Raw genomic sequence first — 71,745 nt, 5'->3', positions numbered from 1 at the left:
TTATTAAGATGTGATGTAGGGACCGGTCCTCCATAGACCGGGGAGGAGGAACCGAGGCAAAGGTTCCCGTCCCATTCTTGTCAAGAGGGGAAGAAGTTTGAGTCCGTCTAGCCGCTTCCTTGTCGGAATAGGCCTCCGACTCCGATGCAGTGGGTTTAGCCACAAGCAACGGTTCAGGAGAATGCTTCAACCCCTCAAGAAATTCTTTAAACATGGACTTGACTTCGATCGTCATAGTCGTCCAGAGTGAGGCCATAGCCTCATTCAAGTCGTTAGTGTGATTGAATTCAACTCCATGGCCTCGGGCACTTCATTCTCACCACCACCATAGTCAACCATACTCTTCGGTGGTGAAACCCTTAATAAAAAGACGAGGCTCTAATACCAATTCAAAGGATCGATATGGTTGACTAGAGGGGAGTGAATAGGCAACTACCAATTTTAGCTTTTCTTAACAAATTAGTGTTAGCAACAAAAGGTTCTCAAGATGAACAACTAGGTGAGCAACCTATATGATCCTAACAACAACAACAACTAGTGCATGCAAGGAATACAACATGACAATAACAAGCACAAAGTAAAGGTAAGAGATAACCACAAGTAGAACCGGTGGAGACGAGGAGGTGTTACCGAAGTTCCTTCCCTTTGAAGGGAAGTACGTCTCCATTGGAGCGGTGTGAAGGCACAATGCTCCCCCAAGAAGCCACTAGGGCCACCGTATTCTCCTCACGCCCTCACACAATGTGAGATTTCGTGATTCCACTAGCGGTGCCATTAAAGGCCGCAACCAGACCTTTACAAACAAGGTTGGGGCAATCTCCACAACAAGCTTGGAGGCTCCCAACAAGACCACGGAGCTTCACCACAATGGAATGTGGCTCCGGGGTGACCTTAACCATCTATGGTGCTCAAACACCCAAGAGTAACAAGATCCGTAAGGGATTAGTGGGGAAATCAAATTTCTCTTAGTGGAAGTGTAGATCGGGGCCTTCTCAACCAAACCCTAGAGAATCAACAGGTTTGATTGGCTACGGAGAGAGATCGGGCGAAAATGAGCTTTGGACCAACAATTGAGTTTAGGAAGGGAAGAGCTAGTATTCTTGGGCAAGAAGACCCCCTTTATATAGTGGGGGAAAGAATCCAACCGTTACCCCCACTTTCAGCCCGAGCATAGCGGTACTACCGCTGCTAGGAGATGTACTACCGTGCGTGCCACAGGGAGGAACTACTGCATGGGGCAACGAGTGGTACTATCGCACGCCCTTATGGTACTACCGCAGGGTAGTATCCAACTACCACAGGAGGTACACAGAAGTAAAAAATTACTTCCGTGTCTACCTCCGCTGAGGCTACGGCTGTGCAAAAATCCGGCACGGTAGTATCGAACACGGTTTTGCGGTACTGCCGCCTGTGAGCGGTAGTAAAAAACTATGTCCGCTCTTACTGCCGTAGGCGCTCGTAGTAGAAGCTGGTGGCAGCGGTACTATCGCTGCTAGGAGAGGTACTATCGCTGGCCACTGAAAACAAGTGCCTTGCTACTTTCAATTTGCACAAACAAGGAGAAACGGACTGGAGCTCCATTGAAGCGAAGGAAAGGTGGTGCAAAAGAGGAGAGATGTGAACATGCTAATTCCATCCTAACCTTTCCGAAGCGGACCCCCTCTTAATAGTACGGCTTTACTATGACTCAAATCCATCGAAAAGAAACATAGAAAGCAACCTGTGACAGCCCGATGCCGACGTTCCAGAAGATTCCCCCTTTATTCCGTTTCCGGCGTGTGTTTAGTTTTATTCGTTGCATCGTCATGTAGTTGCATCATCGCATCATGCATGGCATCATGTCATCTGTGTTTTGTCGGTGTTGCTTGTTGCTCCGTGTTGTTAGGTGTTAGTGCTTTGTGAGTGTGTCGTCGTTTGTTGGCGTGATGAGAATGCGTGCATGAGAGCCACCGCTTAACCCTGTTGCACCGCCGACCTAAACCTTCTCCCCTCCTCTCCTCTCTTATTTGTTTTTGCGGTTGCTAAGATTTCCCGTTTTAAACCTCTATTTTAAAAGGGGTCGTCTTCTTCTTTTCATTAAAAGGGTCCTTTTATTAAATGTGGGGTTAACCCTTGGGTTTTTTATTTTATTCTTCCTTTTGTTTTATTTTAAAATAGTCTTATTTTCTTTTCTTCTGCAAAGAGCTTTTATTTTATACTTTAAATAAAAGGGGTTCGAATTTTATTCTTTTGTTAAAAGAGGTTTTATTTTATTCATCAAAAGGGTTTTCATTTTTCATTCTTTAAAGGGTTTTGTTTTTATTTGTTTAAGAAGCCCAATCTATTTTTAAAGTTGTTATTTTTTAGAAAAAAAGGTGAACGGCATTTTTTTTTGTTAAAACATTTTTCTTTTGTGTTTGCTCTCTCTTTTTATTTAAAAAAAAGAGAAATAAGAGAGAGAGGAGAGAGCAAGCCTGGCCAAGGCCCAGGTCAGCCCGAGGCCCAAACCTCCTGCCCTAGCGAGAGGAACTCTCCTCCCGATCTCCCCTGATCCTCCCGTTCCCCTCGTCCCCTTCTTCCTCCCAGCGCCGCCATGGCCTCGAGTAGCCCCGTCGCCGGCCTCCTGCTCCTCCTCCCGTGTGCTCCCCATCCTGCGCGCCCCCGCCGCCGAGCTCGTCGTTCCCCGCCCCGTCGCTCTCTCCACGGCGGTGCCCTGCCCGCGCCGCCGTTGTGGCCGACGCCGCGCCGTCCTGCCCGAGCTGCGTCGCCGCTCCTTCCCTCGGCCTCGTCGCGCCGCCGGCCGCCTCGCCCCTGTGGTCGTCCCCTGCGCCCGCGCGGTCGCCGGTCCCTCCGCCCGAGGTCGCCCGCCGGAGGTCCTCGTCCCAGCGCGGCCGTGCTCCCCTCGTCGGCCCTGCCGTCGCCTCGCCGTGGCGCCGTCGCCCGCGCCCCGCCGTCGCCGCTGAGCCATGGCCGGTCTCCTCCTCCTGCTGTGCAAGATGCTGCCGTAGTTCTGCCGCTCCTGCTGCCGCGTGGCTTGTTGCTGTTGCTTGCGCTGCGCTAGCCGATGCATGTTGCTTCCTGCTTGCTTGTCGCGCGCTTGCTGCTAAAGTTGCTGATGCGTTTGCTGATGCTTGTGCTGGTTCCTGCTGCCGCTTTGCTGCCGTGTTGCTGATGTGTGCCGTTGTTGTGCTAGTTTGCTGCGCTGCCTAGCTTGCCGTTTCTTGCTGGCTGCTTGCCTGCTTGCGTTTTGCTGCTCCTAGTAGTTGCTGGATGTGTGCCATAGCTGCTAGTGCTTGCCTAGTTGATGCATGCATTTTGCTTGCTGCCATGCTGTAGCATGCTTGCTAGCGTGCATGCTAGCTTGCTCTTGCTGGCCGTTGCTTAGATGCTTTTACTAGCTTGTGTTAGTGGCCTGTCTCTGTGCCTAAAGCAGTTGCTGTTGTGTTGCCGCTGCCGCTGTCGCTGATGCCTTCCTGAGCAGTTGCTGTTGCGTCGCATGCCGTCGTCGCGTGGACGATCACCGCCGTCATGGGTCTTCGACGAGGTCGCGAGTACCACGACGTCATCGACGACCCCGGAAACGAGTTTGACTTCCCCGAACATCAACGGAGACGTGATCGACTACCGACGCCGAGCGAACGACTACCGTCGACGAGATCGTGTACCACTACTTCAACTACCGGCGCGTGTACGACTACTTCCAAGACGACCACGACGATCGTTGATCTCCTTCAACGACCTGTTCCGCTCCGATATGCACGCGTCGAAGGTATACCGATGGGACATGTCGTGTACCGTGTGCCAGTGATGTACGAATGTATGAGTTGTTTGACTGAATGCATGTATGCACCGTTGTTTGCCCGTGCATGTTGTCTTCCTCTTCGTCGTGCCCTCCACACATGGGAACCCGATATACGGGATCACCCCATTCTTTAATTAACATTCCAGCACACGCTTCATATTTGTTGGCACGATTGCTCGCCGAGTTATCGGGATAGGAACGTTGTCGTGGCATCGTTTCCGTTTTGCCGACATAGTTCCCTTTCGCTCGCCGTGGCGACACCTCCTTCTCTCCCTTCTTGCCGTGGTTGAACTTGCATGCATAACCCATTCATGGCATATAATCTTGTGTTGCATGTTCTTGTGCCGTAGCTCCGTTCTATGTTTCTCGTGGTTACCGACTAGGTTGACTGTAGGAACGTCGCTTCACCCTTGCCATGTTAACTACAATTTAATATAGCCGTGTAAATAACCGGGAGTGAACTAAATAATTCATCGAGGACTTTCGTCAATATGTAACCCGTTGCATATCGAGCTTCACTTAATGTGTAGAGTTTGCGTGAGATGAATTGCCATGCCATCCCTTGCATCTTTTAACTGGTCATGCATCATATTAGGGTGTGCATCATGTCTTGCATTTGCCGTGGCGAAAATCGTGTGTTGATTCGTGTTTCCGGTTTCCTCCGTCTCGATAGAGTTCCGCAAGCGTGTCGGAATGTGAGGACCCGTTCGACTACGTTAGTTCGCTGACTTCACCGAGTTGTTCTTCTTCCAAGCGGGATCTCAGGCAAGATGACCATTTCCCCAGATACCATTACTATCATTGCCATGCTAGTTTATCGCTTCTATCGTTTATGTCTCATTGCCTACCACTTGTTAAATATCAGCCTCTCAACAATGCCATGATAACCTTCAACCTGTTCGACCTAGCAAACCACTGATTGGCTATGTTACCGCTTGCTTATCCATGTTGTTAGCATTGCTAGTTGCAGGTGCAGATGCTTCCATGTGATAACATGGGTTCCTTGTTTTATCACCTTATATAAATGCTATTTAATTTAATGCACCTATATACTTGGTAAAAGGTGGAAGGCTCGGCCTTTCTAGCCTGGTGTTTTGTTCCACCTTTGCCCCCTTAGTTTCCGGCTACCGGTGTTATGTTCCATAAACGAGCGCTCCTAACACGATCGGGGTTGTTATGGGGACCCCCTTGATAATTCGTTTTAGATTAAAGCTGGTCTGGTAAGGGCCAACTTTGGTACTACATTTGCCTAATAACTAATGAACTGCATAGGGAGTAATTAACCCGAGGAAATTTAATCAACCCCCGGGCCAGTGCTCCTCATGAGTGTTGGTCCAAAACAGAGCAGCTTATTAACGCTACCCATGGCAACTCGGCGTTTGGCGTGGTAACCATCGCTCATCCGTCGTGTCCTGAGAACGAGGTACGCGACTCCTATCGGGATCGTCGACACGTCGGGCGGCCTTGCTGGATTAGTTTTACCTTTGACGGAATATCTTGTGCATCGGGATTCCGGTGATGCTTTGGGTAATCTCAGAGTTGAGGTTTTCCACTAGGGAATCCGATGAGATCGCGAGCTTCGTGATTGAGGATTTCTATGCGGCTTGTGGTAATTTGTCATGGACTAGTTGGAGCACCCTTGAAGGGTTAAATCTTTTCGAAAAGCCGTGCCCGCGGTTATGTGGCAACGTGGAAGCTTTGTTTAACACTGGTTCTAGATAACTTGAAGTTAACTTAATTAAAATATGCCAACTGTGTGTGTAACCGTGACTGTCTCTTTCGTGAGTTCCTTCTCCGATCGAGGACACGGTGGGGTTATGCCTGACGTAGGTAGGTGTTCAGGATCATTCATTTGATCATCAGTAGCCACGACCATTATGCGTAGATCTTCCCCCTCTTATTCTTGTACTCGCAAGTTTAGCCACCAAATGTATGCTTAGCCGCTGCTGCAACCTCACCACTTAACCATGCCTCACCCATTAAGCTTTGCTAGTCTTGATATCTTTGGAAATGAGATTGCTGAGTCCCCTGTGGCTCACAGATTACTACAACACCAGTTGCAGGTACAGGTAAAGGTTACTTGACGCGAGCGCGTTGATTGTTCATTTGGAGTTGCTTCTTCTTCTTCTTCTTCATCGATCTAGGATGGGTTCCAGGTCGGCAGCCTGGGATAGCAAGGATGGACGTCGTTCTTCTTTTGTCGTTTGTTTTCGTCCGTAGTCGGACCCTGCTCTTACTCTTGATGATTATGTAATGTACTGATGTGACTCTGATGTAGCTTGTGGCGATTGTAAGCCAACTCTTTATATATCTCTTCTTTTCAGTACATGTACTTGTAACGATATCCATTCTTGCGACATGACGAGATGCGCTTCTATCCCTGACGAGGCCCTCGTGCCAATTTGAGGATAGGGACGCATCTTGGGCGTGACAAGTTGGTATCAGAGCCGTACCGACCTAGGAGCCCCCTTGATTGATCGAACTTGGCCGAGTCGAGTCTAGTGAAAAACTATTTGAGTCTAGTTATATATCGGAGAGTAGGATTCTTTTTTCTCCTCTTCTATGCTCTGGTGAGGAATCTTGACGTAATAATTTACTCTACTCCTCTTCCCACTCAAAAAAAATTTAGGATCACGCGGATATTCTTGGGATCTATATGATGCCGATGTGACGGAGTTCTGTCTTGGTGCCTCCTGTCTGACTTGATTTTTTTCCGGGGAGTTGAGCTCCAGGGGATTCTTGAGCACATCGTTATCATTCAGATTTCTTAGTATCTCAGAACAAAGGATGTTCGTAATTGCTTCAATACTAGTAGTGGCGAGATAACCCTGATGTCCCCAGTACTGGTGCAGATTGTTCGGGAGTACTGCCATACTTTGTATCGTTGTGATCACGAGGGTCTGTTGTAGATGAAGGTCCGAGATTCTGGTCGTGTGTTGACGGATGTGATACAGGTGACGGGTTAGTATAGGAGCTGTGTGATTATTACTCCTTGTATCCGTGTACCAGATTGCATGACCAGATATTTCGGGAATTTATAGGTGGGAATTCAAGTAGTTGCTTATAGGACAATCTTCCAACAAATGCATGATGTTAGGTTGGGGTTCGACATTTAATGGATTCGTTTGTTCACGGTCGACTTACAGCAGTACACATTGTGTCTTAAAGAGTCCTTGTAGCTTGCTATGACTCGGGGACGCTTCGTATGTCAGGTGCACTGCCTTGCACTTGATGGCTACTGTAAATCGTGCCCGTGCGATCCTGTCCACGAAAATACCGAACGGAAATCTTTCTCATGAGTTTGTTCTGGCTTGTTTCATAAGCCTCATCCCTTTGTTTTGCTGATTATGGTAATTCGTGTTGCTTCGATGTCAAGTGGTGATTTCAGATCTTTTCTAAGAGGTGTTCTCATATTTTTATGAGAGTATTAATTATTTTGCTTTATCGATTGTCATGTCAATTCCTTTTAAACCGGAGTCATCGTATCAATTCCATTCAACCGGTGTGCTTCTCTGCAACTGAATCCAATCCTCTCCAATTTTGCAAGATCATTCTCTCATTTTATTCCGGAGTTCATCTCATCTAGCCCAAGTTGTCTTTGTTTTTCCCCACCCTCCCGCCCTTTTCTCAGTGATTCAATTTTCATCCAAGAGTTTTCTTTTCTTTGTGCTTCCGCTGTCTGTTCTTTTCTCTCTTACCCGGTGATTCGTTGTGAAGATTCTCAGGAGCTTCATGTTCATCTTTATTCATTCTTGTCATCTTTTACGGTGATTTTAATTCAGTTGTCCGTGATTCATCACATCCTTTTCATCCTTGTAATTCTTTCCTATGTTGGGAATTCTTATGAGCCTATCTTGTTATTTATTCCTCTCTTTTCGATCCGGAGCGTTGAAGCTATCCTAGAAGTTTTTTTTCCAATCTTTTCAATTATTTCAAGGTGCTAACCTCATCTAGTTCTCTTCATACCGGTGCAATATCTCTCTTCTAAGCAATCTTTTCTAACGGTGGTTTCTTCGAGTGGGCCCATAACCCACAGGTTCTTTCCCAGGATCTTTCTTGGCTCTTTTATTCTTTCCCGGAGTTCTCTAATTCTTTCAACTATGACGTAAGTATGAATTTCATCAGTCATATTCTTTCTCCAAGTTCTATTTGATTTAATTCTCATATTGTCTCAACCTTTCATTCTTCTTTTTTCCGGAGTGTCTCAGCTATTCTTGGTGTTGTTCCTCGCCATCATTTCAGCTTGCAAATTCGAAGGAGTGTTTCTCTCAATCTTGGTCTATTCTCTTGGATATTCGTCATTTCAGCTTCATGTTATCATCTTGAATTTGTTCCAATCATGAGTAATTCCTTTCTTGCGATCCGGTGCTTTTCTGAGTTGTTTTCCTTCTCGTTCCTCCAAAGGCCATCATTTTAGAAGATTCTTCGTTCTCAGCTTTCAGCTTTCATCCTCAATTCTTCTCAATTGTTGTCTCTTCGTTCGTCTCTTGTTTATTCCGGTGCCTTGTTCAAGTTTTCTCTCAGGTGGCTCATGAGCTCTTCATTCTCATGTTTCTCCATTAATTCGTGGTGTTTCCATTCAATTGTGAATTCTTACCGGTGCTTCCTTCAAGACTTCTTCTAGAGGTGCATATCTATCTATCTCTTCAAGTTTCTTTCAAGAGGAATAAGCTGTATGCTAAATCCGTTGCTTGTCATCAATTTAACTTGATGAAGGATGAGCATAACATAATTCTTATCCTTGTTCTTCCTTCTTCTAATGATTTAAATTCTTCTTCCGGAGTGGCTCATGATGTCAATTCATTTTCAAGTGTTCTTCAAGATTTTTATCGGAGAACTCAAGTATCCTTTCTCTTGCATTTCCAAGTGCATTTGTTCTTCCTTATCTTTTGAGGTGGTATTATAGCCTTCTTGTTAGTGTAGGAGCCTCGAAGAGTTTTCCTTTCAAGAATGAGATAATTAAACCCACCAATTCTATGATCATGAGATATTTGCAACCCATGGCTTATTCATTGAGCTATCTTGGTTTGGATTTCACCTAAAGCCTTTCCTATGGATTGTTGCTATCATGGTGCTTGTCATTAATCCAAGTTCTCGATGTATCCTCTTGGTGTAAGATTTGTTCATATCTTGTTTCTCCCAATCAATCCTTGTTTCTTTTAGTGGTTGATTGTCACCTCATATTTGTTGAGATGATTTTCATAAGCCCACTACTATCTTGTTCTTTTCGTTGTTGGTTTTCCAACTACTCCGTCTATTCTTCTATCCGGAGGCTCTTCAATTCTATTGTGATGATAGTTGTCATTCCTTTCTTCATTCTCTTCTTCCGCTTGAGCTAGTTCCTATTATATTGTTCCGAAGACTTTGTGAAGTTGCTCTTTTGGGTCTTTCATCTTGTTCTATCAAGATCATGGTGTTCCCTTGCTCTATTTACTTGTTTGTTGTGAATATTGTCTATTTCTCCTACCTTTTTGAATTTTTTGTCCCATTTTCCTACCGAAGTGCTGCCGAAATTTTCCGTGAATTCTGGCTTCTTTCTCATATCATTCCTCATCGCCTTGCAACCTTCAAGGATCGTTGGTTTCACTCAATTGTCAAAGAAGCGACTAAATTTTTACCTCTCGTTCTTTCTCATCCTATCCCCCCTTTCATTCTTGGATCTCGGGGTGAGATCTTCTTGTAGTGTAGGAGAGTTGTGACAGCCCGATGCCGACGTTCCAGAAGATTCCCCCTTTATTCCGTTTCCGGCGTGTGTTTAGTTTTATTCGTTGCATCGTCATGTAGTTGCATCATCGCATCATGCATCGCATCATGTCATTTGTCTTTTGTCGGTGTTGCTTGTTGCTCCCTGTTGTTAGGTGTTAGTGCTTTGTGAGTGTGTCATCGTTTGTTGGCATGATGAGAATGCGTGCGTGAGAGCCACCGCTTAACCCTGTTGCACAGCCGACCTAAACCTTCTCCCCTCCTCTCCTCTCTTATTTGTTTTTGCGGTTGCTAAGATTTCCCGTTTTAAACCTCTATTTTAAAAGGGGTTGTCTTCTTCTTTTCATTAAAAGGGTCCTTTTATTAAATGTGGGGTTAACCCTTGGGTTTTTTATTTTATTCTTCCTTTTGTTTTATTTTAAAATAGTCTTATTTTCTTTTCTTCTGTAAAGAGATTTTATTTTATACTTTAAATAAAAGGGGTCCGAATTTTATTCTTTTGTTAAAAGAGGTTTTATTTTGTTCGTCAAAAAGGCTTTCATTTTTAATTCTTTAAAGGGTTTTGTTTTTATTTGATTAAGAAGCCCAATCTATTTTTAAAGTAGTTATTTTTTTTTAAAAGGTGAACGGCATTTTTTTTATTTTGTTAAAACATTTTTATTTTGTGTTTGCTCTGTGTTTTTATTTAAAAAAAAGAGAAATAAGAGAGAGAGGAGAGAGCAAGCCTGGCCAAGGCCCAGGTTAGCCCGAGGCCCAGACCTCCTGCCCTAGCGAGAGGAACTCTCCTCCCGATCTCCCCTGATCCTCCCGTTCCCCTCGTCCCCTTCTTCCTCCCAGCGTCGCCAGCTCGCGCCGTCCCGCGCCGCCATGGCCTCGAGCAGCCCCGTCGCCGGCCTCCTGCTCCTCCTCCCGTGTGCTGCCCGTCCTGCGCGCCCCCGCCGCCGAGCTCGCCGTTCCCCGCCCCGCGGTGCTCGCCCCGTCGCTCTCTCCACGGCGGTGCCCTGCCCGCGCCGCCGCTGTGGCCGACGCCGCGCCATCCTGCCCGAGCTGCATCGCCGCTCCTTCCCTCGGCCTCGCCGCGCCGCCGACCGCCTCGCCCCTGTGGTCGTCCCCTGCGCCCGCGCGGTCGCCGGTCCCTCCGCCCGAGGTCGCCCGCCGGAGGTCCTCGTCCCAGCGCGGCTGTGCTCCCCTCGTCGGCCCTGCCGTCGCCTCGCCGTGGTTGCCGTCGCCCGCGCCCCGCCGTCGCCGCTGAGCCATGGCCGGTCTCCTCCTCCTGCTGTGCAAGATGTTGTCGTAGTTCTGCCGCTCCTGCTGCCGCGTGGCTTGTTGCTGTTGCTCGCGCTGCGCTAGCCGATGCATGCTGCTACCTGCTTTCTTGTCGCGTGCTTGCTGCTAAAGATGTTGATGCGTTTGCCGATGCATGTGCTGGTTCCTGCTGCCGCTTTGCTGCCGTGTTGCTGCTGTGTGCCGTTGTTGTGCTAGTTTGTTGCGTTGCCTAGCTTGCCGTTGCTTGCTGGCTGCTTGCTTGCTTGCGTTTTGCTGCTCCTAGTAGTTGCTGGATGTGTGCCATAGCTGCTAGTGCTTGCCTAGTTGTTGCATGCATTTTGCTTGCTGCCATGCTGTAGCATGCTTGCTAGCGTGCATGCTAGCTTGCTCTTGCTGGCCGTTGCTTAGATGCTTTTACTAGCTTGTGTTAGTGGCATGTCTGTGTGCCTAAAGTTGTTGCTGCTGTGCCGCCGCTGCCGCTGTCGCTGATGCCTTCCTGAGCAGTTGCTGTTGTGTCGCGTGCCGTCGTCGCGTGCACGATCACCACCGTTGTGGGTCTTCGACGAGGTCGCGAGTACCACGACGTCCTCGATGACCCCGGAAACGAGTTCGACTTCCCCGAAATCGACGGAGACGTGATCGACTACCGACGCCGAGCGAACGACTACCGTCGACGAGACCGTGTACCACTACTTCAACTACCGGCGCGTGTACGACTACTTCCACGACGACCACGACGATCATTGATCTCCTTCAACGACCCGTTCCGCTCCGATATGCACGCGTCGAAGGTATACCGATGGGACATGTCGTGTACCGTGTGCCAGTGATGTACGAATGTATGAGTTGTTTGAGTGAATGCATGTAGGCACTGTTGTTTACCCGTGCACGTTGTCTTCCTCTTCGTCGTGCCCTCCACACATGGGAAACCGATATACGGGATCACCCCATTCTTTAATTAACGTTCCCGCACACGCTTCATATTTGTTGGCACGATTGCTCGCCGAGTTATCAGGATAGGAACGTTGTCGTGGCATCGTTTCCATTTTGCCGACATAGTTCCCTGTCGCTCGTCGTGGCGACACCTGCTTCTCTCCCTTCTTGCCATGGTTGAACTTGCATGCATAACACATTCATGGCATATAATCGTGTGTTGCATGTTCTTGTGCCGTAGCTCCGTTCTATGTTTCGCGTGGTTACCGACTAGGTTGACTGTAGGAACGTCACTTCACCCTTGCCATGTTAACTACAATTTAATATTGCCGTGTAAATAACCGGGAGTGAACTAAATAATTAATCGAGGAGTTTCGTCGATATGTAACCCGTTGCATATCGAGCTTCACTTAATGTGTAGAGTTTGCGTGAGATGAATTGCCATGCCATCCCTTGCATCTTTTAACTGATCATGCATCATATTAGGGTGTGCATCATGTCTTGCATTTGCTGTGGCGAAAATCGTGTGTTGATTCGTGTTTCCGGTTTCCTCCGTCTCGATAGAGTTCCGCAAGCGTGTCGGAATGTGAGGACCCGTTCGACTACGTTGGTTCGTTGACTTCACCGAGTTGTTCTTCTTCCTAGCGGGATCTCAGGCAAGATGACCATTTCCCCAGATACCATTACTATCATTGCCATGCTAGTTTATCGCTTCTATCATTTATGTCTCGTTGCCTACCACTTGTTAAATATCAGCCTCTCAACAATGCCATGATAACCTTCAACCTGTTCGACCTAGCAAACCACTGATTGGCTATGTTACCGCTTGCTTATCCATGTTGTTAGCAATTCTAGTTGCAGGTGCAGATGCTTCCATGTGATAACATGGGTTCCTTGTTTTATCACCTTATATAAATGCTATTTAATTTAATGCACCTATATACTTGGTAAAAGGTGGAAGGCTCGGCCTTTCTAGCCTGGTGTTTTGTTCCACCTTTGCCCCATTAGTTTCCGGCTACCGGTGTTATGTTCCATAAACGAGCGCTCCTAACACGATCGGGGTTGTTATGGGGACCCCCTTGATAATTCGTTTTAGATTAAAGCTGGTCTGGCAAGGCCCAACTTTGGTACTACATTTGCCTAATAACTAATGAACTGCATAGGGAGTAATTAACCCGAGGAAATTTAATCAACCCCCGGGCCAGTGCTCCTCATGAGTGTTGGTCCAAAACAGAGCAGCTTATTAACGCTACCCGGGGCAACTCGGCGTTTGGCGTGGTAACCATCGCTCATCCGTCGTGTCCTGAGAACGAGGTACGCGACTCCTATCGGGATCGTCGACACGTCGGGCAGCCTTGCTGGATTAGTTTTACCTTTGACGGAATATCTTGTGCATCGGGATTCCGGTGATGCTTTGGGTAATCTCAGAGTTGAGGTTTTCCACTAGGGAATCCGACGAGATCGCGAGCTTCGTGATTGAGGATTTCTATGCGGCTTGTGGTAATTTGTCATGGACTAGTTGGAGCACCCCTGCAGGGTTAAATCTTTTCGGAAAGCCGTGCCCGCGGTTATGTGGCAACGTGGAAGCTTTGTTTAACACTGGTTCTAGATAACTTGAAGTTAACTTAATTAAAATATGCCAACTGTGTGCGTAACCGTGACTGTCTCTTTCGTGAGTTCCTTCTCCAATTGAGGACACGGTGGGGTTATGCCTGACGTAGGTAGGTGTTCAGGATCATTCATTTGATCATCAGTAGCCACGACCGTTATGCGTAGATCTTTCCCCTCTTATTCTTGTACTCGCAAGTTTAGCCACCAAATATATTCTTAGCCGCTGCTGCAACCTCACCACTTAACCATGCCTCACCCATTAAGCTTTGCTAGTCTTGATACCTTTGGAAATGAGATTGCTGAGTCCCCTGTGGCTCACAGATTACTACAACACCAGTTGCAGGTACAGGTAAAGGTTACTTGACGCGAGCGCGTTGATTGTTCATTTGGAGTTGCTTCTTCTTCTTCTTCTTCATCGATCTAGGATGGGTTCCAGGCCGGCAGCCTGGGATAGCAAGGATGGACGTCGTTCTTCTTTTGTCGTTTGTTTCCGTCCGTAGTCGGACCCTGCTCTTACTCTTGATGATTATGTAATGTACTGATGTGACTCTGATGTAGCTTGTGGCGAGTGTAAGCCAACTCTTTATATATCTCTTCTTTTCAGTACATGTACTTGTAACGATATCCATTCTTGCGACACGACGAGATGCGCTTCTATCCCTGACGAGGCCCTCGTGACAATTTGAGGATAGGGACGCATCTTGGGCGTGACACAACCGTCTTCGACAAACTCCGAGGGGCACCGAATCATCTTATGCCTACACATGAATTATCTGAAATGCTCAATGCAGACGATTAGTCCGCACAAGCATTGTCATCAATCCCCAAAACCACTTAGGGAGAAATATGCCCTAACAGATACATATAAAGAATTTCTACACATGTAAGTAGTTGTCCTACAAGAAAACGGAGCCATGAAGGTGCCAGAGGGGCCCACTACCTACGAGGCCGCGCCACGGGGTTAGCGTGCCTTGGTGCCTAGTGGGCACCTCGGTTACCTTCCCATGTGTTTATCAATTTCCTAATTTTTCTAATATTCCAAAACTAACATAAAATATTTTTGTAAATTTTTTGGAGTCCGTTTACTTACGTATCACATAGCTCTTCCTTTTAAGGGTTCTCGAGTGTTGTGGAAGGTCCTAGTTTCATGGTTTGAATAATATTTGTTTCAACATTAATAAGTGTACCTGAAATTTAGTGCTTTATTCTTTGTCCATTGACTACCTTGGGGTCACTGCCTTCGGGATTATTGATCTTAATGGCTCCATACCGGTAAACTTCTTTGATGATATATGGTCCTTCCCATTTGGAGAGAAGTTTTCGTGCAAAAAATCTAAGACGAGAATTCTACAATAGAACATATTCACCGGCTTTGAATTCCCGTTTTTGAATTCTTTTGTCATGCCATCTTTAAACTTTTTCTTTGAATAGTTTGGCACTTTCATAAGCTTGCGTTCTCCATTCATCTAATGAGTGAATATCGAATAACCTCTTTTCACCAGCAAGTTTGAAATCATAGTTGAGTTCTTTAATTGTCCAATAAGCTTTATGTTCTAACTCAAGAGGTAAATGACATGCTTTCCCATAAACCATTTTATAAGGAGACATACCCATAGGATTTTTATAAGTTATACTCTAGGCCCACAGTGCATCGTCTAATTTCTTGGACCAATTCTTTCAGGGCCTATTGACAGTCTTTTTCAATATTAATTTTATGTCTCTATTGGTTAATTCTACTTGACCACTAGATTGAGGATGATAGGGAGATGCAATTCTATGGTTAACATCATATCTAGCGAGCAACTTACGAAAAGCCCTGTGAATAAAATGTGAACCGCCATCAGTCATTAAGTATCTAGGGACTCCAAAACATGGGAAAATAAGTTACTTAAGCATTTTAATAGAGGTGTTATGATCAGCACTATTGGTTGGAATAACTTCTACCCATTTAGTGACATAATCAATAGCAACCAAAATATGTGTATACCCATTAGAGGAAGGAAAAGGTCCCATATAGTCAAATCCCCAGACATCAAATGGTTCAATAACAAGTGAATAATTCATAGGCATTTCTTGAAGTCTACTAATATTACCAATTCTTTGACATTCATCACAAGAGAGGAAAAAATTACGAGCATCTTTGAAAAGAGTAGGCCAATAAAATCCAGAGTATAATACCTTGTGGAAGTTCTATCTTCCGCATGGTGTCCTCCATAAGCCTCGGAGTGACACTTCTGAAGGATTTGTTCCTGTTCATGCTCAGGTATACAACATCTAACAACACCATCTAGTCCCTCTTTATAAAGATGTGGGTCATCCCAAAAGCAATGTCTCAAATCAAAGAAGAATTTTTTTTCTTTTGTTGATAGGTGAAACTAGCTGGTATGTATTTAGCAACAATGTAATTAGCATAATCAGCAAACCACAGTGTGTTATGAGAAACATTGACCGTAGCTAGTTGTTCATCAGGGAAGCTATCATCAATAGGTAGTGGGTCATCAAGGACATTTTCTAACCTAGACAAGTTATCAGCTACGGGGTTCTCATATCCTTTCCTATCAATGATATGCGAATCAAATTCTTGTAGCAAAAGAACCCACCTAATAAGTCTAGGCTTAGCATCTTTCTTTTCCATAATATATTTAATAGCATCATCATCAATGTGAACAATTACTTTAGAATCAACAATGTAAGATCTGAATTTATTACAAGCAAATACAACTGCTAAGAATTCCTTTTCAGTGGTAGCATAATTTCTCTCGGCATTGTCTAGAGTTTTACTAGCATAATGGATAACATTTAATTTCTAATCAACTATTTGTCCTAGAACAACACCAACAACATAATCACTAGCATCGCACATAATTTTAAAAGGCAAGTTCCAATTAGGTGGTTGAACAATAGGTGCAGAAGTTAAAGCTTTCTTAAGTGTTTCAAAGGCTTCTACACAATTATCATCAAAAACAAAAGGAACATCCTTTTGTAATAAATTGGTAAGAGGTCTAGAGATTTTAGAGAATCCTTTAATAAACCTCCTATAGTAACCAACATGACCAAGGAAACTACGGATACCTTTAATATCTTTAGGACATGGCATCTTCTCAATTGCATCAACTTCAGCATTACCCACCTCAATACCTCGTTCAGAAATTTTATGACCCAAGACAATACCTTCATTTACCATAAAGTGGCACTTCTCCCAATTCAAGACAAGGTTAGTTTGCTCACATCTATGTAAAACTCGATCAAGGTTGCTTAACCAATCATCAAAAATAAGTTACATAAACGGAAAAATCATCCATGAAAACCTCAACAGTCTTTTCACAAAAATCAAAGAATATAGCATTCATACATCTTTGAAAGGTAGCATGTGCATTGCATAATCCAAAAGGCATACATCTATAAGTGTAGGTCCCAAAAGGGCAAGTCAAGGTGGTTTTCTCTTGATCAGGTTGTGACACGAGTATTTGGGAAAAACCAGAATAACCATCTAGAAAGCAAAAAATGTGTGTGCTTTGATAATCTTTCTAGCATTTGGTCTATGAAAGCTAAAGGATAATGATCTTTTCTAGTAGCTTTGTATAATTTCCTAAAATCAATTACCATTCTATAGCTAGTCACAATTCTTTGTGGAATGAGTTCATTTTTATCATTAGGGATAACAGTAATACCTCCTTTCTTAGGAACACAATGAACGGGACTTACTCATCTACTATCAGCTATGGGATAAATTATACCTGCTTCCACAAGCTTTAATATTTCATTTCTTACAACTTCTTTCATTTTGGGATCCAGTCTCCGTTGGTGATCAACAACGGGTTTAGCATCTAGTTCCATATTAATCTTGTGTTGACAGAGAGTGGGACCAATGCCATTAAGATCATCAAGATTATACCCAATAGCAGCTCGGTCCTTCCTTAAAGTTTTTAACAATCTTTCTTCTTCATGCTCTATAAGGTTAGCACTGATAATAACATGATATATATTCTTTTCATCAATATAAGCATATTTCAAAGTGTTGGGTAATTGTTTTAATTCAAACACAGGATCGCACTTGGGTGGAAGACGACCTCCTAGAGTTTCAATAGGCAGGTTGTGTTTAAGGATAGGCTTTTGCTCAAAGAACATATTATTTAATTCATTCCTTTCACACATATGCATATCATTTTCATGGTCTAGCAAATATTGTTCTAATGGATCAGTGGGAGGAATGGCAATAGAAGCAAGACCAGTTACTTCATATTTACTAGGCAATTATTTATCATGGGGTTCCTTACTGAACTTGGAGAAATGAAACTCATGAGACATACCACCAAAATTAACACTAACAGTTTCCCTTTTGCAATCTATTTGAGCATTGACAGTTTTCAAGAAGGGTCTACCAAATATTATGGGACAAAAATCATCTTGAGGTGAGCCAAGTACTAGAAAATCAATAAGGTATTTTACTTTTCCACACAAGACTGCAACATCTCTAACAATCACAAGTGGTGTGATGGTGTCTCTATTAGCAAGTTTAATAGTAATATCTATGTCTTCTATTTGAGAGGGTGCTATCTCATGCCCAATTTCTTGATATAGGGTAAAAGGAATAACACTAACACTAGCACCCATATCACATAAACCATGTTAAAAATGATCACCTATTTTTACTAAGACGACAACATGCCAACAACATGTCTATTCTTATCTTTAGTATCAGGTTTGGCAATTCTAGCGGCTTAATAATAGAAATAAATAACACGCCCATCAATATTATCGACCAAGAGATCCTTAACCATAGCAATACTAGGTTTTGCCTTGATTTTCTCACAGGGTTTGGTTGTTCTAACATAAATTTTGTTAACCATGGTTGAAGCTTTAGCATGTTCCTTTATTTTAACACGGAAAGGTGGTTTCTCAATATAAGTAGTAGGTACAACAGGGTCAACATTGTAAATGATAGTTTCATCCTCAACTTTAATTGGTTCTTCAACTTTTTATTTAATAGGTGGATGATATTTAAACCATTTCTCTTTAGGGAGATCAACATGAGCAACGAAGGTTTCACAAAAAGAGTCTACTATCTCAGAGTCAAGTCCATATTTAGTGCTAAAATCATTGAAAGCATCGGTATTTAGAAAAGATTTAACACAATCAAACTTAAGTTTTATACCTGACTCTCTACCTTCGTCGAGTTCTCAATCTTCAGAGTTGTGTTTAATTCTTTCCAAAAGATCCCACCTGAATTCAATAGTCTTCTTCATAAAAGAACGAGAACAAGAAGTATCGAGCATGGTTTGGTCATTACGAGAAAGTCGAGCATAAAAATTATGAATAATAATTTCCCTTGGGAGCTTATGATTGGGGGATGAATATAACATTGACTTTAGCCTTCCCCAAGCTAGACCGATACTTTATCCTTCACGAGGCCATAAATTATAGATAAATTCCGATCACGATGAACAAGATGCATAGGATAGAAATTTTTGGGGAAACTCCAATTGCAATCGATTCGAGTTCCAAGATCTTGTATCATCACATAGCCTATACCATGTCAATGATTTTTTTCCCAGAGATAAAGGGAACACCTTCTTATTGACTTCATCCCGGATAAACTTGCAAGCTTAAATAATCCACAAACTTCATCCACATAGATTAGGTGGATATCAGGATGTTTTATTCCATCTCTTGCATAAGGATTAGCTAGCAGTTTCTCTATCATACCCAAAGGAATTTCATAATGAAAATTTTGAGTAGGTTCAGCAGGTTGAGGGACAATTCTTGGTGTTTCCGGTCGAGGTGAAGATACCCAAACAAGCCCCTCAAAGGATTTTTTTTTTCCATAGTGACAGGTAACAGTAAATTTCAGCACATAAAATAAATGTTCCCTTGCCAAATTCCGCTTACCAAAGGCGCTTCACTCCCCAACAACGGCACCAGAAAATAGTCTTGATGAGACACAAGTATAGGTGGCGATCATAGTCCTTTCGTTAAGTAAGAGTGTTGAACCCAACGAGGAGCGGAAGGAAATGACAAGCGGTTTTCTGCAAAGTAATTTATGCAAGCACTGAAATAGCGGTAACAAGTTGTTTGATAGCAAGGTAATTATAATAAGTGACAAGTAGAAACAATAACAATAGGTGCAGCAAGGTAGCCCAATCCTTATGTGGTAAAGGACATGCCAAAACAATTTCTTATAATAGGCATAGCGTTCTTGAGGGCACACGGGAATTTCATCTAGTCACTTTCGTCATGTTGGGTTAATTCGCGTTCGGTACTTTGTTAATTTGATATGTGGGTGGACCGGTGCTGGGTGTTGTTCTTACTTGAACATGCCTCCCACTTATTATTAACCCTCCCGCAAGCATCCGTAACTACGACAAAGTATAAATAATAAATTCTAACCATAGCATTAAACATAGGGATCCAAATCAGCCCCTTAGGGAATAGCGCATAAACTGGGGTTCAAGTTTCTGTCACTCTCGCAACCCACCATCTAATTACTGTTCCGCAATGCATTCCCTTAGGCCCAAAGATGGTGAAGAGTTATGTAGTCGACGTTCACATAACACCACTAAGGGGATTACAACATTCATATCATCAAAATATCGAACGAATATCAACTTCACATGACTACTTGCAACATGACTTCTCCCGTGGCCTCAGGAACAAAAGTGACTACTCACAAGTGATAAACATGCTCATGATAAAAGAGGTATTAAATAGCATATTGGATCTGAACATATGATCTTCCACGAAATAAACCATAAAGCATCAACTACAAGATGTAATCAAAACTACTAGTCGCACCCAAGGTACCAATCTGAGGTTCCGGTACAAGATTGAGCACAAGAGATGAACTAGGGTTTTGAGAGGCCATGATGCTCATGAAGATGTTGATGATGATTGGCCTCCCCGAGATGAGAGGGTTGTTGGTGATGATGATGGCCTCGATTTCCCCCTCTGGGAGGGAAGTTTCTTCAGCAGAATCCCTCCGCTAAAGGGCAAAAGTACTCATGCCCAGGTTTCGCCTCGAGATGGCGGTGCTTCATCCCGAAAGTCCTCTCCTGATTTTTGTTCCAAGTCAAAAGAGAGTATATACCAGAAGATGGTCGCCAGAGGTGGGATGGGTGGCAGCTAATTAATGAAAAGAGACAAAAATTAAGTAGCATAGCTAGTTACTCATACTATGAGAACACATATCAAGACAAGATGAGTCTATAAGCTAATAAATGAAAGTCCCAATGTTACCACCCCTATGTTACTACCCATTGTGGAGGTAGTAACTTAGACTAGTAACTACTGCATGTTACTTCTCTATGTTACTTCCCGTTGTGGGAAGTCTAATGGGAAGTAACATAAAGTAGTAACATGCATATGTTACTAGTCTAAGTTACTACCTCCATAGTGGATAGTAACATAGGGGTAGTAACATTAAACCTTTCATTTATTAGCATGTAGACTCATCTTATCTTGGTACGTGTTATGCTACTCATAGTATGAGTAACTAGCTATGTTACTCAATTTATTTCTCTTCTCATTAAGTAGTTGTCACATCAATTTTTTTGCTTAGGTGACATCTATGTTCTTACCTATGTTACTCTCACTGTGGATAGTCTCATAGATTCTCAAGGTGTCCTTATGCCAAGGTCTACTAGGAGCTTGTGCACAAGGACCGGGGTGCTAATGCTGATTTCATGCCCCCGGAGTGTGTTGATACACATAAACAGCTTGTTGGGTGGTTGCTTGATTGGATGCGTTCAAACAAGGAGCCGGAAAGAGCTATTATGATCATGAGTCTTCACATGTGGCTGGTGCCAAACAGTGCTAGATACAAGAATGTTTGAAAGAGCTCGTGATGTTGTTGATCGGGTTTGACGCATTGACAAGTGGATGGAGGTCCATGCACCGATGGGGATAGCCCTAACAATGCACCGAGAGGATCGTTGGACGCCACCATCGAAAAACTGGCTCAAAGTTAATGTTGATGGATCTTTGAAGAAACTGGTGGTAGAAGGCGGTGGCGGGGATGTTGTACCTGATCACCGCGTGATCTTCAGAGCTGGAGCGTTTCATTCTTTCGCCAATGCCACTATCCCTGAACACGCGTAGCTGCTCGCTTGCGATCAAGGAGTGCAGCTTGCAATTGAAGTTGGCGCCAAGAAGCTTGTTCTCGAAAATGACAACTAACTTGTGGCGTAGATTCTTTACTCACGTGTCATCAACCGATCGAGGTTTGGTCCTCTTGTTCAGGAGATAAAGGAGATGTTGTCAGGCATCGACGAGTTCCGGGTGGCTTGGGCGAGGAGAACAGTTAACAAAGTTGCTCACAACTTAGGTAGGGAGGGTTGCCGTTTAAACTTATGCAAAACTTGGTTTAGTGTTTCTCCAGCTTGTATTCAAGATGTTATAGTGGCAGATGTTGCCATGAACCAAGTAATAATAAGGCAGCACTTTCCTCTCAAACAAAAAGCAACAAATCAAGAGAGTAAAATGTTCTCTTTCACTTTTTTGTTACAAAGAGAGAACAAATTTGAGCTCAATGTATGCACAGGTAGTATAGCATGAAATAATGTATTGAATAAAAAAAATTACTCCCTCTCTAAACACATGTAGACATTTTAGGTCACTGGTGACGTGAACAGTCTTACATGGTGACCTAAAACGTCTTCGATTTTTTGTTCACATAGGGAGTACTGCTTCATTATAATTGCTACTTTGATTATGTATCTCACATGCATGATCCGATGAAAAATCCTTTTTGTGTAATTTCAACCGTGAAGCAAGTCTTCCTATCTTATTGGTGAAACTGAATACTTGAAATTCAACAGAACCCCTCTTTTCTCCTTTTTCTTCTTTAATCATAAATCCCCAAAAAAAATCCACCTCCTTTCTTTTTCATGTATTTTTTGTTCTCTTTGGAACGTGGGGAGATGGTTGAGTGGACTAAAGCAGCAGATTGCTAATCCGTTGTACAATTATTTTGTACCGAGGGTTTGAACCCCTCTCATTCCGCTCCCTTGAATCATTTGGGACTTTCATATTGGAAAGAATTTTGACCCCCAGGTTTTCTCATAGATAAATGTACGAAACAAATCCAATTTGTAAGGAAAAAAAATATGGCAACCGTTTACCGAAGACACACGTTTCTCCAAAGTTGTAAGACCATGTATGGGGGCTGACGCCTCCCTACTGCCGGAAGGTAAGGAAGTTGCTGAACTGATGACACGGAAGCCGACAACCGAAGCTCTGATGAGCAACATTCATAACTATAACGGTCCTATGGTGGAGAAATTCTTTGTCAAGTAAGTTCTAACCCGCACGAAAGGCGTAACGATCTGGGCAATGCCTCGGAGAGAGGCTCGATCAAATAGACATGTTTGTGAAGATGCAGACTACCTGCACCTGGATAGAAAGACCCTATGAAGCTTTACTGTTCCCAAATCAATTCGTCAGAATCAATAAAAAGGCCATCATGGACCAAGATCCAAAACAGATCAATCTTGTTAGGAGGTATTGCCCAAGGAAAAGAAAAATGTGACTTCCTGCACATTTTACATTTTATCAAGGTCAACCTGTGGGAATATCCATCCCTTCCTTATCAAAGAAGGAAAAAAGGAATAACCGGTCTAGTTTACAAGTAAGAAAGAAATATCTCCTTAATAATAAAGCATGAGTGCTTTCGTCGTTTGTCATGGTCGTTTTACAAAAAAAAAACCTAGAGTTTCACCAAAATCAATCCGTAGTCCGAAGTTAAGTGAGAGACGAATCGTTTTTGCATTTTTACAGGAAACCCCATGTGGTTTCCCAAAATCAACCCGCGGTACATAATTCAGTGAGAGAACGAATCTTTTTTAAAAGTTTTGTAGAAACCTCCTTCAGTTTTCATAAAATAAACCCGCACTACATAATTGAGTAAAAAAAACAATTGTTTTCGGTATGTTTTCAAAAACACCCCTACAGTTTTTAATTAATTAATCTGTAGTTTAATTATAAGTGCAAAATACTTTAAAAAATTATATCTTTTAAACGATAACTCCAATTTTACGTTATTATATATGAAATTTTATTAGGAAAATATGTAGAATCTGAATATAATGTTAGTTTATCTATTTATTTATTTTAAATTCTGTTTATAATGTAATTTTAATTAATAGTGATGCGCACAATCTAAATATAATGTTATTTTATCTATTTAATAATTTTAAAATTATATTTATGCTGTAATTTTAATCAATAGCGTACAATCCATTTTTTATAACGAGGCCGGTCCATGTTGTTAATTAATCCACGGTCCAACTATAATTAACAAATATTTTAAAAAATTATATGTTTTAAACTGTAATTCTAATTTTAAATTATTACATATGAACTTTCATTCAAAAAAATGTGTTGAATCAAAACCTAATGTATCTTACCTATTTATTTTTTTAAATTTCTATTTATAATGTAATTTGAATCTATAGTGATGGGTATAATCTAAATATGATGTTATTTTACTTATTTTACAATTTTTAAATTCTATTTATGCAGTAAGTTTAAATAAAGGTCTTAAGTCATGAATATTAGGTTAAGACGTGTTGTATGGTTTGCTTATGTTGCAACGAACGGACTCTTTTGCTAGTAGTAATACCAAAAGTTTGGTATCTGAAGCAAGTTTTTAATAAACTGCTCAAGTTTTAGCAAAAGCTACCCTACCAGACCGCATTGATTGGTCGAAATCAAGATATTGGAATTGGATTATATATTAGAACCCCCTTTACTTGCCCAAGCACTTCTTTAATCTGTCAATTATGCTATGGCCGGATTAGAAGATTTAGCTTGTATGAATCGCTATTGGTTTGATACGAATAATGACAATCGTTTCAACATGTTAAGGATACAAATGAATCCACAATTCATTTAGAGTTACTTAATAGTCTATTTCTTATAACAGAGAGTATTTGTTTCATCATATTTGCTACTTTGATTATGTATCTCACATGCATGATCGAACAAAAATTCCTTCTGAACATTTATCTTCCAACATTAACATTTGATACCCTATAAAATGGTTATTTCGGTATGAACACGTGAACAGGCAGCAAAAACCACTTCTTTTTCTCCTATATAGTAAGATCAGCCGATAAAACATCTACTACATATGACCAAAATTTCTATTGGGCCAAACACAGAGGCAACGACTATTTTTTTCTATCTCCTGAAATGTATATTGACAACAGTTGGCTGCATATATGTCTGCTGAATCGACAGTGCAAGCGGGAAATATGGGTGAAACAAGAAGGAAGAGATTCTTTTTGCTCGGCTGTCGGAAGCACCAGAATCTGACCCTGCAGAAAAGGAAGATATATGCACATGAAGTTACTCAAGAAATGCTACTAAAACAAAGTAAGACTTTTAGAATCCAAGTAGAAAAGCAAATGTATAAATGATTTCCCTCCGGTGTCCTGAAAGTGATGATGTATTTCTCAATTATCAAATCAGGTCAGGATGCATGCGGGGCGGGTTGTGGCCAGCCCACACCTGCATATGCGGGCGCTCACAGTTTATGCGGGCTGATGTTGTGGTCTGCGTAATCCCGCCCTAGTTGTTGCAGGTTAATGCAGCGTCCCCCATACGCATCGTGCAACCCGCACATCTAATTTGGTGGAGACCGGTTCCAGTTCTCCACGTCGCACACTTTTTTCGCGTCACTCTTGGCGTTCAGCCCGTCAGCTTTCGCATGTGTGCGCTCGGCTCCAAAAGTTCTGCCCGAACAGCGGCACCGCCGTGAAGACCATCACCAACACTGACTGCCTGCAGGTCAAGCTCTTGGCGTTCATCCCGCCAGCTCTGGCATGCGTGCGCTCGGCTCCAAACGTTCTGGTCGAACAGCGGCACCGCCGTGAAGACCATCACTGACACTGACCGCCTGCGGGTCAAGCGGCACACCGACGTCGATGAACTAGACCCACAGGCGCATGGCGGAGCTGGACCACACGGCACCCTTGCCGTCCCAAAAGATGTTCGTGAAGTTAAGCGCAGAGCATGCAGGCCATGACGATCGCAGCCTCCATGGCATGGTTGACAGGGACAAATGGCCATGGTCTGTCATGATCGATGGTAACAGTTCGAACGCCTGTACCGTGCCCGGCAGCAGTGTCACCAGATGTAAGAGCAAGTCTAGTAGAGCCCTCAAATCCTCAAACCCTTAAAAATAACCCTTTTTTTACAGTTTTCGTCAAAAAAAACGATAGACTAGAACCCCTAAACCCTCAAATCCGTAAAATAATTTAGAGGTCCAACCCTCAAACTTGTTTTGAACCTGTAGAAGTGAGGGTTGGGAGGAGAAACTCCTCCCAACCCGCACTCCACTTCCTCTCCAGCGCGGGAGGGATTTTCATCCCGCTCCCGTCTCCAGCCGCCGCCTCCTCGCGCCCGCCTCGCCGCCATGGAGGCCCCCGCCGCCGCCGCGCCCCCTTCCAGCCGTCGCGCCCGCCCCCGCCGCCCCCTGCCGCCCCCGCGCCCGCCCCGGCCGCCCCCGTCGGGGCCAAGCGGCGGCGGGCAGGCCTGCCACCGCCTCCTCCCGCGTCTGCCCCGGCTTCCGCCCCCGACGCCGCGCCCGCCCTCAAGAAGAGCCGGCCGAAGGCGGCCTCCCGTGGGCCGCGAGGGTCTGCCTCCAAGGTCGCTGGCGAGTCCTCCGCCGTGACCAAGCCGCGGAAGAAGCTCGCGACGCGGAAGAAGCCTGCTGCCACGCCCGCCGAACCTCCTCCCGTCGCGCACGAGGTGTTCGAGGAAATGGCAACCCCATCCTCGTTCATGAACCTAGACCTCGGGGCTCCGCCTCTAGAACCCTTTAGGGTTGGTGATGACTTGGAGGAAGATGAGGAGGATGAAGGGGATGACGAGGAGGAGGTGGCCGAGATAGGGGAGGAGGCATTCACCGCCGCTTCTCGCCCACACGCGCGGTCGACAAACTACACCGAGGCGGAAGATATCCTCTTGGTTCGTGCTTGGGCAGCTGTGGGGATGGATGCAACCACCGGCACCGACCAAACCGGTAAACGATATTGGCAAAGGATCGAGGACAACTACTGTAGGATCAAGCCGAAGAATAGTGGGTTCATCTCTCGCACTTACCGGTCGCTTCAAGGCCGGTGGGAGTTGATGAAGCCCGCTTGTGCTCGTTGGAGTGCGGCCATGGACCAAGTGAGGGATGCACCACCTAGTGGAACCGTGGAGAGTGACTATGTGAGTACATATCCCTTCACTATTTTGATTATGTGTGTACTATGCTATTGTTGTGTTCTTATGTGATTATGTGTGGTTGATAGGAGACAATTGCCGGCATGAGGTACAAGGAGATGGCCGATTCCAAGGGCAAGCCATTCCCATTTAAGCATGCTTGGGCAATTCTTCAAACCTTTGATAAGTGGAAGTTGAGGGATCAAGAGACCGCACCCAAGAAGTCGGCAATGCTTAGGATGGATGATAGTGAAGATGAGGAGGAGGAGAGGAACTTGGGCAAGCCCGAGGGAACCAAGAAGGGCAAGGTAAGGGTGAAGATGGAAGGAGAGGCGTCAAGCCTAAGGGAGAAGATGGAGCAGATGATGAAGGCAAGAGAGGAATTGACAACGAAGACATTGGAGACGAAGCTTCTTATCACCGAGAAGAAGAAAGAGGTCAAGCTTGCACAAGTTGAAGCAAAGCGTGAAGAAGCAAAGCGCAAGGCCGACTTGGAGGAGAGGATGATCAAGGTGAAAGAGGCAAAGGTATGGAAAGAACTCATGGTGGAAGAGAAGGAGCACATGATGATGTCCAAGAAGGACATGGATCAAGAACAATTGCAATGGTGGAAGGACTACAAGGAGGACATCGCGGAGAGGAAGAGGATATTCCGTGGTGCGTCCTCTACTCTTCGAGGTGACACTCCGATGAGTTGTGGCGATGGCGGTGTGGAAGACTCCACCACCGACGACAATGGAGGTGCTTGATGGACGTGGAAGTGGTCTAGGAAATGGCGCCAAGTGCAACTTTTTGGTGATGGTACCGATGAGAGGGGGAAGATGATGATTGTGTGATGTAAAAAATATTAAACCATGCAGCAATGATCTTTATTTCCATGTTTGTTTGAAGTTTTATTGTGTGATTCTAGTGAAAATTGTGATATGCCAAATGACAGTTTTAAGGGTTGGGGTTGAGGCAAAGACTAGAACCCTCAAAACCAACCCTTATAACAGAATATTCCGTTATAAAGGATGGGTTTGAGGGTTCTAGTCTTTGCCTCTGTTTTTCAACCCTTAAAAGTGTCAAAAATGGCCAATTCTCAACCCTTATAACTGATTTTGAATTTAAGGGTTTGAGGGTTCTACTAGAGATGCTCTAAGTCTGGCTGATCGGCCTTTTCATCGTGCTCATGCCACAACATATACACGGAGCACGGCCGATCGATCCTGCTTTCTCTAGAAAAAAAGGGGAAATAAAGTGAATCTGTTGTCGCTGGCGACTCGGATGTTGCTAGAAAATAGAGCAGGCAGCAGGACAGCAAGGACCAGAGGTCACAGGCTCCAAGCTGATGACAGCTGCTTTAGCATTTTTGCGGGATATGCAGCAGCCCGAGCAGGAGCAGAGCTACGTTGGAGCCAATTGGGCCTTTGCCCGCCCAGCCCAGCCGGAAATATGGAAGGATGAAACTGGCCAGGAAAACAAGTGATGCGTGCAATTTCTTATCCTGGACGAACCTGGCCCACCCAGCATTCGGCCTAAAGCTCTGCCACTGAGCCCGACGTGGTCATGTACCTAGTATTGTGCATTGTACATGGCCTTATGGGCCTTGGAGTCTAAGCAGCATGAGGCGGGTCTAAGAAAAGAAGCAAGGAGGGTCCACCAAAATTGTTCCAACATTTAGCACCCATCACCGATCAGGGACCCACCAGTCAGATTCTTTTTCTCTGCCATGTACTTTTCCCCATCAAACTTCCCTCCACTAATTCAGAAACTGGCAGCAGCAGATGGGAGGTGGGGGTGCTACCGCTAGCCTCCCTAACAGTGAGGGACAAGCGTTGTGATCCACACATGGGCAACACACTTATGGGGTTGAGATGAGAATTAATAAGGGCATCTCGAACATCATGCATCAAAACGGTTGTAAACGCCCAGCATAGACCAGACACTTTGTGCCATCCAACGACGTGCATCAAATGTCCACAGACTGGTCCGTACGTCCGAATTCTCAAATTCTCACAAACTGGAAGCAAAGCTGGGAAGGTTTGCGAACGTCTGGACAGCCGCCATGCAGGCATCCGACATCCATGGCCCACACAGAAAAGAACACCTGAAGCCCTGCTTTTCTCACTATGTCACTCCCCTTTTCTTTGTATCCGCGTAGTCCAAGACACACATCGCCGCCGAACCACCCCCTCCGCTGTTCATGCCTTACCGGACCTCCGTCGCTCCACCCGAGCACCAGCCCCAACTTGACTACGCCTCCCTGCCCTGCACATCATTGTCCATGGCGGACACGGTGCCCAGCAAGTGTTCTGCCAAATGCCATAGCCAAATTTATTGACGTTTCTATTGTTTACTTTGAAGCAAACACTATGCATTCGGCCAAGGAGTAGTACACCGAGTCCATAGATACGTCCTCGTAAGATGAGCCCTGCACATTGCTGTCCATGGCAGACACTGTGGGGGGGGGGGGGGGGGGGGGGGGGGATATGATGCCGATTCCGGATGAGCTGAACTGTATTCGATCACCTCTACCATGGTGTCGAACATTTCCATTTCCCGTGCAACTACACCATCAATTATCATGACTCCAACATGGGCTATTATCTTTGTGATGATATATATCCTTCATGGTCGACCTTCATCAAGATCATCACTGATCCAAGAGGTGAAAAGATCTCACTTTTCCCAAAGACAAGGAGCTAGAAAGGATGTGTGGAGGACATTCGGAGTGCTCAAAGCCCGTTTTGCAGTTGTTAGAGGTCCTACAAAAGTATTGTTAGAGTTATATTGATGATGGCCTTTGGCCTTTTGTATTCTTGCCTTTTGGCATTCTCATGTACATCATATATATGGTGGCTTTGGCCTCCTAGTAATACAAGTTGCATATTTCCTGACATGATATTAGAGCCTAGGTTTTTTTTAGCACGCCCAACTCATGATTGGTCCTCTGCTTGTGTCGAGGTGGTCTCCTCGCCGGCCACTTTCTTCCACACTGGTTGCTGCCTATCGCTGCCCCAATTCATCCGCCGCTTTGCGTTGTTCCTCATCCAGATTTGAGCCGCCTGCCAAGGAGCTGCTCGTGTGTCGCAGGTTTCCTTCGAATCGTCGCATCGCGCGGCTTGGTCAACTCCTTCGGATCGAGTCCACCTTGGCCGCTCGTCATCCGGCTGGCCGCGGCCTCACGACTTCTCTCCTGGACGCCGCCTCCTCCCAGCCCACGGCCTCTTCGCCGGCCGCCGACTGTCGTCATCGTGTCGCCGGTCGTCGCTGCTCCTATTCTCCTATACCAACCTGCTACTACTGCACGCATCCCAGATCAGGACCCTGTCATTGCACGCCCAAATCAGGACGCCTGCTGCTGCACGCAGATCGGGAGCATCGCCGTCAATCGAGGCACGGTTGGTGCTCGTCCTCTGGATCGAGCGCCATGGCCGCTGCTGCTTCTGGATTAGGCTCGCGCGTGAGCGTCGCCTGTTGATTGCTCTGCTTCGTTCGGCCCTGGTGCTCATGCTCAGAATGTTGTGGCTGAGCACAAGCATCGTCACCTTCTTGAGACGGCATGTGCGATGATGATCGCCGTCTCACTTCTGGGCTGAGGCTGTTACTACTTCCACCTATCTCATCAACATCCAGCCATCTGTTGTTCTACAGGGTGGTATTCCTCTCGAGCGTCTTTCTGGTCGTTCCCCTGATTATTCGACACTCCATCTGTTTGGTTATGTTTGCTATGTTTTGCTTGCCACTCGTGAACGCACCAAACTAACCACTCGGCCTGTTGAGTGTGTCTTTATTGGATACAGGGATGAGGACATGGGCTATCGGTGTTAATCCTGTCAGTTGCCGGATGCGTATTTCCCGGGATGTGACCTTATGAATCTCGTCCCTTCTACCCGCGTGCATCCTCCTCGGCCTTTTTCACAGAGGACATCACTTTTCTTATGTTTCCGGATACACTTTCCTCTATGCCCGGTATTGCTACTCCTCGTCCCGATGTTGCAGATCCGACGCCGTCCTCTCCTATGGTTTCTCCTCCTCCATCGTCACATGACTCTCCGCCTTCATCAACGATACCTTCCCCTTCTCCACATTCATCACCGATACATTCCCATCTCCACCTCCAGTGATTCCACCTCTTGCGTCCTTTCCTTTCCACTATACTCGTCGTTCACGTCCTGTGGATGAGTCTACTGATGCGCCCTCTACTTCTGGTGTGTCTTCTTCCTCCTCTCAATCGACTTATGGTCTTCGTTCTCAACGTTCTCCACCTTCATCATCGATACATTCCCCATCTCCACCTCCAGTGATTCCACCTCTTACGTCATTTCCTTTCCACTATACTCGTCGTTCACCTGTTGTGGATGAGTCTACTGATGCGCCCTCTACTTCTGGTGTGTCGTCTTCCTCCTCTCAACCGACTTATGGTCTTCGTTCTCGGCCTTGTTCGCCCCTTGACCGATATTCTCCTTCTCGCTATGGTCTTTCGACCGTTCCTGAGCCGACTTCTTATCAAGATGCTATTGTTCATCTTGAATGGCAGTTTGCTGCCCTTGAGTGCACCGGCACGTGGGACCTAGTTTCTCTTCCTCCCCGTGTTCGTCCCATCACTTGTAAGTGGGTCTATAAGATTAAGACTCGCTCTGATGATTCTCTTGAGCATTATAAAGCTCGTGTTGTGGCTTGTAGCTTTCAGCATGAGCATGGTCGTGATTACGATGAGACTTTTGTTCTCGTGGCCCATATGACCACTGTTCGCACACTTCTCGTTGTGGACTCTGTTCACCCCTAGTCGGCGTCTCAGCTTGATGTTAAGAATGTCTTTCTTAATGGTGAGTTGCGTGAGGAAGTTTATATGCAGCCACCACCTAGGTATTCAGTTCCTGATGGCATGGTTTGTCGTCTTAGTTGTTCTCTATATGACCTCAAGCAAGCCTCCCGCGCTTGGTTTGAGTCTTTTGCCCATGTGGTCACTGCAGCTGGTTATTCGCCTAGTGCTTATGATCCAGCGTTGTTTCTCCACCTTCCTGCTCGTGGTCGCACTCTTCTTCTATATATTGATGACATGATAATCACTGGCAACGATTCTGAGTACATTGCCTTTGTCAAGACTCGTCTCAGTGAGCAGTTTCTTATGTCTGATCTTGGTCGCCTTCATTACTTTCTTGGAATTGAGACCCTCCACCTCTGATGGCTTTTCTATTTCGGCCCAATGGGCAGGGTTAATTACGGGCTTAGCCCAAATTATCTTACCTATCTTATAGTCCAAGTTATATTAGAGTCCAAGTTAGAGTCCAAGTTATCTAGGGTTTAGTGGAGCCTGTCCTCCTATATAAACACATGTACCCCTTCGATATTAAGCAGACAATAAACAGTATTCTGTTGTCGTCTCCCTCAGAAGACGGGAGCCCCAAACCCTAGCCGCCTCTCTCTCTCTCTCACGCCGCGACGGCGCCCAACCGCCGGCGCCGGTGTCCCCAACCTCGCAGCCCGCACTTCCACCCCTACAACCTACGTCCGAGACCTGGTAAAACCCTAGCCTCTACCAATTTGGTATCAGGTAGCTTGGGTTCGATGAGTTTGTCGGACCTTCCCACCACCACCGCCTTCCTCGCCACCTCGCAGCAGCCGGCGCCGCCGCACCACTCGCCGCCGCCGGCCACCTCGGGTCCGGCCGCCTCCGGTACCGCGGCCCTGGCGGCCGAACCCGCTCCCGTCCTCTCCCCGGTGGAGATGTCCTCGGCGATCCGCGACCTCAACCTGGCGGTCTCGAACCTCCGGACTTTCCTCCAGGCTCCGTACGCAACCCCGCCACTACCGCCTCCGCCGGCGGCGCCTTTCGCGCCACCGCCCCCGGCCACTGTCGCGCCCCAGGGCCTGCCGATCACCCAGGTCCGGTGGCCGCCGTCGCCATCCCCGCTACCGACGTGGATCGACACGCCGACCTACACAACGGCGCCGCTACAACCGACGGTGTTGCAGCCACCCGCACCCACCTTCGGGGGGTTCGGCGGGTACACTGACCCGTACGCCGGGAGCTCCGTGGTGCCGCAACACTCTCCTTCCGCCGCGCTGGGTCGTCACGAGGGCACCTTCGCGGCCTCGCCACACGTGCAGCAGCAGCCCCGCTTCACCAAGCTGGAGTTCGCCACCTACGACGGCACCGTCGACCCCCTGAACTGGCTCAATCAGTGCGACCAGTTTTTCAGGGGGCAGCGGACCATGGCGTCCGACCGCACCTGGATCGCCTCCTACCACCTCCGTGGCGCCGCTCAAATGTGGTACTACGCCCTCGAGCAGGACGAGGGCGGGATGCCTCCGTGGGAGCGCTTTCGTGACCTGTGTCTCCTCCGGTTCGCCCCCCCCCCCCCCCATACGTGGGAGCCGCTTGGCCGAGCTCGGTCGCCTTCCCTTCACCACCTCGGTGCAGGACTTCGCCGACCGCTTCCAGACGTTGGCCTGCCATGCGCCCGACGTCACAGCTCGCCAACGCGCCGAGCTCTTCGTCGGCGGCCTTCCCGATCACATACGCATCGACGTCGAGATGCGCGACCCCCAGGACCTGCAGACGGCCATGTATTACGCACGTGCATATGAGCAGCGCGCCAACGCCGTGCAGCAGGCGTTCCCGGGCCGCGGCACGCATCCCCCGACCCGCCCCACCCCGGCGGCCGCCACCCTGACACGCCCCGCCCTGCCGGCCGCTACTGCGGCTGCCCCCGCGCCGACACGCACCTTCCGGCGCTTGACGTCGGCCGAGCAGCTCGAGCGGCGCCGCAAAGGCCTGTGCTTCAACTGCAACGAGCCGTATGCACCGGGTCATACGTGCACCCGCCTGTTCTACTTGGAGACCGTCGACGACGCGAAGGTGGAGGCCCTCACCGCGGAGCTCGACGCCACCACACTCTCCGAGGCCGGCGTCACGACCGACGGGCCGGTCGACGCGACCGCCTTCGTCGTCTCCCTTCATGCCATGGCTGGCATCAAGACGGCAAAGACGATGCTGCTTCCGGTGACGATCAACGGGGAGCGTCTCACCGCGCTCGTGGACACGGGTTCGACGCACAACTTCCTGTCCGGGGACGCCATGCGCCGCCTCGCACTCCAACCGGCGGGCTCGGAGAAGTTCAGCGTCACCGTCGCCAACGGGGACCGCCTTGCTTGCCAGGGGGTGGCGCGACAGGTTTCCGTCCTCATCGGCGACGAGCCGTTCTCCATCGACTGCGTCGGCATCGACCTGGGCTGCTACGACTTCATCCTCGGCATCGACTTCCTGTCCACTCTCGGCCCCATCCTTTGGGACCTCGATGTGATGTCCCTCATCTTCTGGTGCGAGGGCGGCCGTCACGTTCAGTGGACAGGCATCGGCGGCTCCGGCGCCGCGACTCCGCAGCTCCAGTTGATGGCGGCCGCACTGGACGAGGCGCATCCCCTCCTGGCCGACCTCCTGCAGCAGCACAGCGACATCTTCGACGAGCCACAGGGCCTCCCTCCCGCGCGGCCCTGTGACCACCGCATCCACTTGCTGCCGGACACGGCACCTGTCGCCGTGCGTCCGTACCGGTACCCTCAGCTGCAGAAAGACGAGCTCGAGCGTCAGGTGGCGGTCATGCTCGCGCAGGGCATCATCCGGATTTCGACATCGCCGTTGTCCGCCCCGGTGCTCCTTGTGCGCAAGCCCGACGGCACATGGCGCTTCTGCATCGACTACCGCGCCCTCAACGCCCTGACGTCCAAGGACAAGTTCCCCATCCCCGTCGTGGATGAGCTCTTGGACGAGCTACACGGAGCGCGCTTCTTCACCAAGCTCGACCTTCGCTCGGGCTACCATCAGGTGCATATGCACCCTGACGACATCGAGAAGACGGCGTTCCGCACTCACCATGGCCACTTCGAGTTCCTGGTGATGCCGTTCGGCCTCTCCAACGCGATGGCGACCTTCCAGGCCCTGATGAACGACGTGCTCAGCCCATACTTGCGCCGCTTTGTGCTTGTTTTCTTTGATGACATTCTTATCTATAGTGCATCTTGGGCGGAGCACCTACAACACGTGGCCATCATCTTCAACGAGCTTCGAGCGCATCGTCTTCACCTCAAGCGCTCGAAGTGCTCGTTCGGCACGACCTCCGTCGCGTACCTGGGGCACGTCATCTCGGCAGACGGGGTAGCGATGGACGCAGACAAGGTCGCCGCCGTCGCCGCGTGGCCGACCCCGCGGGCGCTCCGCGGCTTCTTGGGCCTCGCCGGCTACTACCGGAAGTACATCCGGGACTTCGGCCTCATCGCCGCGCCACTGACGCGTCTCCTTCGACGCGATGCCTTCTCCTGGGACGAGGAGGCGACTACGGCATTCGAGGCTCTCCAGTGGGCGCTCACGACAGGACCCGTCCTCCAGATGCCGGACTTTGATATGCCGTTCATGGTGGACTGTGACGCCTCTGGCATCGGCTTCGGCACCGTCCTCCACCAGGGCAAGGGACCGCTCGCCTTCTTCAGCCGCCCTTCGCCGCTCGCCATCACAAGCTCGCGGCCTACGAGCGCGAGCTTATTGGGCTAGTTCAGGCGGTGCGCCGCTGGCGGCCTTATCTTTGGGGCCGGTCATTCCATGTGCGCACGGACCACTACAGCCTCAAGTTCTTGCTGAACCAGCGCCTCTCCACAGTTCCGCAGCACCAGTGGATCAGCAAGCTCTTCGGCTTCGACTTCACCGTCGAGTACCGCCCCGGCCGTCTCAACACGGTCGACGACGCTTTGTCCCGCCGCGACACTGAGGATGTCGCGAACGACGTCGTCATGGCTGGCACTATCATGTGCATCCGCTCCGGGCCATCTTTCGCCTTCATCGACGACATTCGCCGGGCAACTTCGACGGCCCCGGACGCGCAGGGCCTGCGCCAACGCCTTGACGCCGGCGAGCTGGACGCGCCCTGCGCTTGGACGAGGGGCTGCTCCTACATGGCCGCCGCATCTTCGTGCCCGACCATGCGACCTACGCCACCAGGTCCTGACCTTGGCGCACTCTGCAGGGCACGAGGGCGTGCAGAAGACTCTCCATCGTCTCTGTGCTGATTTTTACATCCCCGGTGATGGCGCGATGGTCCGCGACTAGGTGCGGTCGTGCGTGACGTGCCAACGGAACAAGACGGAGACACAACGACCCGCGGGTCTACTGCAGCCGCTGGACGTACCCTCCCAGGTGTGGGCGGATATTTCCATGGACTTCATCGAGGGCCTTCCCAAGGTGGGCGACAAGTCCGTCATCCTCACGGTGGTTGACCGCTTCTCCAAGTACGCGCACTTCATCGCCCTGGGTCATCCATATACAGCCGCCTCCGTGGCGCGGGCCTTCTTCGACGGCATCGTCCGCCTCCACGGTTTTCTGTCGTCCATCGTCAGCGATCGTGATCCCGTGTTCACGGGACATGTCTGGCGGGATCTCTTTCGACTGGCGGGCGTGAAGCTCCGCATGAGCACGACGTTCCACCCTCAGACAGACGGCCAATCCGAGGTGGTCAACAAGGTGATCGCCATGTACCTGCGCTGTGTTACTGGTGATCGTCCACGAGCTTGGGTGGACTGGTTGGCGTGGGCGGAGTACTGCTACAACACCTCCTATCACTCCGCCCTGCGCACCACGCCTTTCGAGGTGGTCTACGGGCGCCCACCTCCGGCGATGCTCCCTTACGAGCCTGGGACGGCTCGGTCCGAGACGGCGGGCGACTTACTCCGCACCCGCAACGACATTCTGGTTGAGGCGCGCCAGCGTCTTCTCCAAGCACAGCAACTGGCTCGGAAGTACTACGATGCTCATCATCGCGAGGCGGAGTTCGCGGTGGGCGATTGGGTGTGACTGCGCCTCCTCCACAGGACCACACAGTCTCTGGACCCGCGCTCCAAGCGCAAATTGGGACCTCGCTACGCCGGTCCCTTTCGTGTGCTGGAGCGTGTCGGCACACTCGCATACCGCTTGGAGCTGCCAGCTGGTTCTCGCCTCCACGACGTCTTCCATGTCGGCTTACTGAAGGCCTACCGCGGGGACCCTCCTGCAGCGACGCCGGCCCTTCCTCCTACTTCGGATGGCCGCCTCCTTCCAGCTTCCGCACAGGTGGCGAAGGTGCTGCAGGCACAGCAGCGTCGCGTCGTCTGGCATGTCTTGGTACAGTGGACCGGCCTGCCAGAGGAGGAAGCGACTTGGGAGAAGCTCGACGATTTCCGCCAGCAGTTTCCAGATGTTCAGCTCAAGGACGAGCTGTTTGAGAAGGCGGGGAGAGATGTTATGACCGGTACAACGTATCAACGGAGGAGGCCCAATGGGCAGGGTTAATTACGGGCTTAGCCCAAGTTATCTTACCTATCTTAGAGTCCAAGTTATATTAGAGTCCAAGTTATCTAGGGTTTAGTGGAGGTTGTCCTCCTATATAAACACATGTACCCCTTCGATATTAAGCAGACAATAAACAGTATTCTGTTGTCGTCTCCCTCAGGAGACGGGAGCCCCAAACCCTAGCCGCCTCTCTCTCTCTCTCTCTCACGCCGCGACGGCACCGGCGTCCCCAACCTCGCAGCCGGCACTTCCACCCCTACAACCTACGTCCGAGACCTGGTAGAACCCTAGCCTCTACCAGATCCTTTAGATCATCGATCACTTTCTGCCTACTGTGTTTTTCTTGGAGGTTCTCTCATTGCCTGGAAGACGAAGAAACAGACTACAGTTTCTCGTTCGAGTGCAGAGGCTGAGTTGAGAGCTATGGCTCTTCTGACGACAGATGTGACTTGGTTACCATGGCTACTGGAGGATTTTGGTGTTTCTGCTACTACACCTACCACCCTCTTGTCTGACAGTACAGGTGCTATCCGTATTGTGCAGGACCCCGTGAAGCATGAGCTTACCAAACATATTGGTGTCGATGCTTATTATGTGCATGCTGCTGTGCAGGATCATCCTATTGCTTTCAGTATGTGCCTTCCGAGTTACATCCAGCGGATTTCTTCACGAAGGCAGAAACTAGAGCGCAACATAGGTTTCACCTCTCCAACCTCAGTGTTGTGGATCCACCATGAGTTTGAGAGGGGGGGTGTTATATTGATGATGGCCTTTGGCCTTTTGTATTTTTGCCTTTTGGCATTCTCATGTACATCATATATATGGTGGCTTTGGCCTCCTAGTAATACAAGTTGCATATTTCTAGCGGATTTCTTCACAAAGGCAGAAACTAGAGTGCAACATAGATTTCACCTCTCCAAACTCGTGTTGTGAATCCACCATGAGTTTGAGGGAGGGGGTGTTGTTATATTGATGATGGCCTTTGGCCTTTTGTATTTTTGCCTTTTGGCATTCTCATGTACATCATATATATGGTGGCTTTGGCCTCCTAGTAATACAAGATGCATATTTCCTGACAAGTATGAGATCCAAAGACGTTGTGGGAGGTGATCATGGCTTGTGTGACCATGCACAACATGATTGTGCAGGATGAGTGTGACAAAGTTTGCCACGGTCTAGAATTTGAGCAGATAAGTCTTGACCAATGTTGACTTCTCATGCGGATACAAGTTCAAATTGATATAGTTCCACACACCCTAGTTCTAGAATCTAGATGCTTGGTCACAGCGATCGATCAAGAGTTACCTGGTTTTATCTTAAATTTGACGACATTTGGTTGCCTCACTGATATAAATTTTATCGGATGCTCTGTGCAATGCCTATGCCGATCAATCGCTGAAATCAGCTGCAAACAAGGAAATGAAACAACACGATATATCAAACTAAAGGAAAATTAGTATCATGCACTTGAGTACGACAAAATCAAGAAGATAAACAAAAACATGGAGTGTCACAAAAATGATTTAGAAAGTGCAAGTTGGACGCATCTAAATCACTGTTGTCATTACTCATCACGATGGAATCCCTCATATTGCTCAGGTTAGCTTTGAGCTAAATTACTACTAAGCAATGAAAGAACCATTAGTCTGAAACAAGTGAAGTGACATACTATATCAATAAAATAACTCGCATATTCTATAGGAACAGGGGTACTAAATTTCCAACCTAGCCTGCTGATGCGAAGCATCCTACGATCATCCCCATGTACGCTCCGACTACTCCCATTGGACATAAGGTGAACTCGCTTCTAAGTCTCTCTCCTTTCGATTCACTCGAGACATGGATGCTACCTCAAGCGGAAACACTATGCATGCTTAGGTACCATGAAGGCGAGCTCGGGGACACTCGGAGTGAGGCCAAGCCCCCACGAAGACCGATGACGAAGATTGTTAGCCCTTGATAATCTTTGTTGCCATGCTGCTTAGTTTTATTTGCTTTCTGTTAATAACGCACGGCCGCATGAGTGGGCGTGTTGCGCTCTGCACACGATCTCACGTTTTACCCATTCTCCCGATCAGCAAAAGCTGCGCTAAGAGGTCGTGGAATGGCGCAACAAAATCGGATCGCAGCTAGCTGATCGGGAGGTAGTTAGCTGATAGTTCTCTGCTGTAACTGATGATATATAGCAGAAGGAAATAACTGAAAAGCTGCAACGTCGGCAGCGCAAAAACAACTCTGTCTTTCTCCTCTGGTCCTCTCTGAACTTCTTCAATTTCTCAGATCGAATAGCGACTCCGGCAACTACATTTGGCATCAGAGCCGCGGGTGTTCGATCTCGCGCCTGGTTGATCGTGTGGTGTTCAATCCACTGCGTTCATGTCTGACTCGGAGACGAACAAGAAGAAGGAGGGCGAAGTGAAGACACTACTGTCTACGGCGCCGCTCGCTCGCCTCACAGGCAGCGGCAGCGGCGAGTTCCATGTGGTGGAGCGAGTCGTGCGTGAGGAGTTAGGGACATCCATGATGCTCACGCGCACAAATTACATGGAGTGGGCCTTGTTTATGCAGGCAAGACTCCAGGCCGGCGGCCTCTGGGCAGCCGTGAACACCGCACCAACGACGAGCGCGATGATTGGCGCGCACTGCCTGTCATCCTCACCAACGTTCAGCCGGAGGTGATGCACGTTCTGGCGGCCAAAGACACCGCCAAGACCGCCTGGGAGACGATCAAGACCCTACGGATGGGCAGCGAGCGCGCCCGTGAAGCAAACATGCACGTGCGCCGCCATGAGTTCGAGGAACTCCGGTTCAAGGACAGCGAATCCATCGAGAACTTTGCGTTACGGCTAACGGGGATCGTCAACGACCTCGAGCTATACGGCGACCCCGTGACCGAGCATAAGGCGGTGCAGAAGTTCCTCCGGTCTGTACCGAGCAAGTACCGACAGATGGCCATGGCGACCGAGTCGCTCCTTGATCTGAAAACCCCGTCGATCGAGGAGCTCGCCTGATGCCTATCGGCATGCGAGGACAACTACGACCTCGACGATCTCAACAGCGCTACCGGCCGCCTTCTCATGACCGAGGAATGGAACGTACGCAATCAACAGCGGACAGGCGGGTCATCCTCCGACGGTAGCAACGACGGAAAAGGCAAGTCTCCTGGCAAGCCAAAGCAGCCGGGCGGAGGAAAACCTGTGCATGGCCAGGGCGGCGCGGGCGGATCAGGTGGCTCCACAACAAGAAAAAGAAGGGAAAATGTCACCATTGTGGCATCCTCAGGCACTAGGAGTGCAGTACATGACTGCGGGAACAGGAGCAGGCGGGCAAGCAGGACCAGGCAATCTCGCGCGCGTCGACAACGAGCACGACCAGGGCCTGTTCATGGCCATGGTCACCGGAGTCACAATGACTCGCATCATACTGCAGCAAGCCGTCTTCCTCAACAAGGAGAAGCTCGTCCCCGTGTCACACGGGCAAGCAGCCACATGACCGGCAAGCGGCACGTGTTCACGACGCTGGACGAAACTGTGCGCGGCACCGTCAAGTGCGGGGACGGTTCAACCGTGGCTCCGTCGTGTTCCGCAGCCAGAACGGAGATCAGCGCGCGCTCACTGAGGTATTCTACATCCCAAACCTACGGAGCAACATAATCTCCGTTGGCCAGCTTGACGAGGGCGGCGGCGCGGTCTGCATCAGAGATGGCGTCATGACGATCCAGGATGCAGTGCGGCGCGTCCTTGCCCGTGTCAAGCGCACGGCGACTCGTCTGTACACCGGCATGCTCAACATCGACACGCCCACCTGCTTGCTCTTGAAGAGCGACGACATGGCCTAGCGTTGGCACGCTCGCCTGGGTCACCTTCACTTCCGGGCGCTCCGCGCCATGTCCACAAAGGGCATGATCAAGGACATGTCGGAGATAGATCGCGTGGAGGAATACTGCAACGGCTGCGCGCTTGGGAAGCAACACAGATCGCCGTTCCCGCAGGCCACGAAGTATCGCGCGGAGAGAGGCCTGGAACTTGTCCACACTGACTTGTGCGACCCAATCTCGCCCGCGACGCCGAGAGGTAACAGATACTTCATTCTCGTCGTTGATGATCACAGCCGCTACATGTGGGTAGAGATCCTGAAATCAAAAGATGAGGCGTTCGAGCGCTTCAAGAGAATCCAAGCAATAGCCGAGGCGGAGGGACAGTGTAAGCTGCGCGCGTTCATGTTGGGTCGCGGTGGCAAATTTAACTCCGGCAAGTTCATGGAGTTCTGCATCGAGCACGGCGTCAAGCACTACACCACGGTGCCGTACACGCCCCGGCAGAACGGGGTCGTCGAGCATCGAACCAAACCTTCGTCGAGATGGCTCGATGCATGCTGAAAAGCATGGCCATGCCAGCGTTCTTCTGGGCTGAGGCAGTGAGGACGGTCGTGTACATCCTCAATCGGACACCGACTAGGAGCCTCACCGACGTCACACCTTACGAGGCGTGGCACAGGCGGATGCCCACCGTGCAACACGTGACGCGGTCATGATCCCCTTCGAGTTGTGCCTCCTGTCCGCCGAGGAGCCGAGGACGAGGCACTGTCCGATGCAGCCTGGAAAGGCGCCATGGATGCAGAGATGCAGTCCATCAGGGACAATTCCACCTGGGAGCCCACCCACCTTCCTGCAGGTCACAAAGCGATCGGTCTCAAGTGGGTTTATCGAGTGAAGCGTGATCCGAAAGGGAACATTGTCAAACACAAGGCTCGCCTAGTTGTGAAAGCATATGTTCAGCGATAAGGGGTGGATTTCGAAGAGGTGTTCGCGCCCATGGCCAGAATGGAAACCGTGCGTGTCCTGCTCGCTCTCGCCGCGCACTGCAGGTGGCAAGTCCATCACATGGACGTCAAATCTGCCTTCCTCAATGGTGAGCTCAACGAAGAGGTCTATGTGCCACAGCCATCACCGGTACGCCATCACCGGCAAAGAGCAGCATGTACTGAAACTACAGAAGGCACTGTACGGTCTGCGTCAAGCTCCACGGGCATGGTATGCTAAATTCGATGAGTCCATGGCTTCACTTGGTTTTGCACGCAGCCCCCTGGAACATGTTGTGTATCGACGCGGCGACAAGCAATCTTTCTTGCTGGTGGGTGTCTATGTGGACGACCTTGTCATCACAGGGACAGGTCTGACAGAGATCGAGGAGTTCAAGCATCAGATGTGCCAGTTATTTCAGATGAGCGATATTGGCCGTCTCAGCTACTATCTGGGTATTGAAGTGGAGCAAAGAGATGGAGTGATCACGCTCAAACAGCAAAGCTGTGCTGGAAAGATTCTGGAAGTGGCTGGCATGAGCGATTGCAACAACTACACAACACCAATGGAGTGCAGGCTTAAACTGATCAAGGAGGATGGAGGCAAACCAGCAGATGAAACACTGTACCGCAGCGTCATCGGAAGCCTCCGTTACTTGGTGAACACAAGACCGGACATTGCTCATGCCGTCGGCATTGTCAGTCGCTTTATGGAGAAGCCAAGCACGAATCACTGGGTGGCAGTGAAGCAAATCCTGCAATATATCAAGGGCACCATAAACTATGGCTGCAGCTACAAGTCTGGTAGTGGTAGTGCACGCTTGCTTGGGTTCAGCGACTCTGATCATGGAGGAAATGTCGGGGATCGGAAGAGCACATCAGGCCACACTTTTTTCCTCGGCAATAACCTGATCACTTGGAGATCCCAGAAACAGAAAATTGTTGCTCTCTCTTCTTGTGAAGCGGAATATGTGGCGGCATGTGCAGCTACATGTCAGGGTGTATGGCTAAGTCGTCTGTTAGCAGAAATGAAAGGAGACACATCGAAGAGCTTCAGACTTATGGTGGACAACAAATCAATGATCGAGCTCAGCAAAAATCCTGTTCGTTATGACTGTAGCAAGCACATTGATATCAGGTTCCACTACGTCCGCGATTGCAGTGAAGCAGGTATAGTGCAGATTGATCATGTAGGCACCAAGGACCAACTAGCTGATCTTCTGACGAAGGCATTGGGCAAGGTTCAGTACATCGAGCTGCTGCGGCAGCGTCTCGGAGTAGCAAGGATTGGGAATGAGCAAAGAGATTAAGGGGGTGAAATGTTAGCCCTTGATAATCTCTGTTGCCATGCTGCTTAGTTTTATTTGCTTTCTGTTAATACCGCACGGCCGCATGTGGCACGTGCGAATAGCTGGAGTGGGCGTGCTGCGATCTGCACACGATCACACGTTTTACCCATTCTCCCGATCAGCAGAAGCTGCGCTAAGAGGTCATGGGATGGCGCGACAGAATCGGATCGCCGCTGGCTGATCGGGAGGTAGTTAGCTGATAGTTCTCTGCTGTAACTGATGATATATAGCAGAAGGAAATAACAGAAAAGCTACAACGTCGGCAGCACAAAAACAACTCTGTCTTTCTCCTCTGGTCCTCTCTGAACTTCTTCAGTTTCTCGGATCGAGTAGCGAATCCGGCAACTACAAATATCATCAAGTGGAGGCGCGCGAAGTCTACAGCGGACGGACATTCGGCCTATGGCCCGGACATCCGGCGCCTGAAGACCCATACAGCGCAAAGGCAGGGCGAACCAAGCTACAGGGTCCGGACATCCGGCCCAGCCCGGACATCCGGCTCTAAGACCCCAGCACCGATGCTCTCTGACCAGCTCCAGGACGGACATCCGGCCCGTGCCCTAAACATCCGGCCCCAGGCCGGACATCCGATGCCTCCTTGCACGCATGGATGGGCCCAAGGCCATGTATCCTCTCCCACCCCCCATCTTGCCTAGCACTATATAAAGGACCCCTCTCCATCTACTACTGTAATGCCCCAAGAGTGTAACTTGCCATATTTGGAACCTTCTCTATGTGGGTCCACCTTGTCATTGCAATGAGAGCCTATGGATGTGTTATTTCATGTGTCACCTTGTCTTTCCTTTGCATGCATGCATTCCATTCATTCCATGTCTTGGTGTTTGTTACCTTGTGTTCTTGTGTATGTGGTGTGATGATGTGACCATGTGATGTTGGATATGGGTAATGATGTGGAGTGGAGTATGTGTTAGTAGGAAGCATGTGGTTTGCTCTAGGTTTTATAAAACTTCCTCCCTCTCTATTTATCTCTAGGTCAAGATTCACTTGTTCCATTCCTATTTCAAAAATGTCCATGATTTAGTATATTTTGTGGTGGATGTGAAGTTATGTAGTTGCTGATTTGAAACCTTGTTTGTGAGGTGCAAATATTCACAAAACAGAGGATCAAATTCTGTTTTGCAAATATTTAGTTGCTCCAAAAATCCCTTTTCTATTTTATTCAAATGGGTCATAATTCCTTATGACCAGGGGTATGTTTGCTTTATTTTTTAGCATCTATATTTAGCCTGTGCTTTTATTTCTTTGCTGGTGTTGGTTTCAAATAAAGAAACTCCAGTGGGTTCTATTCCTCCTATCAGGCGCCAGCTGGGCCTCTCCTTCCCTTCCCGAGGCCCAGTCAGTCCCGCTGCCCCCCCCCCCCCCCGCGCGGCAGCCCACCTTGCGCGACCGTCCCCTACCTCCTGACGCCGTAGCCCCGTGTCGCTTTCCGTCAGACGTCAGTGAGAGAGAGCGAGCACGTCGTGAGGATCACGGACGTCGAGGCCCTCATATAATCCTCGGCTTGCGTGCCCCTTCCCCTAGGGTTCCGCGCTTCCCCTCTTTGCGCCGCCACCATCTCCCTCCATCTCCTCCTTCCCCCCTAGTAAGTTCTCTGTAGATAGGTAGCAGAGAGAGAGAGGTAGCACGCCGCCGTCGATCCCGTGCATCCGCCGCCTCCAGTGTCGGCCACCATGTCAGGGGGCTCGGGGGTAGCCTCCGCGCTCCATTCCCGCCGTCGTTGAGGTCGGGGAGCGACCACATCGACGGGCAGGAGCTCGTCCACGGCGTGTACCCGGCGATCTCCTTCCTCTACTTCGGTTCGGCGACAGAACACCTTCAGTCTTCTTCGGTTCTGCATCCGGTTCTTCTTCAGGCGGCTCCTGCAACCGATCGATCCCCTCCTTCCCCTAGGTGAGAGCTAGCCTCCTCCTCCCTTTCCCCTCGGTAGTGAGCAAGTAGGGCTCGTCGCCGTGCTTCTCTGATCAAAGAAGAGAACGGCAGGCTTGGTTGTGCATGTGTTGATCTTGTGTAGTGTGCTAGGGCTCGTTCGATGCTCCGGGCAGAGCCTTCCATCAGAGTAGCAGTAGCCGTAGTGTTCCCCACGTAGAGCAGAGTAGCAGGCATGCTCCGGCGATCGTCTCTGTCGTCATCGTTGTGCAGTAGCAGAGCAGGTCATCCGCGTGTGTTTACCTAGTTGGATGCCTCTGTTCTGTCGAGATCCGTAGCGTAGCGTAGTGGTTGCAATGTGGCCTGTTGAGCTTGTGGTGCTGGGTTAGAGTCCCCGCGGCGCCACACCCCCTTTTTGTGATTTATTTCGCACAGTAGCCTCAGCGGCGCAGAGAGTAGCTTTACCTGGCTTGTCATCCCTCTCCTGTCAAGTGTTCGTGCAGTAGCAGAGTGGTTGCTGTGGTTGTGACCAGCAGGGGGTCTAGGGTTCGATCCCTCCCCCCATTTCTTTTATTTTTTTTGTGCTTTTCTTTTCCTGTTTGGCATTGCTTGCTTGCATACTTGCTGTGGGTGCTAGATCCACTCATGTGGCATTTATTTTCCTCACCACAGCTTGCAGCACCTTGTTTATGTTACTAGATATGCATGTGTAGTGATATGTGAGAATGTGTGTGCGTGTGTGCTAGCCTGTGTGTGTGTGTGTGTTTAACATGTGTGCTTGCTATAGGCTAGTGATGCATATGTTTTATTTTGTTTGCCTCCAAACAGTAGGTGGCCTCTAGTATTTTCGCTCTTGTGTAGAAATGCATGTATAGGGCTGAGTGCAAGTGTAATTGTGAGCTAGATGATGTATGTGTGGGTGTGTTTTGTTGTGTGTGCATGTGTGAGAGTGTATGTGTGTGGTGTCACATACATGTCAATGCATGATGTGCCTTGATAAGCACATGTGCAAGTATATGGTAGATGTAGAGGTGTTGGATGTGTGTGTAGTTAGTGGGTGTTCTTACTAGCATGTGTAGGTGTTGCTATGCATGTGTTTGATGTATGTGTGTGTGTGGTGGTGTGCTAAGGCACATGAACATGAGGTCCACTCCTCATGTGCACCATTGGACTTGTGAGAGTGTGCATATGCTTGTGTAGGTGGTGTTCTAGTGAGAAGCACATGTGATGATGCACTATTCACCCTATGTGATTCCATGTAGATTTTCCTTTCTAGTTTGTGCCCATTTGTTCTATGCAAGTACATAAGTATTATATATGTTTTTGGGGTAGAATCATCCCAGGAATCCAATGGTAGGTTCAGATTCCACTTTGGAAACACTTTCTGGGAATGTCATATTTCAGTTTTGTTTCATGTTTAGAGCTTGGTTCCATGTGGTGTGATGAGCCCAAGAGGTTGATTCTTTGTTGTGGCAGTAGAGGGTGAACCCCTCTACCACATGTTGGTTTTGTTTCATGCTTAGGAGTTCATGTGTGCAAGTTGTGTCCAGTCAAAGTAGGCATGTGGCTGAAATTCCACTTTAGTGAAAATCTGTGATTTTCACCAAGTCTGAGAATCTGCTTATATTTTCTTCTCCTGTTGTTGAGCTTGTAGAAGTCCATGTGTTGGGAATCAGCCCTAGCTATCAACTGAAAAGTTGTAGCTTTGGTGTTTTTCTAGCTCTCTGTCAATTTTCATTCCATTTGGAATCCTATAGATATTGTTTTGGATGTTGTCAAAATGCTTCAGAGCACAAACAGTTAGTAAGAATCTGGAATTTTCACTAAGTCCCTGAAAACTGATATTTTTGTACAAGTTAGCAGCTGTGTAACTTTCTGTGTGAAACTCCTTTGTATTATCCTTTTGCTTGTGCTTGTAGAGCTTTTGAATAGCTTCTGCCACGTATACTATTTGGCATATTTGGGTGGTTGTAGGTGCTTTGCATGTAGCCCTCAAACTGCTATGATGCTGTTTATGGCAGATTGTAGTTTTGATGTTTTGATGCTTGTGAATACATAGTTGATGGTGTGGTGATGTTCCTTGCACCACCCCATCCATTCTTGTTTGTTTTATGTCTTGGCAACCTGGGAATATCAGAAGTATGCCATTGGAGTGTGTGGTGATGGATTTGACACGTAGGACTTCGTTTCTTGTTTCGTTGTCTCTGATTGATCCGTAGCTCCGATCGTAACGTTCTTTATATGTTTTTGCATCGTTTTCGCGTGACGCATCTGTTCATGTCATCCTCATACATGTCAAAATAGCTTAGAGTGCAGTTCTGTCCAGAAACTTATATCTTTTTCTCATGCATGTGCAAGTGAGTAAAATAGAGGTGCATGTTCATTTTCATCTCATGCATCATGTGTTGTTCCATCTTGAAGTGATGTTGTTCATTGGATGTTATTCTTATGTTGGGTAGCACCGGGATCGGAGAGCGAGTACGTGGATCCGGGAGAGTACGTGCAGGACGAACAAGAGCAGTTCCAAGCTGAGGACATCACAGGCAAGATGATATGACCTTGATTCCATCTCTAGACTTGTTGTGCTAGATTCACGTTTCCTTCGCCTTATGCTCGCTGCCTACCACTGAAATAATTGCCTCCTGAATATTGCCATGAAACCCAAACACTTTTCCCCTCCTAGCAAATATTGAATGGCTAAGTAGGCTTTGCTCAGCTACTAATGTTAACGTTGCTAGTTGCAGGTGCTTTGTCTCATGTGATAACATGAGTTGATATCATTATGTTAAATCTGTTATTTAGTTAATGCACCTATATACTTGGTAAATAACGGAAGGCCTAGCCTTTTGCCGGGTGTTTTGTTCCGTTATTGCCGCCATAGTTTCCTGCTACCGGTGTTTGATTCCATAACTATTCGCATCTAACACGTTCAGGATTGTTATGGGGACCCCCTTGATAAATCGTGTAGTGTTAAGACTTGTCCGGCAGGACCCAACATTGGTGTTAATTTGCTAACCACTTAATAATAATCTGAATAGGGAATGATCACCCCGAGGAGTTAATCAACAACCCGGGCTAGTGCTCCTCATGAGTGTTGGTCCAAACTGAGCACTGTTCGGGGCCAACTCAGGGCAACTTGAGTGATTTCTATCAGGCCATCGTGCGCGTAGCTCATCCGTCGTGTCCTGAGACTGAGATACGCGGCTCTTATCGGGGTCGTCGACACGACGGGAGGTCCTGCTAGTCTTGTCTTACCTTAGCGATATATCTTGCGTATAGGAATCCCGGTGAAGCTTTGGTTCTCCCCAGAGTTGAGGTTTTCCTCTAAGGAATCCGACGAGATCACAAGATTCATGATACAGGATTACTTTGCGGCCCGTGACCGTTTGTGATGGACTAGTTGGAGCACCCCTGCAGGGTTTAATCTTTCGGAAAGCCGTGCCCACGGTTATGTGGCAACTTGGAATATTTGTTAACATCCGATTATAGATAACTTGAAGATAATCTAATAAAATTGCCAACTGTGTGCAATCGTGACTGTCCCCTTCGAAGATCTCTCTTCGATCGGGAACATGGTGGGGTTATGATTGACGTAAGTAGGTGTTCAGAATCACTTAGTGATCAGTTAATCATCGATCGCTAGTATAGACCACCTTCAATACTTGTTCTACGTAAGCTAGCCACCATATATGCTTAGGATGCTGCAACCCAAAAACTGAACCTTCCTTACCTAATAACTTGACTAGTTCTGGCACCGAGGTCATAGATTGCTGACTCCCCGTGGCTCACAGATTACTTCAACACACCAACAGGTACAGATAGCCCCGAGACAGGTGATCCCGACGGCACGCAGCTGGCGTGGCAGTACGACGAGGAGAACGACCGCCTGTACGTGAACTATCCAGAAGACTGAGGCGTGGTCGTGATCGTGGGCAAGCATGCAGGGTAGCATAGCCATTTCTCATGTTTTATAGTCCGTAGCGGAACTACCTTGTTTGAATGCGTGATGTAACTCTGATATTATTTATGAGATGGCAGTGGAATCCCTAATTGTCATTCTATTATTATGTATGTGCTATGTTACCGTGCTTGCGAAACGCTTAGATGCGCTTCTTTCCTCTTTGGGGCCTCGTTCCCCTAAACCGGAAAGTACCGCATCTTAGTCGTTACAACTACCCTCCTCCCATGGAGAGGCCTTCATGTGATAAGACCACATAGTGGATGCCAAGGCCCCTTACGAGGGAAAATCCCTAGTGGATTCAAGACCCCATCTCCCCATGGGATTTGGGATGAACTCTACCATGTATCTTACTTTCCCTTTGTTGTTCATGTACCTTTGTGGATCTTGTGTGTGGTGAGTCTAGTGGATGTGTGATTGGACTTGTTCTTGAGTGTTTCCTCTTGTGATTTCTCCTCGTTCTTCCCCATGTTCTTCGTGGAACCTCCCTCCAATTCATGAAAGATTGACACCCACGGGTTTGCTCCGTATCACTTACGGACCTACCCACGGGTTTGCCCCGTATCACTTACGGACCTACCCAGGCCTTCTGGGAAGTAGAAGGGGTTAAACTTACAACCTCAACCAAACCTCATGCAGGGACTAAGCTTGCATTCTAGCAACAGTACTTAGCACCCGCTAGTCTCTCCTTAGCTGGAATCAACAAAAGAAGTATTGCAGCCTGCTGACCCACCTCCGTGATCTGAATCGCCTGCCATTGCTTTTCTCTCCTTAGCTGGAATCAACAAAAAAAGTATTGCAGCCTGCTGACCCACCTCCCTGATCTGAATCGCCTGCCACTGCTTTTCTCTCCTTAGCTGGAATCAACAAAAGAAGTATTGCAGCCTGCTGACCCACCTCCCTGATCTGAATCGCCTGCCACTGCTTTTCTCTCCTTAGCTGGAATCAACAAAAGAAGTATTGCAACCTGATGACCAACCTCCCTGATCTGAATCGCCTGCCACTGCTTTTCTCAGAGCCAATCTCATCAAAATAAATTGAACTAAAATTTTAATACCGCACAACTCTTTTCCTTCACGCCAACCACACCTATACTCTCTCATTTCTCTTTCTCATATCGCCAGAAACCATCCCTCTCAATGGCAATGTAGCAGCATCTTCAGTCTCCCAACTAATATGCAAAATCATCACCAAGTTACCAACACGCAAGCAGCCAATCATCTCCCAGCTGACAAGACCTCTGACTATCAGTGGAATGCATACTATATTTGCACTAATAATGTCATAACAAGTGGATACATGAGAAAAAAACATAGCGGCTCCATTTTTAAGTATAATCAATATGTGGAAGTCAGATGTTAATACTAAGAACTGGGTTAAACCCCCCCCCCCCCAATCCACTCCCCTCCACGTTCCTCTCTCCCTACCGCCGCCGGGCAAAGCCTAGGTGGATCCGGCAGCGGTGGGACCTTGCTCCCTGGCGGCTTCCTGTCAGGACCAGAGTGCAGACAGCTACGTTCAATTACAGAGTTCAGTTAAGCAACGGTTGAGATTACTCCTCGCGTACCGCTTCGTCGTAGCCGTTAGATAGTTACTGTATTAATTCCGTTGCCGGTTACTGTAGTTTCTCTTGTCGGTAAAATCCTCTCGCTTATAAAAGCTGCCGGGCTGTGGCTGAGCTGTATGGAATCTTCTTGCAACCTTGCCATCGAGCAAAGCATATACTTTAGCTAATATACCTCAGATCTGAGATGAACTTTCCCCAAATCCTACATACACGCCCCTTATAGATCGACCGGGTCCTGACACTTCCCCCCTCGAGCATGGGGACTCAACAAGGCTGACGAAGCTGAGCTTCTCCGAGCCTAGGGTTTCCTGACAGTGACCCTAGATCAAGAGGGCCAAGCCTCTGGACCTGGTGCGGTGAGCAAGCGAGCGGCGCAGCGCGGCCTTGTGGGGGCGTGGCTGCGGCTACTTGGCTATGCCCCCGGCGGATCCTGGCGGCAGAGGGTGCGAGCCGGCGCAGCCATGCCATGGTCGGCGGTGGCCCCTGTGTCGGCACCACTAGCCCTGCTCGACGCATTCCCCAGCGGTGGCTGACCTGGTTTGGCAGCCATCTGGCTGGTGTTGCTTTGCACTGGTCGGTGCTTCCCTGCTTCGACGATGATAATATGTGGTTTCCCTCTCGGTGCTGGTGGTCCTCTACAGCGATCTGCTTCCCCGTCTCCTATCTGCCCCTGCTTCGGCAGTCTTGGGGGTCTGTGGTAATGGGGCAGGGCAAAATTCCTGCGCAGCAACGGGCCGGCACTGACATTGACGACACCTGAGGGCGCCGTTACCTCCATGGAGGCGCTGTCATGACCCTGACTGGACCCTCTCCTCAAGCACCGGGGAAAACCCTTGGTCCAGTTCGCTGGACAAGGAAGCAGCAGCGTCTCAACGTCGTTCCCTTCTTGAAAGGGCTGCTTGGGTTGTGCTTGGAGTCCCCGATGTGGCAGCTGGAGATGGTGGCCTCCCCGGTCTTTCCAGCGAGGCTTGCTCGTAATCGTTATTGTGATGTGGGCTGCAGCATAGGGCGCGGCGTCTGGGGGGCAATGTACCCCGGCATCGGTGTGTCCAAGACGATGGCTTCACTAGTTCCGGCCGGGTCCTGCCATTCACCTGCCAACTCTCCTAGGCACATGGGTGGAAGGTACGTTGGCCCGCCAACCCTGGAGATGTGGTCTTCTTTGGAGGCGCCTGGCAACAGTAGTGACAAGGCCTTGAGGCTCCGAGTCTAGCTGCCTCGCCGTTCATGGTTGGAGGCTGGACAATATGAGACGTTTTGTTGTTGCGGTCTGTAGTTGGTGACACCTCCTCACCTGCTCATTTGGTGATGACGGCGGTGTGTGTGTGTGTGCGTGTGTCCCTCCTGCAGGGAGGTTGTACCTGTACCTTTATTCTCTTCTTGTTCAAATCTTCTCGAAAAATATATGTTAACACTAACATTTTAAGCAGAAAAACATTTTATAAGATGCTGCTTTGTAGTACTATTTTGTTCAATAACTCTGCACATATGATCTCTGTTTTGTTGTTATTTATTCAAAGAGGATAGAAGCTACACACATTACATGTCATAAACAGCAGGGTATACGATGTCCTGCTCAGCGTTCTGAGGAATCATTGGTTCAATGACAAACTTAAAGTAAGCCCAACGCAACAATATCAAATGTAGACATTCCAGTTAATAATGTATTAACGTGTGCTTCATGTTCAATTTTCTACCGAGACAATATTGATTGCTTGACAAAAGCAAAGTGGTTGGTGACTCGAGTGAAAGCACATGAAAACTTGCAAGATATTATAGTATGACACTCTGTATAACATATATTCAAACAAGCTTTAGAACAAACCTTCTCATCATAACGAAAAATCGACAGGTCAAAGTATGGTGAAGGACTTTGTGATTGGCAAGTGTAAGGCAATGACGCCATCATCTTTTTCACAAACTGCTAAACAGAAAACAAGTAGCAAACTAGCAATCATCAAAAGGTTAATCATTACATCCTCTAGTAAAAGAGGTAAATTCTTCACAAATCAGATGCCTTAGCGTACACAAATGAGAAATATTACCTCCGTCCCAAATTATTTGTGTTAGATACATCCGTATCTAGAAAAATCTAAGACAACTAATTCGGGACGGAGGGAGTATGTAGTAATTATAGTTATCAAGAAATAAGCCATCAGCAACAAGTGGCCGTTTCACACATCTAGTTTTTTCATCTGAAAGGTATGGGTTTCTAACATTTTCACAAGCATACCACCTCATCTGGAACTGCATGTAAGTTGGTATATATATATAACTGAAAAGGCGTGACAACCACCAGAAAATAAGCTTAAAGCTAAAAATAAGTTTGCTTTTTCTTAGTTGATTCACTGAAACCTGAAACAAATTGGACTTCTAGTACTACTAGAACTGACGCGTGCTCAGGGAAGCTAACCTGCAAGGATACAGCTCAATTTCTAGCCCTACATTATTTGGAATTCTCTACATTATATCCAAGAAAATCTATTTTTATCATGCAAATAATTCTGGACATACATATCCAAGAAAACTGCTTTTTATATTGCATGGTACTATGTATGTTATATCCAAGAAAACCTCTTCTTTTTTTGAGCTGTCACCACATATATTGTGAACTCGTTGTATTCCTCAGAAAACCTCTTTATTGACGGAATTGTGCATGCTATTACTAGAATTCGTCGAAACATTTCAGTACAGTCGACAATCAGAGCATCATCCTTGGAAATAAGGAGACCATTAGCACCGCAACATGCACAAGTCCTCGCATCTTGTCGATGCATTTAAATGGAACAGATCAATGGAATGGTTTACAAAAAATGCATCATATGTTCATACGACTTGCGTTATCAACATTACCTGTGATGAGCTGCTTGCTTTATTTTTAATGGTGCGGAGTTGATCAAGAGCATGAACACTATTGGAATGTGATGAGATAAATTTCTCATGCAAAGAATTTTGAGGATTTGCATGGAAATGATCATAATAATGTTCAAACAATGAATATAGCTCCTCCGAAGAATTCTGCTGACAAATTATGTATTATGTTCAAACACAAGGGAAAATATGTCAAATAACTTGAACATCTCTGATGACCATAGATACCTGATAGAGTGAGACAATCTCTGTCGTCTCCATGTTGTACACAGCAAAGAATGCTAGGTTTTGATCAGTGCTACGAGTAACCTAAAGAAATATATTAGAGCGTCTGCAATTAGATGGTGACAAGATGCGAATAAAATACTGGTAAGATGTCAGGAGAAAATAGATTTACCCCTCCATCGACACTACCAAACTTGATAAATAGGTGATGGCGATCCAAAAACTGTACCTGTTCCACTATCATGTTATAAACACCTCTTGCAAAAATTCTTTAGCAGAAAACAATGTGTTCAGTGAACAACATAGTCCCTGTAAATACTTAGGTTACTGATAGCTAGCTAAAATAAACAACGAAAACTGTAAGTGAAGAATTTAAAACTTTAATCTAACAGAAAAAATGAAGGGATGGCAGTAGAAGAAAGAAAAATCACATAGAAGACTGCAGAGAAGGCATAAGACTTACAAAGTAAACCAGCAAAACCAGGAACAAAAAGGAGATAGAACCTAGGCTAGCCAATACTTAAGAATAACCAGAAGATATAAGAAAGAAAGAACCATGGCAAAAGAAAAACAGAGCAAGCTAGTCTTGAAAGTATATATAGGTACCTTCCATATGATAAGATCCACATAGTCTTGAAAGTGAAAATAAAATTTCTTCTTCAGATGCTGGACCCTCTGCAAATAAAAAATACTTTTTCAAACAAGTAGAGATAAAACATATTTCCTTCACAACAAAGACCATACGACCAACAAAGAAGGGGGCATAAGCAATGTTTTTCAAACAGTAAAGCGAAGCGAGGCGCTAGGGGGGCGCCTCACTGCTTAAGCGCTAAAGCATAAAACGAGGCGATGCTTTAGACAGACTCTGAACTTGATGGGCAGTAGAATAGAGTACCATTTAGTGAGACATATATACCTTGATTCTAATCCACCAATGAGCACATATGCATTGTAGCCATTATTCTAATCCATCCACTATGTAGTAAGCAACTAGCCAACTACTAAAAGAGAGGCAGAAACAACACCCAACAGCAGAGGAGTTGTGCATAGCATAACACATAACAGAGCAGGAAAGGCATGACAAGCCTGTGCAGATCTGAGCATGGAAGAAAGAGCAAAGAGAGTGGAACGGGGAGAAGAGAAGGCAGGAGCTATACATTGTGGTTGCCTAAGAGGAAGGGGGGAGGAGCTATGGCCGGAGAGGAGGAAGCTGCTGCCAGAGGAGAGAGCTGAAATCCTGGCGATTTGGATGCTCTGGTTTTGGTTCTCTCTCTTGCTTTCCCATCCTGTAACTGTTTCACATATGAGCCCATTTTTCCCGCCCAGCCCTTCCTTCCCGCCGAAAATCACTGTTCCCCTGCCTGGCATGTCTAAGTGGGCGACGTAGACACATGTCTAAAGCGAGTTGTACGCTTTGAGCCTGGAGGGCGCTCTGACGCTTAAGCGTCGCTTTAAAACTTGGGGCATAAGCAATTAAGCATAAGTTTGTTTCAACAATTCAAAAGATGCAAGATTCACTGTACACAATAATGACAGGGAGTGTGAATATTTCAGCAGTGAATCCTATATCCTATATACCTAAGAGAGTCATCCCCACCAACTTATTTATCTCAACATACAAGCATGACACATCATCAGACAATCATGGATGGGATAAGGTCCACCTCAACATGCAACCATCCATGGGAAAAGACCCACCACCATCCTATTATGGATGTGAACATATTTTTCATTCTTTTATTCTATTTATATTCAATAAATATATTATAATGTACTCCCTCAGTTCCGTAACATTTGTCGCTGGGAGTTTTCAGTACAAAATTCGTCACGCACAATATCTTTTCTAGTTTCCTAAACTACCCTCCCACCTCTCTTGCTCATCCACTCTCTCGCTCACTCACCCACTCTCTGCTCCGCTCATCCGAATCCCTAGCTCGTCGCCGTCTCTCCCTCGCATGCCTCTCCCTCGTCCGTGTCGCCAGCGCCTCTCCCTCTCACGTCGCCGCCGCCTCTCCGTTGGCCCCGTTGTTGTCGCCCCTTGCAAGACCTCAATTTTACTCTCCGGCAGGTGGATCCGAAGGGTGGCGGCTCGATCTGCAACGCCAGTAGCTGCGATACGCCGCTCTCCCCCTGCTCGATCCGCCCCGTCTCCTTTTCTTCTTCCTTTCTTTCCTTCCCTCATGTGGTTTCCTCTTCCCTGATGTGCCGCGGCGACGTGACACGGCCTCACAGGCACGGCCAAGGCGACGACAGCTCCCTGACGTGCAGCTGTTGCTCCCCGATGCTGCCGCCCTCCGCAAGGAGCGACGACAGCTCGAAGCTCTGCAGCACGGCGTGTGCCGTGGGGGCACCGCCCGTCCATGTCCCCACCGCTGCCGCCGGCCAGCCACACAACGTCGCTCTCGTCCAGCTCGGAGCATGCGTCGTCGTGGCCCACCTTCGGCTGCTTCAGCAGGCCAAGAAACCGTAACGCCCCCCAAGCCCGGCGACCTCGGCATCACCATCGACCGTCTCAGCAAGCGCTACCTCGCCCGGCTCCCGCATAGTTGGTGGTAAGCCCCTCCTTTGCTCTCTTGGTCTGCTTGCTTGCTTGTGAGCCCCTCCTCTAAATTTGGTTGGTTGGTTGCTTTCTTTCTTGGGTAGCTGGAACGTAGGGTCTCTGACAGGTAAGCTTCAGGAGGTAGTTGATACAGCGGTGAGGAGAGGCGTTGATATCCTTTGCGTCCAAGAGACCAAATGGAGGGGACAGAAGGCGAAGGAGGTGGAGGGTACCGACTTCAAGCTATGGTACACGGGGACGGTTGCAAACAGAAATGGAGTAGGCATCTTGATCAACAAGAGCCTCAAGTATGGAGTGGTAGACGTCAAGAGACATGGGGACCGGATTATCCTGGTCAAGCTGGTAGTTGGGGACTTAGTTCTCAATGTTATCAGTGCATATGCCCCGCAAGTAGACCACAATGAAAACACCAAAAGGGAGTTCTGGGAAGGCCTGGAGGACATGGTTAGGAATGTACCGATTGGCGAGGGGCTCTTCATAGGAGGAGACCTCAATGGCCACGTGGGCACATCTAACACGAGTTTTGAAGGGGTGCATGGGGGATTTGGTTATGGCATCAGGAATCAAGAAGGAGAAGACGTCTTAAGCTTTGCACTAGCCTACAACATGATCATAGCTAACACCCTCTTTAAGAAGAGAGAATCACATCTGGTGACTTACAGTAGTGGGCAACACTCTAGCCAGATTGATTTCATCCTCTCGAGAAGAGAAGAGGCATGCATACCTAGACTGTAAGGTGATACCTGGAGAGTGTTGTCCCTCAGCATAAGCTTGTGGTTGCTGACTTCCGCTTTCGGATTCGTGTCTAGCGAGACAAGCGTGCCAAAGTCGCTAGAACGAAGTGGTGGAAGCTCAAGGGGGGTAGCTCAGGCGTTCAAGGAGAGGGTCATTAAGGAGGGCCCTTGGGAGAAAGGAGGTGATGCAGACAACATGTGGATGAAGATGGCGACTTGCATTCATAAGGTGGCCTCAGAGGAGTTTGGAGTGTCCAAGGGAAGTAGAAGAGAAGCTAAAGATACCTGGTGGTGGAACGATGATGTCCAGAAGACAATTAAGGAGAAGAAAGATTGTTTGAGACGACTATATCTGGGTAGGAGTGTAGACAACATAGAGAAGTACAAGATGGCAAAGAAGGCCGTAAAGCGAGCTGTGAGTGAAGCAAGGGGTCGGGCGTATGAGGACCTCTACCAACGGTTGGACACGAAGGAAGGCGAAAGGGACATCTATAAGATGGCCAAGATCCAAGAGAGGAAGACGAGAGATGTTGACCAAATCAAGTGCATCAAGGACGGAGCAGAGCAGCAACTCCTGGTGAAGAACGAGGAGATTAAGCATAGATGGCAGGAGTACTTTGACAAGTTGTTCAATGGGGAGAGTGAGAGCTCTACCATTGATCTGGACGACTCCTTCGATGATACTAGCAGGCGTTTCTAGCGGCGAATCCAGGAGCCCGAAGTCAAGGAGGCTTTAAAGAGGATGAAAGGAGGTAAGGCGATGGGCCCTGATTGTATCCCCATTGAGGTGTGGAGAGGCCTCGCGGACATAGCAATAGTATGGCTAACCAAACTTTTCAACCTCATTTTTTGGGCAAACAAGATGCCAGAAGAATGGAGATGGAGTACATTAGTACCAATCTTCAAGAACAAGGGGGATGTTCAGAGTTGTACTAATTACCGTGGAATTAAATTGATGAGCCATACAATGAAGCTATGGGAGAGAGTCATTGAGCACCGCTTAAGAAGAATGACAAGCGTGACCAAAAATCAGTTTGGTTTCATGCCTGGGAGGTCGACCATGAAAGCCATTTTCTTGGTACGACAATTTATGGAGAGATATAAGGAGCAAAAGGACTTGCATATGGCGTTCATTGACTTGGAGAAGGTCTATGATAAGATACCGTGGAATGTTATGTGGTGGGCCTTGGAGAAACACAAAGTCCCAGCAAAGTACATTACCCTCATCAAGGACATGTACGATAATGTTGTGATAAGTGTTCGAACAAGTGAAGGCGACACTGATGACTTCCCGATTAAGATAGGACAGCATCAGGGGTCAGCTTTGAGCCCCTATCTTTTTGCCTTGATGATGGATGAGGTCACAAGGGATATACAAGGAGATACCCATGGTGTATGCTCTTTGCGGACGATGTGGTGCTAGTCGATGATAGTCGGACGGGGGTCAATAGGAAGTTGGAGTTATGGGGGCAAACCTTGGAATCGAAAGGTTTTAGACTTAGTAGGACTAAGACCGAGTACATAAGGTGCGCTTTCAGTACTACTAAGCACGAGGAGGAGGATGTTAGCCTTGATGGGCAGGTGGTACCTCAGAAGGACACCTTCGTTATTTGGGGTCAAATGTTGCAGAAGGATGGGGATATCGATGAAGATGTGAACCATCGAACTAAAGTCGGATGGATGAAGTGGCGCCAAGCTTCAGCCATTCTCTGTGACAAGAAGGTCCACAAAAGCTAAAAGGCAAGTTCTATAGGACGGCGGTTCGACCCGCAATGTTGTATAGCGCTGAGTGTTGGCCGACTAAAAGGTGACATGTGCAACAGCTAGGTGTGGCGGAGATGCGCATGTTGAGATGGATGGGTGGCCACACAAGGAAGGACCGAATCTGGAATGATGATACACGAGATAGAGTTGGGGTAGCGCCAATTGAAGATAAGCTTGTCCAACATCATCTGAGATGGTTTGGGCATATTCAGCGCAGGCCTCCAGAAGCCCCAGTGCATAGCGGGTGGCTAAAGCATGCTGATAATGTCAAGAGAGGTCGGGCTAGACCGAACTTGACATGGGAAGGGTCCGTCAAGAGAGATCTAAAGGATTAAAGCATCACCAAAGAACTAGCCATGGACAGGGGTGCGTGGAAGCTTGCTATCCATGTGCCAGAACCATGAGTTGGTCGCGAGATCTTATGGGTTTCACCTCTAGCCTACCCCAACTTGTTTGGGACTAAAGGCTTTGTTGTTGTTGTTGTTGCTCTTGTTGGTTGCTTTCTTTCTTCAGCAAGCCAAGAAACAAGGCATGCCAGTAGTAGTAGTACACTGAATCCATCAATGCAACTAAATCCATCAATGTGAATCAAGTTGTGACAGGTATCTCTACATGCTTAATTCACTCAACTTTTTTTTGCAGTAGGAGTAGTTGCTGGAAATTTACTGAACTTTGTTTCCAGTAGATGCACTGAATTTCACAGAAAATAGTACTCGAGGAGTACATGGAGTTGATACTCTGAATTTTGTTTGCAGTAGATGCACTGTGATGATCTCTGCATCACCACAAAAGAGCAGATACAAAGCCAGATGATTTGCTTATTGTACTGAACTTTTCCTGAGTAAGTCATATGATTCACAGAAAAGAGTACTCGAGGAGTACATGGAGTTGATACACTGAATTTTGTTTGCAGTGCACTGTGATGATCTCTGCATCACCACAAAAGTGCAGATACAAAACCAGATGATTTGCTTATTATACTGAACTTTTCCTGAGTAAGTCATATGATTTGCTTTTGCTATCTTGTTAGGTGAGTAAACACTAAACCAGTGTTCAGTAAATGGCTGCTCCAAATGTTCAGTAAATGGTTCTCAAAATGTTCAGTAAATGGCTACTCCAAATGTCCAGTATTTGTGTTAACACTAAATCAGTGTAAACTGAATTACTGTCAAAGAAATTACTGAACATTTGTTAAACCTTTTTACTCCAGTACAACTAAATGAATTTTTTCAGTGCTGTGTATTTAAATGAATCTTTTGCTGTTACTTTTTGGAGTATTTAAATGAAAGGGGAGTATAAATACTGTTTAGTTAAAACTAAAACAAATCTTTTGCATTAATTAAATCTGAATGAGACCTTTTCAGTTCATTTTAAGAGAAATATTGCAGTAGCTTAAAATGGAACTTTGCTGTTTTGGATTTTCCAGTAGCTTAAAATTCTTGTTATGTGCTTTGCTGAATTTAAATGGAGTAAATCAGTGTAAACTGAAGATCTTCTTGTTATGTGTTCTGGAATTTTCAGAATTTGAGTACACCAGTGCATATTTACTGGTTAATTAGCCATATTTGGATGCCTGATGGAAAATGTTGGTTGCAGGCTGCACACTGGACCTGTTGCAGCACATACACTTGCCTCCTTTATTTCAGTTAACTCCTGAATTTCAAATTCTAGTGATTCCTCAAATTCTGCTGTACTGTTTAACTGAATCAATCTTGTGTTGTTAATTCCTGTAATTTGAGGCGAGGAGTACCTGCCTGGATTGCTATGATTTGCGATGACCAGACGGGGGCGCAACGACAATCAGGCTGGGCAGCGGGGTAAGGACCAAGCTAGGACGGCGGCGACCAGACTGGGGCAGAGGAGGAGGAGGAGATTGGGCCTGCTGCTGGCGACGGGGTGAGCAACTGGACAACAGGGAGGAGCCTGGTGGAGGGTCCTGCTGGTGAAGGCGGCGGAGTAGGAGGGGCCTGCTGCTGGTGACGGGACGAGCAGCTGGACAACATGGAGGATCCTGCTGGTGGAGGGCGGAGGAGGAGGAGGGGCCTGCTGCTGGCCTGGACGAGCAGCTGGAGGAGGAGGGCCTGCTGATGGCCTGGACGAGCAGCTGGAGGAGGCGAGCGCTGGCCTGCAGGAAGACGACGATCTGATTTCTAATTAGGGGTAGTTCTGTACTTTTGTTCGTTTTCACCTGGTCGGATTTCTCCGAGCGACAAATATTACGGAACAGAGGGAGTACATAATAAAATACGAGAAATTGTAAGTATTTTTTATTTTGTTTCACGTGTTTTTTATCAAAATATATTGCAACTGATTCCCGTAGCAATGTGTGGGGTATCATCTAGTGCAATAAAATAGAGATGATTTTAAGCAACATAATTGACTTGAGGATTCAAAATATTGAGATCAACCTGGGAATAACCAAGCGAATAAGAATGCAAAGCACAGATCAAGATCACATAGCAAATGAATGAATGGCATGTAAGATAGCTAAGTAGCTAACCAAAGCCTGATCAGGTTCCTCATTCCATGTCTTGCGGAAAATAAATGATAGCAACCGTTGCTTGATGCCAGGAAGAAAAGAACTCCCTTGTTCAGCCTGCAGGCATAAACTCCATTATCAGTTTCATAGTTCACAAGTTCAATATCAGACAATTTCCAATTAGTCTTGTTCAAGGATGACAGATTGCAGACATGAAGGTTTGCTACAGCCTCCAAAGGCTATTTGCTGTATAGAAATGATGTGGGTAAAACAAAGACTATTTTCAGACAACAATTAGAGGAGATGAACCAAAGAATATCAAATAAAAATTTGAGAATTCGATAGTAAACCAGAGATTTATAATGATTGCCGGATAAACTAATATTATATGTCTCACTAGACCATGTGGTATGTTGCACACATGTTCCAAAAGTGATCGTATAACTGATAACATGTTAATAAAGAAACGTCAATTCAGGCTAATAGGTGATGCTGCGAACTGGAAGAAACAAATATGACAAAATGAATGCAACCCATGTACAGACTGCAGACTCAACAATCTTGAAAAATACAAAGATTTGCATGTACCAGTACCTGGCCATGTGAATAAAGAAATAGTTCGTCATCTTCCCGGCAAAATGCACCAATTCTCCGTACCTCAACAAGGCTGCCTGAATCTCGAATTTGTAGGACATGTATTGTTTGATATCGAAGAGAGACAATGCAAACCAGATCCTCATACAAGTAAGCACCAATACTATGAGCCAAATTGATAAAATCGTTGCAGAAAGCTTTCTCGTCTAGTATTGCACCATCTTCTAGCCTAATAACACAAATACAGATGTGCTAATCCACCCAAATGTAGGAAAGCGTGGTTACAGAATATATCTTAGTTTTGAGTTAAAAGCTGCATTCTTCCTAAATCAGGTCAAATAGATAGGTGTACCTTACAAGATAGAAAGTTATTTTCTCAATTGATGGTACACCATGAATTGCACCCTCAGTGACACTTGAGTCATTACTTTGTGCAGTTGACGTTGCAAATAAGCCATATTGATGGCACTCCATGTAAAGGAAAAAGTCCTTACAGATGTACTCATTGCTGGATGCAAGTGAGATGGAGTAGAGCTGCTTAAAGAAACTGTCAAATCTCTCTGCATTGGCCGGAAGATCATGAGAATCACATTCTTCATGGCATGAAAACGTTAACCAGATTGGACGGTACACAATCAAATCTTGGTGGTTTCGACTAAAAGCCACAAGATACTTCCCATCATCAGTGAACTTGCGAAACGAATAATCTGGGCAATTTATGTCGTATATAGTGTAACTCGGAACCAAATTCTCATAGAATTGTCTGACAGTATTAACCTGTCAACAATGGAAAGGGGAAGGAGAAGAAAGACCACTTAGATATTCTTAAGTAGCAAAATAAAAAGGTTGCAGAAATTTGCTCCCATCACAAGTTCACAACTAAGACTCAATATATGAAGAGCATGCTAAAACATCAAAGCATGTGAATTCCAATAATTACAGGAAGACAATACACATTGGTCATCAACAAATATACAGCAACAAATGTGAATTATGTCTACCTAATAGAAAGATATGAGCCTACATTCTGGAGCTTTAACTTTTGACAGTTACACTCCCCATCTTGGGTAATGAATATCTTTATCTGAAAGCAAGTTTCATCTATCCTAGATTATGGACACATGCAATAACAAATTCATCAATATTACATGTATTTTTATTTCCAATCTCGCACATTAGGAAACTGTTCACTTATTTGTTCATGCTTGATAGGTGTTCTGCACTACATGATAACTCTACCAAAAAAAAACTCTCAATCCAGAAGTCCAAGGATTTTGTTGCGTTATTCCCCAGTTTCACGCTTGACATCCTACACCATTGTTTTGTTTTCCGAACCATAAACTAGTTAACTAAATTACTTGACATAGATAATTGTCTAAGTCGTAGGGATAAGATAATCTTGCATTGCCCCTGTTGTACAAATTATCCTAAAATTGTTAAGGTGATAGGTGGAAAGTTGTCAGTTCACTTCGAGCATTGCCTACTTCATTTGACCTGTTATTTTTCCACAACATTTCACTGCTTATGAGCTAATAGTTATTCACAAGCTTGACATTGTCGCATTAATATTTTACCATGTACTCCCTCCGTTCCTGAATACAAGTCTTCCTAGAGATTTCACTATAGACTACATAGTGATGTATATGGACATACTTTAGAGTGTAGATTCATTCATTTTGCTTCGTATGTAGTCCCTAGTGAAATCTCTAAAAAGACCTGTATTTAGAAACAGAGGGAGTATGGCTTAATACCGGGAGTGTCATTACCACTAGACTCAAGATATCTCTCGCAAATATCTTAGCCACAGTTCCCATACTACAGCACAGACAGGAGTACTATAGTCAACAGTACAACCCCAAGGCCTCACTGTCAAGGGCCCTGACCACGCGACCCCACCTGGCAGTGGGCGGAAGCAACCGGCGCGCGACTGGGCCGTGCGCGCAAGAGCAACCCTTGCTACACCGGCCCACCAGCGGAGGCTACTTAAGCAGATCGACTCCATCGGCTAGGGTATCCGCGAAAGATCAGGCAACAGACCGGCGGCGGCTAGTGTTCTTCTTCCTCCATTTCCCCATTCGTGTATCAGCTTGTAATCGCCACTGCTACTCGAATTCGTGTATGAGAGTGATAGATCCACCATCCCTACCCTTACATCTGGTATCAGACGCCACCACCACCCACCGCCGCGTGCTCTGGTGCAGTTCATCGAAACGCGCAGTCTCCGTCAAGCTCGGCTGCAACCGGAGCACATGGATCCGGTCATCAAGACCTACCTCGACAAGCTCTCCTCCACAATGGAGGCCAACACCGCGGCCCCGCCAACGGCCACCGTCCGCCTCGACGATCTGGCAACTTGGCGGCCCGATCTCGAGCAGCGCGTCACCGATCTGGGCGATGCGGTCGCTGCGCTCCAGCAAGCGCAGCTCGTCCCCGATGAGTCTCAAGGCGAAGATCCTTCGACGCCTAACCCTACGGTGCCGCCACCAGCAACTCATAGCACGACACCTCGTGCTGCCGACGGCGCGGCGAAGGCATCTCGCGAGTCAAGTGACCACGGCGTCTTCACGATCTAACGGGGGATGTCGACAGTGTCATTCCAGACACCGCTGCCGCTCCCGGCCAACGGTCTGATCGAACTCCGGTCTCCCACTGTTTTACCCTCCCCATTCGCGCATGCTAGCCAAATGCTTGCGGGCCTTGGCCAAGCACACCCTTCGATTTCCTTTCCACAGATCTCCGGGGAGAACCCCAATCTGTGGAAGACCATGTGCGAGCAGTACTTTTACATGTTTGGCATCCACAATACATTCTGGGTGCCCATGGGTGCCCTGAATTTTTTGGGCCCGGCAACTATCTGGCTGCAATCTGTCCAGAAGAAGTTAGGGGAATTCACTTGGGAGTCCTTTTAAGCGATGTTGTGCACTCCTTGAGGCGCGATCAGCACCAGATGTTGATCCGCCTAAATTTAATTCTCTGTGACAAACGACCACACTAGCTGCTTTCATAGAGAAATTTGAACTTATTACCAATCATTTGAGCTCATATTCAGATACAATTCATCCCTTCTACTTTCTTACTCGTTTTGTGGAAGGGCTGCGACCGGACATCCGCGTGGTGGTCATGGTGCAACGACCACCGGATCTCGACACGGCGTGGGCACTGGCCTGCTCCAGGAAGAAGTCGCTGATGGTGCTTGCATGGATGGACCACGCCAACCAGCGTCGCGCCCTCCTGACACCGCGACTCGTGCACCCAACGCGCTACCGCTACCACCGCCACCCCCGCGAGCGACACCACTCATCGGGGCGACCGACCGACACGATACGGATGCGGCAACAGCGGAAGCCTCCAAGGTCAAAACTCTTCGGGACTACAGAAGAGCGAGAGGCCTCTGCTTCAAGTGCGGAGAACGATGCGAGCACGACCACACCTACCCCACATTTGTTCAACTCCACGTCATCGAAGAATTGTTGGAGCTGTTCGGCATCAACACCCCGGAGGACCAAGGCGCCAGTCTGGAGGAGGAGCCACCCCAGGGCGTCGTGATGACGATCTCTCTATCGACCCTGACCGGCAGCGTGTCGCCACTCGCGCTCCAAGTGCGCTCTTGGATTCAAGGGTGCGAGGTGTTGATGTTGGTCGACTCCGGCAACACCACATCGTTCATCAACGAACGATTCGCCACCAACACCACCGGCGTCCGACCTCTACCGCGGGAGTAAACATGGGTATATGTCGGGCCGGGCTTTACAAAGCCCGGACTGGAAATCTCAAGCCCGAGCCCGGCCGGCCCGGCCAAAAAAACGTAAAATCAGGCCCGAGCCCGGCCCGAATGGGCATAAAAGGTGAATTCCGGGCCGGGCCCCTGTGTAGATCGCCTTTTTTGCAAGCCCGAGCCCGGCCCGAATGGGCATGAAAGGTGAATTCCGGGCCGGGCCCCCGTGTAGATCGCCTTTTTTGCAAGCCCGAGCCCGGCCCGAACTACTTTTCGTGCCCGATTTCAAGCCCGAGCCTGGCCCAAACATAAAGCCCGACCCGGCCCGGACCGGGTTTTTCGGGCCGGGCTCGGGCCGGGCTGCCCATGCCCAGATGTACGCGGGAGTACAAAGTACGTGTAGCGGACGGCAGGGAACTCATCTGCAACACCAGCGTCCCAAACTGCACCTAGTGTTCGCACGAACACCAATTCACCGACATGAAGGTGCTTCCCCTCGGCGCCTACGACGCCATTCTGGGCATGGACTGGCTCGAGGAGCACAGCCCGATGACGGTGGACTGGCGCACCAAGCTCATCGAGATCCCCACAATCGATGGTGTGATCTCGCTTCACGGGCATGATGATTCTTCCTCGACTTGCATCGTCATCAACGCCCTGCAACTCCAAGGTCTCTGCGCCAAGGGCGCGGTCACACACATCGTGCATGTGTGCGCAGTCATGCCGGAGGACGACATCACCACCCCACCTCTAGTCTGCATCCAGCATGTCCTCGATGAGTTCGACGACGTCTTCCGCGAGCCCGTCGGCCTACCTCCACAGCGTGCGTGCGACCACCGCATCCCTCTCATCCCTGGCGCACAGTCGGTCAACATACGACCATACCGACACAAGCCGGACCTGAAGGACGAAATCGACGCCCAAGTCATCGAACTGCTCCGCACAGGCATCATCCAGCGAAGGACCGGTCCCTTCGCCTCTCCGGTCATTCTGGTCAAGAAGAAGGACGGGACATGGCGCCTCTACATCGACTACAAGCAGCTCAACGCGCTCACATGCGTCAACAAATACCCCGTACCGGTGATCGAAGAGCTCCTGGACGAGCTGCACGGCGCGGTTTGGTTCTCCAAACTCGATCTCCGCGTCTGTTATCACTAGATCCGCCTTGCTGAGGGAGAGGAGTACAAGACCGTGTTCCAAGCGCATTCAGGACATTTCGAGTTCAGGGTGGTGACGTTCGGCCTCGCCGGAGCACCATCCACATTTCTGGGCGCCATGAACACAACATTCCACCCCCTGCTGCGGGGGTGCGTCTTAGTCTTCTTCGACGACATCTTGGTGTTCAGGAAGACCCTCAAGGACCACGCGCGAGATGCCAGACAAGTGCTGACACTACTTCTCAAAGACCAGTGGCAAGTGAAGCTCTCCAAGTGTGCGTTCGGGCGGCAACGCCTCTCGTACCTGGGCCACGTGATCATCAACCAAGGTGTCGCCACGGAACAAACCAAGATCCGAGCAATAGCACAATGGACAACCCCAACCAATGTCAAGGCAGTATGCAGCTTTATAGGCCTGGCGGGATACTACCGCCGTTTCGTCAAGAACTTTGTCGTCCTGGCTCGTCCACTGTTCAACCTTCTCAAGAAAGGGACACCCTTCATCTGGACCCAGACGACCGAGACGGCGTTCCAGATTCTCAAACAACAACTGATTGAGGCCCCGATGCTGGCATTGCCGGATTTCTCCAAATCGTTCGCCATCGAGACCGACGCCAGCGACAAAGGGATCGGAGCCGTCTTACAGCAAGAAGGGCACCCGATAGCTTACATGAGCAAGGCCCTGAGCCCATGCTACCAGGGCCTCTCTACGTATGAGGAGTACCTGGCGGTGATTGTCGCAGTGGACCAGTGGCGCCCCTACCTTCAGCACGCGGAGTTCATCACCCAAACAGACCAACGTAGTCTCATTCATCTCAACGAACAGCGCCTCACCACAACATGGCAACAGAAGGCGTTAACGAAGCTCCTCGGACTGCAATTCTCCAATTGTTACAAGGAAGGGAGCGACAACACACCAACCGACGCCCGCTCTCGTGCCAACACTTCTGAATTCTTGCACGGCATCAGCTCGTGCCAACCTGTGTGGCTCAAGGACGTGGTCAGCAGTTACAACGGCAACCCGCAGGCACAACGTCTCCTCGAGCAGTTGGCAATCCGTGACGACCCAAAAGGGCGATTCAAGCTGCAACAAGGCCTGATACGTTTCCGCAACAGGATATGGCTCGGAGGATCCACAGCGATGCAGCAGCGCATCATTGCTGCATTCCATGATAGTGCCATGGGAGGTCACTCGGGATTCCCTGTGACATACCGGCGCATTCGTTGGCTTTTCGCCTGGCCAAAGATGAAGGCACACGTCCAACATTATGTATGTTAGCAAGCCAAACCTGATCGTGTCGCATCCCCCGGCCTGTTGATGCCTCTTCCCATCCCGAATGAGTCATGGGATCTCATCACCATGGATTTCGTGGATGGGCTGCCAGTCTGGACAATTTAACTGCCTCCTGGTGGTTGTCGACAAGCGCACACGCTTCGCCCATTTCCTGCCGCTGACACATCCCTACACGGCTGCAAAGGTGGCTTTGCTATACATGCAACAACTGTATAAGCTGCATGGATTCCCAGGAGCTATTGTTTCAGATCGTGACCCACTTTTTACCATCCACTTTTGGCAAGAGTTGTTCAAATATGCAGGTAAAGAGTTGCACATGAGCACAGCACACCATCCAGCCAAACTGAACGCGTCAACCAATGCATCAAGACATACCTGCGATGTTCCGTTCAGGCCTGTCCCAAGCGTTGGAGCTTCTGGGTGCCATTCGCACAGTTCTGGTACAACTCGTCCCACCACTGGCGACCGGGATGACACCTTTCAAGGCCATGTTCGGACACGAGCCAAGACACTGGGGAATCACAGCGACTACCTCCTGTACGGTGTCGGTGCTGCAATCATGGTTGGAGGAACGCGCGACCATGCAAAACGTGATCCAGCAACAACTACATCGCGCAAGGCAACTCATGAAGAACCAAGCGGAGAAGAAGCGTTCATTCCGACAATTCCAAGTGGGCGACCGTGTCTTCCTCAAGCTGCAGCCATACATTCAGACATCCATCGCCCCAAGAGCCAACCACAAGCTTTCTTACAAGTTCTACGGCCCCTTCACCATCATCGCCAAGGTCAACGATGTCGCCTACAAGCTCGAGCTTCCTCCACAAGCGACGGTGCACCCCGTCTTCCACGTCTCTCAACTTCGTCAAGCTCTACTCCCGGCACGCAGATATCCGACACGCTGCCATCATCCAGGGAGGACTTGGCCGTACCAATGGCAGTACTCCAATCAAGATGGCGCCAGAAGAATGGCGCGATGCGGGAACAGGTGCAAATGAAGTGGTCCACTGAAGGTCTCGGCATCACCTCGGCAGACAAAACAGCGCTGCAAGCCAGGTTTCCCAATGCTGGAAGGAGGGGATGTCAAGGGCCCTGACCACGCGACCCCACCTGGCAGTGGGACGGCGGCGCGCAACTGGGCCGCCCGCGCAAGAGCAACCCTCGCTACACCGGCCCGGACTGGGTGCACCAGACCGGCCCACCAGCGGAGGCTACTTAAGGAGGTCAACTCCATCGGCTAGGGCATCCGCGAAGGATCAGGCAACGGACGGGCGGCGGCTAGTGTTCTTCTTCCTCCATTTCCCCGTTCGTGTATCAGCTTGTAATCGCCACTGCTACTCGAATTCGTGTATGGGAGTGATAGATCCACCATCCCTACCCTTACACTCACCCCACCCCAAACCCCCCCAGAGGCCAAAGGCTAATCACGTGTAGCAACGGCAACCACAGCTACACCACCCTCTGCCCGCCCTAACGCAAGGAAAGCAGCCGCTTTCGGCCGCCCTCCGCGTGCCCACAGTCGCAAGAGCACTACCCCTATCACCGATTCTGAGGGTTAGCGGGGCGGGAGGAAGGAGGAAGAAGCGTACGGTTGCGCCGGGGCGCGGAGAGAGGAACTGCCGGTCGAACACCCTCGAGGCAAGGTTGCCGCTGCGGAAGAAGCCCACCATCACTGCACCACCCGTGGCCGACGCCGGCGCGAAAGCATCGCACGCGCACGCGACGCGGGGATTATTACTACTATTTTCCGCTGGTGTGGACGTGAAAGGTTATGAATGGGATTTTTGCTTCTAGGAGGATAAGAGCAAACCTAGCACACCACCGTCCCGGCCCTGCCCGTAAAATAACCGTCAAAATACGGTTCGGAGCAAAAAAACAGCCCGATCACACCCCGCATACCGCCCCGGCCCATAAAACAAATTAGTGGGTGCGGCAAAATCCCGACTCCGCTCGGTAAAACGCGGGTTTTCCCCTCGCAGTTCATCTCGCGCTTTCTCTCACCAACCACCTCTTCTCTCCCCCCTCGCACCGTCGCCGATCGCCGCCCAAGATTTCGACGACAGCAGCCGGCAGGAGCACGCCGGAAGGCCGCCACGCGCACGAGGTCTCACCTCCCTTCCCCTGCGTCGGCGGGCCGCCAGATTTGCAGATCTGCGGCACTTCATCGCGGGCCGCCGGATTTGTCTTTTTCCGGTCGCCGGTTGCTGCCCAAGGCGATGGAGTGGTCGGGGAGCCTCTCCTGTAGCCCATGCAAGGGCACATCGCCTCATGCAGGCACGGGTTCGTCCGCCCGCCGTCGTCGAAGGTTTGCGGGCATGGACTCGTCCGGCCGTCCACCGGGCTCGGCGCTCGCGCAGAGTCTTTGTGGCCTGCCGATGCCGCTCATAGAGTGCGACGACTGCCGGCGCCAAGTGCTGCGGCTCACTTCGGGCACGCCGACGCATCCCGGATGGGTGTTCTACAAATACGAAAACGACGGGGTACATGCACTTGCGGTAGCTCGTTCCATAGCTCATTTCTTTAGTTCAATTGCGGTAGCTCACTTCAAGCTTGCTCATTCTTTTGTGTAGGATGATGAATGCTCATTTTGGTTTTGGGAAGGCGAGTACATTGATTTGTTGATAGAAAGAAACTTAATAGATGTTAGTACACTCCTTAGTACAATCGAAAGCAATGATGTGGCTGCATGTGCAACTAAAGGGGAAGCAACGTCTACTTCTTTGTAACCAAAGATGAAGAATGAAGAAAGCAAGATCAAGATTTCGTAGATCAACAATGAGTGCATGGAGAAGATATTGCTTCAACTAGTGGGAGTAGTTATGGAAGTTGGAAATCTTCTGAAATGCATACTTGTGGTTCTTGTTTTCTTTGGTTTTGCTATTCTAGCCAAGATTTGGTGATATCTTTTGTATCTATAATGTTGTTGCAAAATCAAAGAAAAGCATTGTGCCAGATCAGAACCCGCAAAAGCCGGCCCGTAAAAAAGTATATTTCGCGAATATACCTTTTTACGGGTCCATTATGCGGGGTTTGCATCTGTGCCAGCCTGCGCCGGTCCGCAAAAACGGTTTTGCGCGAACTGCAAACGCGTTTTGCGGACCGGCGGGATGCGGGGTCTGCTAGAGTTGCTCTAAGGGAGTAAGCGGGGAGAAAAAGCCCGAAATCGTCATCTTCAATTACGATATATACCCTGTTTCCTAAATATTTGTATTTCTAGAGATTTTCCTGTAATCTATTCACTACGGATGTATGTAGTTATAATTTAAAGTGTAAGGTCATTTATTTTATTTTATATGTAGTTGATAGTTGAATCTTTAAAAATTACAAATATTTAAAACGGAGAAGTATAAATTAATTCCCGCATCCGTTGGGACGAGAGATCAACCCATAAATATTAATGTTGAAGGTCGATATATAACATTGTTTACATCCATTTCAACAACTGATTAAACAAATCGAACGAAATTCATAAAAACACGATGAATTTCATATAAATCGAACGACATTCATAAAAACATGAGGGGATTTTATTACATTTCGGAAATATCGTTTCAACGCGAAAGCTATCATACGACGGCGTGTGGCGTTCAACCTCTTGTCGTCCTTTATCTGTCGTCTTCATGAGAACCGACAATAAGAGCCATAAAGTAAAGTTGCGGTTTGTGAAAAGGAAAAGTAGAACATGGGAGACTGACAACCCACATGGACACAAGATCTTACTGCCTCCCATGCAATACTTAGCCTCACAGGAGTCTACGCCTTTGTCGTCGTCGGTGGACGTGAGGTCCACGATGAAAATGATGGCGTTGGCATTGTCGTCGTCCCACCGGGCCGCCCAAAAGTTTGTCAGCAGCGCGTAGGAGGCATGGTTGGCATTGTTCTCATCCGCGATCGCATGCAGTTGTTGCACCTCCGCGACGGACGCATCCTCGCGAGCGAAACCTTGAGTGTGGGCGACCTCATAGATCACACGTTGCTTCACGACGAAGTT

At 48.2% G+C, this 71,745-nt stretch overlaps 2 protein-coding genes and 1 long non-coding RNA gene across 6 annotated transcripts; 2 read left to right on the top strand and 1 right to left on the bottom strand.

The window, feature by feature from the left end:
- Nucleotides 1–24,263: 24,263 nt before the first annotated feature.
- Nucleotides 24,264–69,521, bottom strand: LOC123443632 (light-mediated development protein DET1). Of its 4 annotated transcripts, none has more exons than XM_045120107.1 (11): nt 69,344–69,515; nt 61,944–62,368; nt 61,592–61,820; nt 61,019–61,114; nt 54,067–54,135; nt 53,633–53,689; nt 53,464–53,544; nt 53,218–53,382; nt 52,190–52,288; nt 38,109–38,208; nt 24,264–24,606 (listed from the first exon to the last, which is right to left on the bottom strand). In XM_045120107.1, the coding sequence occupies exons 1-11, from the start codon at nt 69,422–69,424 to the stop codon at nt 24,470–24,472; spliced, it is 1,539 nt and encodes a 512-aa protein (XP_044976042.1). In that variant the 5' UTR covers nt 69,425–69,515; the 3' UTR covers nt 24,264–24,469. The 4 variants fall into 4 exon arrangements, with proteins under 4 accessions (XP_044976042.1, XP_044976043.1, XP_044976044.1 ...); XM_045120108.1 differs by having other exon boundaries at nt 52,190–52,285; nt 69,344–69,513; XM_045120109.1 differs by lacking the exon at nt 38,109–38,208 and having other exon boundaries at nt 69,344–69,521.
- LOC123443635 lies at nt 50,175–51,826 on the top strand. The gene has a single exon (XM_045120112.1). The coding sequence runs from the start codon at nt 51,155–51,157 to the stop codon at nt 51,575–51,577; it is 423 nt and encodes a 140-aa protein (XP_044976047.1). The 5' UTR covers nt 50,175–51,154; the 3' UTR covers nt 51,578–51,826.
- On the top strand, nt 53,601–54,101 carry LOC123443636. The gene is made up of 2 exons (XR_006630752.1): nt 53,601–53,685; nt 54,063–54,101. It is a non-coding gene; the product is annotated as an uncharacterized LOC123443636 (long non-coding RNA).
- Nucleotides 69,522–71,745: the final 2,224 nt, after the last annotated feature.

The sequence above is a fragment of the Hordeum vulgare genome, chromosome 3H (assembly GCF_904849725.1).
Source record: "Hordeum vulgare subsp. vulgare chromosome 3H, MorexV3_pseudomolecules_assembly, whole genome shotgun sequence".
In the NCBI taxonomy this organism is placed as follows: Eukaryota; Viridiplantae; Streptophyta; class Magnoliopsida; order Poales; family Poaceae; genus Hordeum; species Hordeum vulgare.
Note: the sequence above shows the minus strand (reverse complement) of the source record. Positions and strands in the feature narration are given on the sequence as shown.

What these genes read in the sequence shown, in the direction of transcription:
- LOC123443635 (XM_045120112.1), top strand. Translation starts at nt 51,155, where the DNA reads ATGACCCTGACTGGACCCTCTCCTCAAGCACCGGGGAAAACCCTTGGT.
- LOC123443632 (XM_045120107.1), bottom strand. Translation starts at nt 69,424, where the DNA reads ATGGTGGGCTTCTTCCGCAGCGGCAACCTTGCCTCGAGGGTGTTCGAC. An exon ending in TTCTTTATTCACATGGCCAG is followed by an intron (nt 61,115 to 61,591) that starts GTACTGGTACAT and finishes TTATGCCTGCAG; the next exon opens with GCTGAACAAGGGAGTTCTTT. An exon ending in TTTTTCGTTATGATGAGAAG is followed by an intron (nt 38,209 to 52,189) that starts GTTTGTTCTAAA and finishes CCTTGTTTGCAG; the next exon opens with CTGATTTCAGCGATTGATCG.